The 72089-nt window shown below is 39.4% G+C and overlaps 2 protein-coding genes across 5 annotated transcripts; one reads left to right on the top strand and one right to left on the bottom strand.

The window, feature by feature from the left end:
• Nucleotides 1-14806: 14806 nt before the first annotated feature.
• LOC139115896 (protein odd-skipped-related 2-like) lies at nucleotides 14807-56167 on the top strand. 3 transcript variants are annotated; one of them, XM_070678314.1, is made up of 3 exons: nucleotides 14807-15891; nucleotides 49237-49867; nucleotides 52980-56167. In XM_070678314.1, the coding sequence occupies exons 1-3, from the start codon at nucleotides 15825-15827 to the stop codon at nucleotides 53257-53259; spliced, it is 978 nt and encodes a 325-aa protein (XP_070534415.1). In that variant the 5' UTR covers nucleotides 14807-15824; the 3' UTR covers nucleotides 53260-56167. The 3 variants fall into 3 exon arrangements, with proteins under 3 accessions (XP_070534415.1, XP_070534413.1, XP_070534414.1); XM_070678312.1 differs by lacking the exon at nucleotides 14807-15891 and adding an exon at nucleotides 19208-19547; XM_070678313.1 differs by lacking the exon at nucleotides 14807-15891 and adding an exon at nucleotides 35666-35815.
• A 2935-nt stretch (nucleotides 56168-59102) lies between these two features.
• LOC139115897 (alpha-tocopherol transfer protein-like) lies at nucleotides 59103-69407 on the bottom strand. 2 transcript variants are annotated; one of them, XM_070678315.1, is made up of 4 exons: nucleotides 68463-69407; nucleotides 61645-61838; nucleotides 61074-61184; nucleotides 59103-60060 (listed from the first exon to the last, which is right to left on the bottom strand). In XM_070678315.1, exons 1-4 carry the CDS (start codon nucleotides 68611-68613, stop codon nucleotides 59797-59799), a joined length of 720 nt encoding a protein of 239 aa, XP_070534416.1. In that variant the 5' UTR covers nucleotides 68614-69407; the 3' UTR covers nucleotides 59103-59796. The 2 variants fall into 2 exon arrangements, with proteins under 2 accessions (XP_070534416.1, XP_070534417.1); XM_070678316.1 differs by lacking the exon at nucleotides 68463-69407 and adding an exon at nucleotides 66616-66719.
• Nucleotides 69408-72089: the final 2682 nt, after the last annotated feature.

Raw genomic sequence — 72089 nt, 5'->3', positions numbered from 1 at the left:
TTTGATCGGTTGAACGCATTCAAATTAGTGTTAAATTTCACAAGTTTGCCATGCTCTGCAACCATTGATGTTTTTGCAATATTACTGTAAAAAGCTCGGATTATTAGAGGCTTGTCAGAGATGTAGCAATACATCAAAACACTTTTACCAAATAATACAGTATTTTAAACTTGATGGTATACGTTAACGTTCTTCATATTATCATGTATGCCCCATACTTGAATTTAAAATCAGCGCCATTACCTGCCACTTTGGTTTATATTTCTGTATTTTTTGTTCTGCCTGTAAGACACGATCCCTTGTTCTACCTATAAAATTATGTCGAGATGTCCGGCGTTGGTTCAGTTCGTCAAAACAGCCCCAATGTATGTAAGCCCCGATGTTATTGTTGACAGTTGGACTCTGGTCCGGACCAGAATTTGTTAACAATAACATCACATGTTTTTTCACACTAGGTTGTGTTGACACTGTATTTCAAAACACTTTGTTGATGAGGATAAGTAATTTTGGTTATCGAAAAAAAATAATTAAATTACCACAAAAAGTTCTCGCGCTTGTCAGCGCAATTGTTCATACAAACGCCCTAAGAATGCAGTAAAAATCTTTTTTCTGTTTTCATAATTTTCTGACGTTCAGTCTAATCTTCAGACTTTTAACAGAATACAGTAACTGAAGATGCTTGTGTCCTTTTCTTGACTCTTTCAAAAGAGTTTCTTGGTCTGAATAAATTAATCAAAGCCCCTCAACCGGCCCCGTGGATTCAGTGTCTAGCTTTCGAATGGTCCCAAATCCCGTCTCAAGTCACAGACCACCACGCAATACATGACACCGTAACATGAATCAAACGACCGGGAGATTACGCAGACAAGACAGTCTCACTAGGTATTAAACTTCTAGTATCAATATTCAACGAGAGACTTCATGGCTCCCCACAGTAAAACGAACACCCTTTCATTTACTAAAAGCCTATATTCAAGGAATCCCATTTCACGGACCCCCTCGAACAAGTCAAACCCTCCGATATATGTCGACCTTACCGAACTTTAAAAGCTTTGGTTTGGTGAAGATGTCATTTTTGATCAGGGATCCCATTTGATACGAGCGCGCTGTGTGTGTATGTACTTCGACCTATGGAGCCAAACCCTTCCGATATCCATACCCCCACACCTCCCCCTAATATCAAAATTTCACCTCAGAGGCGGCCTGCTAGAATTCTTAATGTCATCATTCGATTTAATCTACACATATTCGGTTTCATAACCGTACTTGAACCATCATCCTTTTCTCACAATCAAATATCTTTTACAGGGATTTTTTTTTCGTCATCGACCACTTCAACACGATGCTCTTTACCTTTCAACGACCGAATATTTCCGTCGACGATTTCCTAATTCCTTGACGGAAATATGTTATTCCCAAACTGATATGAATAAATAAGTAATGAAAGTTGTACTCTACCGCCGTGTGTTAAAAAGGTTGTGCAAACGAGCTTAAAATTATAAATATCTCGCTCTTGTTTTTCATCTCATGTCGAGCATTTCAAGTTGACGTCACCTGCATCGCCGCCAATACCTGGCCTGTGATATTGTCCTACTTAAATATGTAGGCATAAGCCGTATAGTTTTGTCCTTGTCGAATTTGAAGTAGAAGCGGGTATATTGAATTGGTTGTATCACCATCGTTTTCGCCTTAGAAACCCTCACCATAAAACCAGCTCAAAAAGCCACAACGAGGCCCGCGCCTTGATACAAACCCCACCTGACCCCGCTGTCCGCGTCATCTCTCGCACAACATTCAACTACAGGAGATGGGGGGGGGGGGGGGGGTTTGAGGGGGGACCGTGATTCAACAATGCTTCACATCCGGGCACCCCTCCCCAACCTGAAATCCGAGGTATGCCAATTTAGCTGTAATTATCATATCAGTTTACAAATCAAGCAAAGACAATTTGAGAAATTCTCTTTGGTGAAAATAATACGCAATTTACACCTCGTCCATCATACCATGTAGTCTCTCTCTGTGTTTTTGCTACAACTGTCTTTCTCAGTGTGGCCATGTGGATAATTTTCACGGTTCCCATGTCATTCACGCGGACCCGATATCATCCCGACGGTGAGAAAGTCCTGCCCATTTCGTGATTCCATCGGCAAAACATTAAAACTCTCAATAAATCAAGCGTTTATATGACACTTATGCATTTATTCCTCCGCCATAGGTTAGTCAATACTTCTAGGGGGGAGAAGAAGTTGTGGATAGATGTTGACGGGTTCCAGATGTGTGCGGCGAACAAATCTCGTCGTCTCAATTAAGCGAAGGTTAGCCGAGTACAAGATCGATCTGGGAACATGCAGATATGAAAAAAAACCGACGTAATACAGCGCTGTCCTTTATTAAAAGCCCAGTTCAGATTTGTCACCAGCACAGCATTTAATAACAAGAAGCTGGCCACTTGGGGGAACATGGTAGACGTGTAGGGTTAAGCGACACTCTCACTTTCATCAGGCATGGCTTTCGAGTGACTCACCGTTTTACGGCAGCCGTACGTCACTTCGGTGACCACATCGCACCGATGTGGCGTACACGTACGTGACGGCCTCACCGAGAATATGGCACGTGTGTGTCACACCGCCCACGCCCTACCCTGTTGTTGTTGTCCTTTTTTACGTACTGTTTATGCCGTCTCGGCCGTGCATGCACTTGCTACGTACATGCCCACAGAACCGTGTGACATATCACAATGCCGTCTCGAAAGCCAACAAAGTGGTATTTTAGTAGCGCCACGGCAGTCAACCGTTCACTACATTCATTTCATGCTTGGGCAGGTCCCAATAGGCATCCAACCTATTAACTCGCGTTATTACCTTTACAACACGACTTCTTTTCAATGGGTTCCTTTGTAAACAAAACAAGCACCTTTCTTTCCTTATTTTCACAATTTCAGGTTAACTGGCTCGCTACATGCCTCAATTTCAATTGAGTGAGTAGGCGAGTCGGACACCCACCGTGCGGAACGCATACATTCAGCTTCTGACCAGCAGCGCACAGCGTCCCGTCCTGGGGTCCGGTCACCGAAACTCCAGACCAACTTTCGGTGTTTATGTTTATATACCAACGGAGATGGCGATTAGTTTCTGATCTTTCGATGAAACTTGCCGAGATGGAATGTGATAAAACTAATTTCCATCGCGATTATTACTACGGAAAACAGCCTGATGTTCACGGGTGCAATATTTGGGTCGGCACCCTTAGGCCATCATTCGGTAAAAGAGAACTCGGAATGGCCAAGCTGAAACTTCTTTCATGACTAACAATGCAATAATTCTATAATAACTCGCTGAAAAAGAATTTTATAAGAATAATAAACAAGAAATTCTATATGTCCACGGGTAACGGACAGCCTATATGTGTAAAGGATTTGCTTTCTCAATAACAGCTCCATATATTCATATCCATTGGCTGCCGGGCCAGTGTAACTTGCTCGTTGGAGATTCTGGGCCAGCCGAATCGGAGAAAAATATGGCATAATCTAAGCGCATCATTCTTGTTAGGTCAGACAGAGGGGCCTAAATTTATACTAATTAAAACTGAAATATGTTTGACGTGACAAACTTATGGCACTACCTTCGGGGAAATAGTTGAAACAGGCTCATTTCGACCATGCCTTTTGCAGTCACACATTGTTCGGAAATCATTTGATTGCATAGTCGATGGCTAAAAGGCTACTGACTCTAAGCAAATCCAAAGAAGAAACCTCAAAATTAACAGCACATTTAGTTTCACTCGATACAACATTTCTTGGAATTGGTAAGGGGCCGCGGTACAGCCGATAGGAAATAGGGCATCACGTTGAAGTACTTAAAAATAATTCTTACTAATTAAAAACATCATGCAAAAGTCACAGAAACAAAACCGATCTGGTCCCCACGACGGTTTTTCTTCATACGAACTTTACCGTGAAAAATTTTCACTCTGAGGGATTATGGATGCTTTCCAAGCCATTCATGTGCTACAGATCTGTATGCACACAATATATTGAACTGTTCTCATCTCATGACCAGTCCCTGTGTATTGGCTCTAGATCACCGCCGTCCAACTCCTGGATTGTCCTTCACCACGACTTTATGTATCCCACTTCTAACCTTGCGGTATAATATAGTATACTATAGACATTCCTTCTAGTCTCTGTTCTTATTTATGCATTTTTAATAAGCAATATGGCCCCAGGTCAGAGCGGCCACTGCAAACTGCTGGAATGTCGTCCAATAGACTTTATTTATCTCATTTTTAACCTTGTGGTAGAATATCGTATACTATAGACTTTCCTTAGGGAATATGAGCTTATTTATGCCCTTTTAATAAGCAAAATGAATAAATCAAGAGTGATCGCGGGAGCCACTAACTTTACACGAGCCGGCACTTATACGAATATGAGCCCGCACAACAATTCAAGTACATCGACCATAATTTACGTTAAGATTCAATGCTTCGGGGACAGATATTTATTCTCGAACTTAAATATTTTCTTGTCTACCTCTTTGAAGCTCGTGGATAAATAAAGTTGTCGCCAGTTTATTATTGTGAAAATCGACAATTTCATTTTCCCCAATACGGTTAGGCCGACGGTGGCCATTTTGAATTTCAAGTGACAGAAGTGTTGATAAATATTGGGAATTTTTTTCTCTAGTACCAAACTTTGAACGACGACCCCTGATTTTTATTCATGATTTCAGAAGAGAATAGTTTAAAGTTTCTTTGAGAAACGTTTGAGAAAAAGTTTAGGTATTTCAATTTCGAGGAGCGAAATACCTTAAAAACGTACTTACAGGATAAAACAAGAGCGGAGCGACCGGTAGTCAAGTCGACCATGCTGTATAACGTAGAGAAATTGCAATCATGCGTCATGTTTAAACAGGGTTAAAGAAACAGTTTATTTGAAACGACCAGCGACATCGTGTGCGAGTATGACCGAAGGTGCGGACGTACGCGATTAACAGGTATCGAGTTTCATTGGGTAAAAGGTGATTGTGTGTACAGGTAGAATCAAAACAATGACATTGACACTGGGCTTGGCGGAGGTGTGTCCATTGTCCAACGTTTGACGAGCGATCACCACCAGGCGAATGACGTCAGCAGCCAATTGAGCTGCCTTCCACGCGTAGGTGGGGCCTTCCGACCCTTTCTTCTGGTGGTTTCTGAAAAGTGTATGTTGATGGAGCGTTAATTTAAGTCTTTTCTTTTTGCATGTTACACTGACCACAATGACGATGTTCTGAGACCCGGGGAGACAGCCTGACGGCTCGAGATCAAGTTCAAAACCCAGCAAATAATAGGAGAAAGCAATAGCAATGCATAGCTATTTTGATACGGCATTTAACACTGTTTGCTTCCTGCCCCTCTGTATACTACCTGTTTTCTCAGATGGAGACACGCAGACCAGCACGTCTTTTCAATTTACAGGGAGCGATAGTCCAAACTGTTAAGAGAAGTAACAACAATGAGCTTCCCGTTGAAAAATTATGTTGGTTTACCGTGCATGCGGTTCACTGATTAGAGTAATTTTATTCGTCCTACTTATTAAACATACATGTCTTTTGGACATGCGCATTGCAATGAGCGGCTGTAGAGCAAAAAGTGGCGTACAGCATGACTCGTTTTCGAACATAGGCAAACATCGAATGCATAGCGTAAATAATAACAAGGCACTATGAGACACACCATAATATTTTTGGAGAAGAAAAGAGTTTACCCAAGCTATGCAAAAAATGTGGGAAAATTTCTAGAAGTACCGTATGTAAACACAGGGACCCGGACTACGGGACTTAACTACCGATAGCAACACATGATAAGACGGCAGACTCGTGCAGAAATATGGAAACTTTGCTTGCTTTTCTGGAAATCCGTACAATGTCCTATTTGCTCACCCTCTCCTGATTAGAAATCGTGTTCTGAAAAAGCCAGCCCCTCTTTTGGCTGTTGACACGCGTTGATTGTCAACATGTCACTGTGTCAGTCAAAAAAGCTAATGAGATACGAATCTTCGTTAAATTTCCTCCTAACACCTATCTTTAGTTGTTACAAGCGGTGTTCATGTGCGACCCCACGTACGTATGGAGAGTGGGTGTATGCGTCGATATTGCTATAAACCGTAATCACAAACAAACAAAAAAGACGAAAACAATAAACTAGAAAATCATCAACGTTGTTGCATCATGAACGACCGTTGCTTTCAAATTTTCCTCGGATTAATAGCTGCCGCGCGATGTAATGAGAGTACTCAGATTTAAAGCGGATATGCACCGTTAGTTGCAAAATTTCTACCATTGGTTCCGAAATTGTATACGGATGACCTCTTTGATAACCAACACGTATTTTCGTATTCCGGTTTTGAGCAAAAAACCAATACAAAGTGACATTTTTAGTATCAACAGTGCATCTACCAAAGCGCTCTTTGTTGTGTTCTAAATGCAGAACACTCCACCGACAGTGGCACTGATTTTGCATCGATTGTCATAATAGAAACCTCGCAGCTATTACTCTTTTCTGAAACCTGAATTGACTTCCGCGGACGAAGAAAAGGGGTTTCCTCTTTCGTAACAGTGCCCAGTCAAAACTGAAACCTCCGGATTATATCTTATCGACAACACTTCCGCTCCTTCAACAGAAGCAAAATCCGAAGGTGGCTTATCTACATGCACACGCACCCCTCTCGCCCTCCCACCACCACCCACCTCTGTCAGATAACACCGATTACCCGCTCGTTTGCACCTAGATAACATAATAATTAACAAGCTCGAGATTTTGTCGTCAGCTCCGTACTGAAAATAGTTCTGTTATGGTGGCCCGGGACAGGAGCACAATAGGCCACAAAAGGCAGCGATATGGCATTTACATAGCATTGGAACACACAAGTTGGGCTGGATGTTTTTCTAATCAGCTTCAGCACAGAATCCCCTTACGGAGTGTGCTGGTGTGGTGTTACAATTGAAAAGAGAGACTGCTACAGACATAATTCATCAGGAATAAAATACAGGCAAACAGAAGTAAATTAATAGCAAAAGAAGAAATAGAAGGCCTCTTGGGCGTCTCCTCCAACTCGGAGACATGAAACGGAGACGATTTTGAGCTGACAAGATTTATATGATTACAAGTGGAGCTCAGGTTTGCGAGAAAAAAAGACCAGGCGGGCTTTGCCGTCGTTTATTGTATGTTGGAACTAAAAGCATAAGATAATGAGAAGGTCAAAGTTTGTCTCTCGGTTTAAGCTTCTTCCTTTGCTTGTTTGAACTTTTACGTCTTTTTGTATCTTCCTTTTTGTCGTCAACGTGTTCAAGATATGATCTTCCCGTAGTCCATGATTGGCCCGTTAAATGCTTCCAATTTTGGATTAAATGCCCAAGAAAATGCCAAAATCAAAATTTTGACATTTTTGTCTAATTAAGCGAGTAAAAAAGTGGCCCCGTTGCGCACATCGTTATCCGTTACTGGAACATTTCCTATTGTTTGGCGTAAAATATTAATATGCTTACGATAAGATATTTTATTTGTACATTCACACAATCGTATCTAAGTGTCACGACCGCAAGTATATGGTTAGGCAGATCATTTCGTATTTGCGGTTTTACACTCGCAACGTGAACGTCGACCGTACACGTTTATAGCCGAACGACACGGGCATTTTCACAATATCCCACCCTTACAGTCAACGACGTAATATGATGGTAATTCGACTGCTATAAAATCTTGACATTTCTCTTTCCATGCTGTTACTCTAGCTGAATTCTTGTTAGTTGTCTCAGCGAGCATTGTGGAGGCGTGAACCGGCAACGGTGGACTGTCAATGCTCAAAGAGAAAAAATATAGAAAGATGTTGGTTATTGTCGATCACAAATCTATCTGTCCTCCTACCATTTTGCTGGTAACGTGTAAAGTACGCCTTGGCGAAATTCCTTCCAAGTAAATATTTTAGAGAGTAAAAATCTTGAAAAAAACCCCATGATTATAGCTTCTGCGTTGTTTTATTTGGTACGCGTAAACTTTGGCCTATCTAGATCCGCGTGCCAATTGTTCATCTTTATGAATATATTACTTTTGGTGTCATCATCGTTTACTTCGTGTCCGGGAACTCAAACATTTCGAATGATAGTCCTGCGTTCGTCACATTTCAGCAAAACTCTGGACGCGTCATCTTCAATGTTTGCGCGTGGGTAGAAATCCTGACACCGCTCCTCGATCGCCAAATTTACTCTTTGCCAGCTGGGAAGAAACCTGACTACAACGAAAACAAGTCAACAGCATAGTTTATTTCTTTATGAAATAATTTACTATCAATCATTTTACAATATGAAATACAGATCCGGTCGGGACGAGTAGCAGTGTTTGTGCGAGGGCCTGTTTCTCTTCAATTTCTTGGTGGTATATATTTCCATCCTTCATCAGCGACTGTTAAGTCTTTGAGAGAGTCGAAACGAAAAATTCAGCTACGTGCAGTTATGATGGGCCCAGTATAGACGACAATGGCGACAGGGGTTTTCTCGTGCCGTAAATGGGTGAGAAGAGCGACCGAGAAATTTAAATTCTGTGGTAAAAGGGAAAACGTTGAGGGGTTATTTTTCATGAGGAGCGAAAACGGAATTATTTTTCAAAAATTCAAATAAATATCCATTTATTATATGACGGGTCCCAAATGAAACTTCACAGCCCCTAATCGGGACAAAAAAGCTGCAAATGTTGATAATAGTTGTAAATTTTGATATTTTTGTTTTATGATTTTCGTCCCATAAACCAAACACATGGTTTATACTTCTCCCATAACAATGTCAACGTACAAACTCCCACTTTCGCCGACACACTGATGTGAGTACAACATGAGCGCCAAAGTCTATTTTTGTCCCCGTTATAAAATAAACCCCAGTCAATTTTTCTCAGATTTTTTGCGAAAATTTTGCGAAAAAAACTATAGCCAATGAAATGTGATGTCCATTTGGTCCAAAATTATCCAAAAAATTACAGACAAATTCATAAAATTTTGGCGGGAGAAAATTAACAATAAACATGGGGCGTTGTTCACACTGTGTTGAAAAAAAAAATTGAACACCAGTATTTCGGCATATGGCTTTAGGCAGAAATCAAAAAATCATTGTAGTTTACAACACAGCAAAGTTAGCTATTCGAAAATATATCAAAAGTTACTGCAAATTGAACAGTTGTAAATCTGTCGTTTGTTCAAGTCACTGTTTGTTCATAAGAATGTATGTATCTGGCTAGGCATTGTCAATTGTCATCAATCGTTTCTGTATGCGTTGTATAAGCAGAGTTTAAGATAATACTTTTGTTGATCACTTTTATCAAGCTTTTAGATACGGAGCACTGTAACTTGCTACTTATATCATACAAAGTGACAAGTAACCAAAGTCAGTGACTTTGTCACCGCAACCCAATGCTACATATACAGTTCTCACTTAATTTATTTTGCTCTGAATATCAGAACAAGAAGCAGTGCGCTGATACCAGAATCGAATTACAATCACTGTATATTCAATTTTTGCGGCTTGTTGAAATTTGCTGTTATCGTTAATGCTGTTGAAAGAAGCGGATATATTTAACCAGAAATAATTTCGAGTGATATGATCTAAGTGTTGACTTCATAGACAATGTGCTTAATGTCACCTCATAATAAAGCCCTTGAGACCGTCTCTGAATCAATTTTCCGCTTTCGGATTGAATCGTAGAAAAGTTGATATCGAAAAAGGAAAGTGGCGCTCAGACTTGAGTATAGATGAAAACATCACCACTTGATTTTTGAAAAACTCCCGTCCTCTCTGATTAATTCGTGAACTGAAGGTGATGCAAATAAATCGGTCAAAGGGGCAAACAAGTTATATTTAGCATAAACCGACACCCAAGGAAGATGCAGACACTGGAAAAATGTTCGGCCGTTGTTTTGAAATTCAATTTGGCCGTTGTTGGACAAACTTCAAAGAAGAGGATCTCCATATACCTTTTTTATCTGACAGCTTGTCATCTTACGTCAGTCAAGTTTAAGCTATGACATCCGATGATTTCTTCATATGATCGATTTTAGACAAGATTATCCGAGAAAAATGACTTATTAACGAGATCATGAAATGAAAATCTTCTCCACAGACCGTTCACATAGCAAAGCCCGTTAATAATCGGAATGTGTTTAGCTATGATATTTGGAAGCGCAGAGCTCCCAGCCCGCTCGGCAGGAATGTTTGTCAAAGTGATTTTATAGATAATACCGTTATAGGCACTAACCTGAAATTCTTTTGAGGTTTCGTGGCGTTATTAAAAACAACTATTATACAGAAGTTCTCAGATATACTGCGAAAATTCAGCGGTTACACCCCTGTATTCATTTCTGCGCACGCGCTGACGGTTCTGCATTCCTGGTAGCCATCGTGTTAGAACTTGGATGCTGTGGCTATTATTGCGTTCTCCGTCTTGCGTCGACTTCAAAACTTGACAAAAGAGATGGATGGCATCTTGATTTATAAAATTATTGAAAAGATGTCGTTTTTTAGTCAATGAATTGACAACAGAGAGAGAGAGAGAGAGAGAGAGAGAGAGAGAGAGAGAGAGAGAGAGAGAGAGAGAGAGAGAGAGAGAGAGAGAGAGAGAGAGAGAGAGAGAGAATTCTTTCTCGCATCGATGTCATTCAAGAAATGTGGTAAAGTAATTTGTAATAAAAGGAAAACCCAAATAAAATAATTTGCAAAATGATGCATAGCAGAGATTCCCAATGATATCATGTGGAGATGAAGCGTACATATGCCCTTGTCGAGTTTGCTCAACCTGACACACCAGCCTACGCTTCAAGTGTCCATGTCTTGCAAGCGACCCACCAGCGAAAATGCAAAGAAAAGTAAAATAGAGCGTTGGCCCTTAATATTCAGGGTCGTCCATTAGAATTTCTCACTGTTTGGTGTTTGCTCCTCTGCATCAATTTGGGGTGGCGAATTTTAGCAAACACGATGTGTCATGGCGTGTACCATAACGACAAACTGAGCTGCACACAGACGCGGTCACGATTTGTTGTCACAAAAAAGAAAAGGAAAGAATCCCGCTTGCTGTGAAACTTCAGACGCCCAGTACGCGTTGTTGCGACTACTGAACTATGATGTTTCCTCGGTTGCAAAACGGAAGAAACTTCTGTATCGTAAAAAGAGAGAGCTCAATTTTTTATGCCTTCATTTTTTATTCTCTCGCATGACAACAGACGACAGATATTTCGTGCTAAATTTTACGCAAAAGTAGCATCCCTAACAAAAATAGACAAGGGATTGCTCATCTGGCTATAAAAAAGCGCTTGTGGAATAATAATCCCTCCCAGAAGTTGTTTTATTTTATTTTCTAGAGCCGCGTTTAATACCCATCCCTGTGTATAGTTCTCCATAAACAATAGGCGGACACTGTACGTGACATGTACTGACGGCCATAGCCCATAACAGCACATCTCGTAACATCAATTACCCAGACACATCATGATGTACGTTTTTGTCAAAAATACAGCATCCATCAATACATCTTCATTACAAAGTTATAAATGGATACTCCGCTACGTCATCCCATTTTTGGTCAGTTCATGAAAAGTCACACCATCGCCGGGCGACCTTTGACCCCCACCCAATCACTTTCCCCCCACTGTCAAAATTTCCATCAAAATCTTATGAGTCAACTGGGAGATATGTGAATTCTTTTGACTCGGTCCGCGCAAAACGTAAATTGATAATTCCGAAGTGTTTGTGTTCACACGATTAATACGGCGCTTGTTTATTTTTAATCGGCGCCTCTTGAGTTCATAAAGCCCGAAGTGTAATATTTTACGCCGGGGTTCGAGTCTGTTTCCTAAAACCATGGCAACCCCTGAACCATCTCATAATATCGGATTTCAACAGTTAAGAAGGATAATTCGGATGGGTTTAACAGCTTCTCGCCGGTAATTATGGCAAAGAAAGAGGAAATCATAAAGTTTACCCTCCAAGTTCCCACATATATAAAACTCGACAAATGGTTTTCAGTACTTGATGCAGGATAAAATTAAAAACACGATTCCCAAATTAGGAGCGAATGATGGTACTAAAGATTGTTTTAAAAGTCATCGGACACTTTTTACAATGTAGCCGCGAGAAGCAACTGACAACACCGTTGGAATTTGCCTTGATCATGGCTCCGTAAATAGACCGATACATAATTGCACTGTATCATGAGTATTTGTTTATTTCTCACCATTGTAAGTTTCTTTAGGTGACGTAAAGCTCGACTGCCATTTTCTAATGTGAAGATGACGAATTTTACTTCTTCCATTTTTAAAGACTCGAGATTCTCAAATCTTTTGGCAGAGGAAGCAATCTCTGTTTTTTTGAGTTAATAAAATGTAGATTTAGTTTCTTCAATCAAGAAGATACCGTAATCGAATACAATTCAGCATTATCTGTCGCCAATCATATATAAAAATAAAATTACGAAAATGTTATTTTGTGAGAGAGAGAGAGAGAGAGAGAGAGAGAGAGAGAGAGAGAGAGAGAGAGAGAGAGAGAGAGGTGGTGTGATTATTGAAGCCTTTGATTTCAAGTGTAAATTGTGAGCAATTATCAACCTTGAATACCTGTTGTAAACATTTCCTATACATTGGATTCGCAATTCACGCTGTGGTGGTTTGACCCCAGTTATTTAGGTCACGGGACCGGTTAGAAGACGAAGAAAGTGTAAGGGTTTGAATAATCTTACGTGCTCTGGTCAATTTGGAAAAAAATGGGGAAAAGTTTCGAGGCATTTTGGTCGTGTTCTGACGCAGTCGAGCTGTGGCGTCACAGACATCCTGTGGTTATCTGGAAGCTGCAAAAGTTTTCCTTTGTGCAACTGTGAAAACACACGTGATGATATGGAGAAGTCGATGGGGTAACAACCGTATTGGTCTCCAATAGTTTCGAAGTCCCCCCGTGATGTAAACCATACAAAAACAGTCTCGGATCACTCTTAACAAATAAAAGCAGTAAAGTCAAAATAGAAAACAAAATCCACGCACACTGGTTTACACGCAATTATTGTAATTTTTTCTGTAATATTTCCTTTATGTCCCTGTGGCATCGGCGTGCCGTGGTGATATCAACATTAATTTATTATGCTCTCTCTGCATAACTGACAGTTTTTGGTAAAAGAGAATGTTTTGCGATTTGGGTTGTTCTGACTTTTGATACTTTCTTCAATGTTTGTTGTTCGTTATCCTCCAAATGGATATGTTTATAAAATGTAAGTATGTATGTATGTATGTATGTATGTATGTATGTATGTATGTATGTATGTATGTATGTAAGTATGTATGTATATAGAAATGCTGTTGTTAATTTTGACGACTTAAGGTCAGATGGAGTTTTCATTTTCAAAAGCTTTTGATGTCCTTGTTAATGGACAAGTCGGACGCATCCTGGTTACAATGCGTCGGCGTTTCGACTTCGAGTCAGCTACAATATCAAGTTGCCGTGAGTCAAAAAATGCTGAGAAAATATCAAAAGTTATAGCTGGCCTCGGTAAGGTCTGTTTGATGTGCGCTTTTCATTGGGTCGGCCTTTGGTCATATATCGACGCGAAGAGTACTTATCGGGCACAACGCGACCGACAGTGGGAAAACTGGCTAGATCATACTCCCTGGCCAATGTCCTTGCGCGGTCCCCTGGTGCACGCACATGAAATAAATCTTCAATTGCAGGGGACGCTAGGTCACTTGCAGCAGGCGGATACTCAGTTTCGATCAAACTGCGTAGAATGATGACGTTTACCAAGGAGAAAATCGCTTCCTGGGGAGACGGTAGGCAAAAAGTGCACCAGATCAACTTTCGCGAGCAAAAACAATTCTGACTACCATTTACCGTTCCAAAACAGTATTTACTTTGTCTTTTTTTTGTTAGATCGAGCGAGGCAAAAAAGTGACAATTTTTTTATGGGTCAACCGTTGGACAGGAAATGTGTGCAGGGTGAGTGTTGATACAGTTCATGAAAGAGCATTTAAAAGGAAAGATTGGATTGGCGCTTTTTGTATACAAATCCCGCTGATGTCCTTATGCGTGACAGGAGTTAAAACGCGGATATCCTTACAGCATAGCATGTCCGCGTCTTTATTCACAGTGGCTTTTCGATTCATTTGCATTTACTTTCGAAACCCTGGAATAAAGCAAAATTATAAGGAAATTTTAATATATATATATATATATATATATATATATATATATATATATATATATATATATATATATACATACATACATACATACATACATACATACATACATACATACATACATATCACTTGCAACATATGTATATACTCGATTGTTCACATGTATGAACGATTTGCAAGGGTAGTCAGGGATCTGTCTTTTGCAAGTTGTTGTTCTCAATTTTTTTTCCAATTTTAGAGCTTGTTGGACGTCTCCTTTTCTCTTTATTTTGTTTATTGTTCCTGGGTTCCCATGCCTAGTCTTCGCTGGTAATGTGCAATGCTGCGGTTACATCACGCAAATTGATTCCACCCTGGCTCTCTGGCTCATAACTGTCATCGGCAACGATCCTGTCTGTGTGGGAAAGTAGCCGACACGTACCTTTACAAGCCCCGCAGAATCATGCCGGCTGAAAAGAAACTGACTACCCAGTCATGATCAGCTGATTTGTCAGCTTTCACTAGCGGAAACAGGCTACTGATTGTTTTTTAATATATTTGTGAGAATATATACATTTCTGTGTATCCCTCAATACAAGTGTAAAACCACTTACATAAGTTTAATATTTCAGTCTGATATAATATGCCCCCTGGGTTGACATGGGCGTCGTACAACACTGTTCAGTATCTGGGCGTAACCCGGAGTTGAAGCTGTATATGTGTATCGGCCGATACGAGTCTCTTGCCCCGGTGATGACTCAGCCCCGGTTGAACGGCTGGATTCACACGGTGAGCGACGCGTGTACCGAAGCACGACATGTAATGTGAGAGCAAAGTGAAAGCCCGGAGTGAAAGTTGCCCCGGGTTTCAGTATTGACCAGTGCAGTGCGGCCCAAGGACATTGCAACCCCCCGACGATCAAATGTCACTGTGTCCGAAACTGAACTGGACTTCTCGGCGTTTACAATTAGCGATTTTTCGGCCTCATGGTTGGAAATCTTCCTGTTTACTTAGTTTTCTTGACAACGAGAAAAATGATGAATTCTGACTTCAGGAGGGATGGAACGTACTAATGACGTTTAAAACTTCTAAATTTATTTTTTAAAATTTATTTACTGAAATTAAAGCTGCCATGCCTTCCCCTAAGATCAGAGAGAGAGAGAGAGAGAGAGAGAGAGAGAGAGAGAGAGAGAGATTAGTTTTCAAGAATTGTGTACATTTAGACAGTTTGGCGAACAAAAGCATATGGCTCTTGACGAGGCATCGCCGGCTTTCCCACACTGACGTGTCAAATTTCGTGGTAAAGTTGAAATTCACACAGTTATAAAAAAATGACGTGGCGTTCGTTGCCGTGGAATTCCGTTGCCACCCAACTTGCCAGCGCTTATTCCATGTCAAAGTCAAATTGAAGACCATAGTAACACACAGGTGTTGCGGTGACGCGAGCGAAGAGGATAGTCACTAATTATTAACCAATGAAAAGTTAATAACAAATTGGCACACTACTGGTTCTACGCGGAGCAGTCTGGGCATGCGCAGTGGACTCAAATTACTATTTTGGAGGAAAATTTCAAGTAGCTGGTTCCACTTCTTCACTTGTCTTCGGGCAGAATAAGTCGATCCAAGCGAAAACGGTGACAGCTCAAAGATGCCAAGAGCCTTCCTCGTCAAGCAAGAGAAAGCTGGGTCGAAATCGCCGGAACTGCACAGAACAGGTAGGTCAAAATCATGATACATCTCGAAATGGGGATCGGCTCGCCACTGAGTTGGCCAGGCTGTGTAACGTTATACACAGACTCTGTGTGCTACAAGCGGATGCACTGTGATCGCCACTGACAGTGGCCGTTTATGCGTAAAGCATAGGAAGTTAAAATGCATTTTGCTGGCAAACACTGGCAGCTGGTAACTCTCCAGTCACACTGAAAGGCATTTTCTGTGATGCTTTGAATTTTGAAGGCGACAAACCGCAGGTTAGCGTTGTTATTATGTGTATATGTACTTGACCTGGGAGTGTGTACGGGCCAATTTGGATGTCATCGACTTTACTTCTCAATCCGGAGTCACAGGGTTGGGCCTGTTCTGCATTACTTGTCGGTGTTTGCCGCTCATTTTGCCGAATGGGAGCCCGTGAAGGTGACATTTGGTCAGCTGTATACAGCCTTAACTCACCCTACAAACGGTAGACGTATCCTTTGTTCATTGTAACGTTTTTTTTATTTGAAAGTCCCGAGCCACCATAATCTAAACAAGTCAACAGAGATACGCGGAAGTGACTCGCACTGGCTGACTTTTCCACGTAATATTAAGGTTACCCCAGCAGACTGGTCTCTCTGCGTTTTCGTACTGTCTCCCGTGACGGCTTGTTGTTCCTCTTTATCGTCATATCTGTTACCGGACGACTGTAATGCTATCTGATAAATCAAAAATGCAAACATATTTTGAGCTGTCCCAAGGATAGGCGAGCCCGAAACGCGGTGCCATGCTCGCGGGGACCATGTGCGTAGTTGTGTGTTGTTGTGATTGTGGGCATGTAAAAGTCGAGAAACCCTACACGATTTGGAACAATGGCACCATAGAAAAGTAGCTGTTAAGCCAATTTACGCAAGAAAAAAGGGCCTTTCTGTCAAACGTGTAACTGTTTGTAGGTCATTTCACACGGTGAATGGTGGTTTGTTTTGCTTATTGTTCAGGTTTGATCGTAGTACAAAACACAAGTCCCGCCCGGTCTTCGCTGATATTACAGTGCCCCGAGGACACGGTGCGTCATGCAATATCCTTTGCAACTCGTCGTAATTCTGTACATTCTAATATGCCCAGCAACCGTTTTATTTGTCTCAAGGGGGGAACTTTTTTGACAGATTTCTACCTGAATTGAAATTACCCAGTAGAAAAGCACTACCACCGTACCAAGAGAGCAAAAGGTTATCATATCCATCCGTTTAGCTTCCAGTTCCAGTCGCATGACACCAATACCTTTCATAGAACTTCCTCGTCGTAAAACGCCCGACCCCTGGTTACACAAGCTGCAGGGCAGCGCAGTGTAGACTTAAAATCATCTTCTGTCTGTTTGGACAACTAAAATAATTTTGGTCATGACAAAATCTGCACGCCTAGAATATATTCAACTCTCTCCCAAATTTTAAATTTCCACGCAACAACGTGATGTGTCCCTGTCAGCGCCTGGAGTTTCGAATTCGAAAATGGCGGGGCTCCTCCCCACACTTACTGCACACTTAATGGAAAGCCCTAATAAAAGTTTATGTGGCTGTTTCAATGACTTTGTAGCGCATTTATTAAACTCGAAAGTGTCAGTCAGTAAATAGGGGAAGGCGAAGAGAGAAAAAGTCCCCACACAACTTAAAATGACAGAGGAACAGATGTGTGCTGTAACTTGTAAGTCACCATTTACAAATTTTCCTGTATCACTTGAGCTCTTTCAGTGCAAACCGATGCATAAACTATGGTGACAGCAATCCATGGAAAGTGTACAAAGTAGCATGGAGTTTTACATGTCAGCTTCCTTCCTTTGTGATTTCCTGAGATCTGCCCTTTTGACGAGATGAGGAAGTTAAAGTTGTTCTCCATTTTGTACATTTTGAAACTGGATACAAGTTTGAAATAATCCATACACTTATTATATTGAAAGAAGTTTTGAACTGCAGAAAGGAGTGTCTTTTTTCGTGTGAAATGTTAAAAAAACTCCCCTAGATTGTCTCACAGTTTCAGCAAGTTTGCAAAATAATACTCACTAAGCCTGAAAACAACCTCAAGAACCATAAATGTATGTAAATTATAAATTATCTTTTATTTTTAATAAATAGCTTGTAGCTGCACCATCATTTTAATCCATGCTTGATGTAAAATACAGGTTCCAAATCTTATAGAAACTTGGATGCAATCTTTACTGTTGTTGTATGTTCAGTATTTGTCATCCAAAACTATTTAAACCTGTATGCATTCAAGAAAACATCATTAGCTCCAGCCAGGAGAGAAGTGTATTTATTTGTTACCAATCCTGAAGTTCCAAACATATTTGCATAGACCTTTTCTGTAAGTTTCTTCTGCGAAAGGATGCGTGCTGTAAATCAAATTTGCCGTTGTCAGTTTGCAATATTAAATTACCCAGTATCCATACGGCTGGTGCAGCCTGTATCCTGTACATCCATAGTCATAACCCTAGCCAATAGAGCGGAATGCATGTATTTATCCACGTTAATTTAGACCGACACTCTCGCAAACCAATACAAAGCGCGAGCTCAAGCCACCTATGTCGGCAACTGTTATTCTCATCAGCGACATACTTCATGTTTTGAGATTCTCCGGCCCTGCAATAAAAATTACAATAAATTGGCTTTAATGATGGGCTGTCATATGAAGACAACCAATAAAGTTAAAGGCAACACGGAGAGTCCGGTCTCTTGAGGAGACCTGATACTTGATCGGTAATCAATGCTTGTGTTGAAATAGCATTGTATTAATAAAATGATATAAATTTTTTTTTTAAATTTCAAACAGGATATAACCTAACTTTGAACTCAAAATGCCAAGTTTGTAAGAAATTTATAGCTTAGATGTAAATTTTTAATTACGTCATGCAGACACGTACACACACACACACAATATGAAGAAAGAATGTGTCAAATATTGTGAATTTGTAAGTTGTGATTAGTAGTGCCTTTGTCAGCTGACATCTTTGACATCTTCCTTTCATACTTTCCCTTCACAAACAAGGAAAGGCAAAGCTTTCCCATATCAGATGACAGGAACAAGGAATTTTCAATCTTTTTAGTTGTTATGGTTACAGTGAAAGTTAGATCTCTATCATTGGTTGGGGGCCGTATTACCTAAACTGAAACTCTCCTCCAGGGAAAGTTTCAATAAGGGAGTCAGTTTACTCCTTGTCTCGTAAAAATACTCTAAAAATAACACTTACATCATCTCAAGTTTTGCTGGCCTCCTAGTATGGACATATATGGATGAATTTCGGCGAAACTTGACCAATATGTAAAACCGTGACATGAGTCACAAGATAAGGAGAATCACATGTTCTTCATGAGAAATGGTGTGAATCTTTAATATATTCATCTGATGATGGTGAGACGAAGCCTGGTTGGGCGTCCTCCCAGGGAGCTTGAGTGACTTCTCTGATGATAGCCAATGGAGAGAGCTTGTTTTGGAAGTTGAGAACTTGGAGAAATCTTGCCAATGCTTTCCCTTCTAAGGAAAACTGAAGAAAGTAGCAGCGATCTTCTCTGGCTGGCAGTGGCTCACTTTGACACGGAACCGGGGTTTCCACTTCACAGATTTTCTGATCTTGCAGCAATAGGGAATATGATGCAGGCCTACTTCACTACTATGTTCAACTTTCCAGGTTGGTAGCAGTTCTCTTAAACATTCCCGGTTATTCTATTCTAGAGTGTTCTGCCTACGGCTGTGGATATCTCTGTCCTACTTCCACCACTTGTTGCTTTGGTTTGTAATTCGTACTGCCTTTTTGGTGTTTTCATGGTATTTTAACCAAATTTTTGAATTTTTTTGCCATCATTATGGGGCCCTAAATGAAATGGTAACATTTTGATCTATTTGTGATGATTTTATGTAAATGTCATTCTAAAAATAGTATACAGTTGATACACTGTACCCAAAGTGTTACAAATTGAGTAAAAATTATTCAAATATGGCTGGATTAAACCACTTCTTTACATTTTTGCTGTCTTCCAAGGGGTCTGCAATGCGATTGCACTTTAAAAAGTCACCATTTTATATATTTTGGAGATGTTTTTTCTGCATAGTGGTCACAAATTATCAGAAGTTCCCTTCACAGGAAGTAACACATAAAACACAGCTGACTACTGAAACTGCAAACTGCGTATGCGATAAGTTGATACTATTAAAATATAAGGAAGTGCCCAGTCATGTCAAGCGATATCTGATTATAAAACAGCTTTATAGTTTCGTTGATAATGTTTTACAATGACTGCCTTGTACTGGGGGCCAACTCTTTTTTAAGTGGACATAAAATTTTAACTTTAATATAGTTATTGTATGTAACAGGTTTAAAGTTCATGTATACATCTTACTACGCCATTGTTTTGTAATTGTTTATTTGCATCCATTTCTCTTTTTTAACAATTTTAATCTATTTTGAACTTTGACCTTCCAACAACACTTTGTGCCACTTTAATTTTTTCCCCGGTCTGTTCGTGAACCCTAGATCCTGTTGAAAGAGGATGTACACATTCTTATAAAAAACGTGGTGTATCATTTACAAGTGATTTGTTGTCAATTTTTACAGCTTTGAGCTTGAGTTAAATTCAGGATTTCCAGCTTAATTTGCAGCATTTGTCTAAATTTGAATGCTGCCTTTTACCAAACGTTGCATGGTTTGCTTTGGTTACTTTGCCATCACGACAGTTCTGTGGAGGCACATTCTGAGCCTTGTCTCTGAGTCACCTTCCAAACAGCAAATTTGCTGTAGTTTTGTCATTTCTCAACTTGAACAGCCTGACACTTTTTTCTCGTTATTTCACCAAACTGTTCGCGGCATGCATGCTCAGATTGAAACCTTTGACAACTGAGGGAGTGTGTAGAATTCTGACAGTAGTCGTCTGAAGGGATTTTCATCAGCATCTTTGCAACAACTTGTGGGAAAATCAAACATTGAAACTCAGAAAATCAAATATCACCTTATGAATTTTGTTTGATATGCTTTTCCTAAGCATAGACATCCATTGATTCATTGTTGAACTTACCGCTTTTGAATTTTTGATATCCAAGAGCGTAAAAAATTGATACAAATAGGTTCTGCTATTTGAAACATTGCTTCTTTTTTTTCTTTACATGTGAAAAGATAATGTTGAAGTTTGAACAGTGGATTAATCATGGAAAGAAAGACAAATTAATGCGGCATAGTTTAATGTGATTGTGGTTGGCCCTGGTGAAAGTGAGGCAGTTGTTGCGTTGGTTACTTTCTTGTACAAATAGGGTTACGCCCTAAGTATGTTGTATTCTGACTTGGTGCTATGGCCAGTTTATCGTTGCTGAACATGGTGATAATTTCACAAAACCTGTGTATTCTTTGCAACATTTGAGCTTGTCACTCTACAGTTTGACAGTAGATGCTGCACTGTCCAATCTAGTTTGATTTATGATCTCAGTACCTTGATATGGAAGTTGGCGCTGGTCATTAATAAATGTAAATCTAAATTGAGGGCGTTTCTGGAAGTGGGATCAAAACCATTTCTGTCTCTACAGAAAGTTCTTTGTCTGATGCATTTGTTGCGTCAACTTTGTCATAGATGTATTGTTGTACATTGGTAAGTGTCAGACATATGTAACTTTTGCCAAGGCACACTTTCTGGCTACAGATAGTTGTTGCTGTACAGGTATGCTTGTATTGGTTGTGTGGGTAAAATATCAGTGCATCTCGTTTTACTTACGCTGCATCCAGTCCCACACAGAAATACAATTCATAATCGCTGGAGTGTTGATGCGGCTCATGATTTTTTTGCGGTATGCCAACATCTTTTAGCGTTACTCAGAACTCTTGTAGTGAAATGCAGAATTTGTTAAAGAATCCTTGACTCAGCTTTATAGCAGGACTATTGGAAATAACATTTTTCTGGTCAAATTTGAAGACAACTCTTTTGTGTCCGTTGTCGTATCAAACATGCCTTGAGAACATATTGCCGTTTGCATCATAATTTTGAAAACCAAAATCAGTATCATACAACCGGTATAGTAGTCAACTTCAAAGTGCAGAGAGAAAAAAAGAACCATATTTTGAGGGGATAGGGGAAGAGAAACATGCTATTTGTGGAGTATGAGACTTTTTATGGTGTTAAAAAGATTGGCGAGTACAGAGGTATCTGAGATCTGTTTTGTAATGTTATTTCACGAGACAAGCAACTAGGAAGTTTGTGAGATGAAGGAAGCCCTGTCTTACTAAAAAGATAATTTTTAGGGAAGTGTTGAAACAAAGCAAACGCTCACATATGTCCCAGGGGGTAACTTTATTGAGGAAATCTAGGAGCTTGACCCCATAGTGGTTTCGAGGTATAAGAACCAGTCTTTCGGTGAAGTTGAAGTAATTATGGTTTTAATGATTTGTAATTTACAGTGATAGATGAGTCTGTACACTGTATTTGATATCTTGACCACTTCCATTAGTGCAATGGTCAGTTTGATTTTGCTGTCTTTCTGTACTGGGGTAGCACATCCTGTTATTCCCCATTGGCATTGTTGCAAAATTTATCTTTTTCTTGTGTACTCCGTCATCCAAGGGGAGAGAAGCCCAGTCACAGGATGAGGTTCCCATCACCCACCATCAATAGAGCAATCGGGTGTAAAATGTCTTGCAACACCATGTTATTTGGAGCCTCGAAGTCACCATCCACCCATACTGGTCAGCTACTCTGGCCACACTTGGGTCTGAAACTCACCATCCTTTGATCGTGAGCCCGATACCTTAACCATCTGAACCATTAGCCCCTGATGCGTACCTAAATCTAATGCATGTGTGCAGTCAAGGTGAATGATAAAAATAATTCTGTTCCATATGTACAACTAAATTTTTACCCTTGAGACTGTCATGCGGTTTGTTTCTTAGCTGTTTTGTTTGAATGTAGGAACCCTTGGCTAATTCTTCATGTCATCCCCTCACCAGTGCACGTAATGTGTAAAATTTTCTTTCATCAAAAGTTCTTCAGATCACTGATAGTGTAAATTGAGCATATAGAGGGTTGTATAATTGTTTAAGTTGTAAAACGTCACTTGAGTGTATTATTCTATTTATTGGTATTTGAGACGATACTTGATGATTCTGTCATGAAGATTTCATACAGTTGTGCCCAGTCAAACCTACATGTATTGTACTGTGAGCTGTAATATCCAATGTTATTGTCCTACCTTGCTCACAAAATGTCATTCTATCTGAAGTTGTTTGTTGACTTGTTCTTTCAATTGTCATATGAGTGTCATGTTTTGAAAATGATATGATATTGTCAACAGTCACAGGCTCCGTCGAAGTTTTCAACTTCCTTTGTGCTAGGGTATTTTACCCCATGGATGGAGGTTTATGAAACTTCATCCCCCCGCCTCCTTCGCAGTGACTTACATGGAGGTAAGATAATAACATACTTTCTAATTCGATTGATGCACTGCTGTGCGTCGGCAGCCCACATAGTATATGGCACTTGCGGGCCGAGTACTTGAGGAAAAAAGTCCGAGTACATCCTGTAGAAATCCTGGATAAATCCCTGGCAAGTTTTGGAATCTATTCTGGAATTCTGGAGGGGAAGTCAGTGACTCTACCAGATAGACAATAGTTTCCTGTCAGGATCTTCAGAAGGAACAGGACATAGCTAGGATGATGTAATGATTGAAAAAACCACAGCCTAATCAAGTCTTTCCAATCTCTAAACTTGAATGTTTACACTGTTTGATGAGTGAAATGTGTAGCACTTAAAGTTTCATGCAAAACAGAGAGTTAAATCGACATTAATTGGTCAATTGTTAGATAATTGATTAAACAATAAACACACTTCCTCTTGTACATATTAACAACATCCGAATTCTGAGGGTTTTAATCAAAAGGAAAAAAACATTGTGAATGTACCAAAACATGCATATAGACATATCAGGCAACTAGAAGTGTCAGCTGTTTCACCTCGTGAATATTTAAATTGCATACTTAATATTCATGAGCTGGTTTGGGCTCAGTAACTTGCACTGTAAGTCCAAGCTCTGTGAACTTGTTTGCCCATCATAGCAGTTTTGTGTCAATTTACAAGCTATGGGTGTGGCTTCACATTTCAAATTGTGACGGTGTCTTCACAGTCAACCAAATCATAATGGTATACACCTGTATCAGGCACTGAACCCGCTCTGACGAAAATAGAACCTCTTTACGATCAACAATTATGTGCCGCATTTTTTTTTAGCGCAGGGCAAGTCCTAAAAATAAAATCATACATTTGAGGTGAAATTTGAGTTGTGAAGTTCATTTTGAGTTGCCAGTTGTAGTGGAACGGTTTTTCAGAAGCTTATTGCCCAAGTAAATAATTTCTCTTTGAGTAGATACTTAAGAAGGGAAAGCAAGTCTTGACAAGTGGGCTAGAAGTAGATTTTATGAACTGCAAAGCAGTTGTGTAAAAACATTTTATGAGATCTTGTGTGGTCCTGAAACAGGCCAAATGACGGCAAAGATGTTTCAAAGCTGAGATCTCTATGCAGTAGTTGGGGGTTCTAGGACAATCAAATGACAAGGAATAACTTATGGTTTTTGCATTTTTTGTGCAATTTTATTCAAATTTCCTGCTTCCATGAGCCTTCCTCCGATTTTTTTCTTCTTTGTTTTCAAAACTTTAACAGGCTTCAAATTTATACAAAATTACCAGGTTTGTCGAATGCTCTCAACTGTGCGCATCCCCTAAAATAGAAGGACAGTCAATTTACATGACTGTTTGTAATTTGCATATTCTTTTGTTGTGAAAATGACTATTAACATATGAATAGATTGTTCAAAAAAAAAGGGAGGAGTGACTTGCCCCTCCAAATCCCCTAAGGGAGACCCCTCAATGTGCCTTTCTGCTGTTTGTGTGAGGGCTAGTGCCTTGATAAATTGATTTTGTTTGCTTTGGTTTCTGTCTAGCACTAACTGAACTTCATATTTACTAATTTGGTACAGCTGCTGGAATGGTGAATGTTTAATAATACTTTAGATTTTTGTTTGCAAAATTTCATTTCAAAATGACTATAAGGCTCCCAAAAATAACATTATACTGTAACCTGTTTGATGTCAGATATTTCTCCTGTTAGAAAAGATTTAAAAAGTTTCGCAATACCACTTAACCAGCTGCCTGTATTGTTTTCCGAAGAGAAGTGTTTATTATTTAGGGTTAAAAAAGAGAGTATTTCGTTTCTGTGAAATGATACGAGGTGAGTTGCGGTCAGCAGGCACCTGCATGCATTCTTGTCTTATCAGGCTGCAGTCTAATTAGACGGATGGGAAAAAAACAACATGCCCACGAAGCGAGAGTTTTGGGTTTCAAGAGGCTGGAGGGTCAAAGGTCATCCATGAAATATGTAATCCTATCTCGGTGAGAATGCCACAGACACAACAAACGTTTTTGTTTTTGGCCGTAAATGTCTGCAGATTGGTTTCTGTCAAAAATTGGTTGTTATCACGCTGTACCGTGTTCGATGGCAGCCAATATCACCTTGCCTACAGGGACGATTCAACAGGCAGTTTTCTATCAAACTGCCAACATTATTCACTGGCGGATGCAGTGTTTCAAAAAATCTTCCCAATTTTCCCTCTCTCCTTCAAAGACACAATTCAAAATTTTGGAGGGAAAACAAAGCAGATATGAGATATCATTTTTTTTTCATGAAACCTCAGCTGTAGTTTTACAGTCCGTGAATTATGATTCCGGGCAGCTAGGGACAATACAGAGATGGTATTTCATTTTCCAGCGTGGTGCCGTGTATTGGTTTTTGATACCAGCCAATTAATCGTGTTAATTTTCTATTTAATACCGAAACAGCAGAGGTCACTCTCGGTCTAGGGAAGGGTAGAGTGTGATAGAGGGCACTATTTATAATTACTGCAGCACTGGCAATGTTAGTGAATGGAAATTTTGAAAATGATTTTTTGTCTCAATGAAGTTGAACAGGGTTGTTGTATTTTCCAGTCATCGAGCCATGCAATTCCTATGTACTTGTAAGTGTTATTTTTTCAATAGAACTAGATTCCTAAAAGCTAAAAAAATTGTCAGATACAAATTATATAAGTCAACATCACTTATTTCTTTTAAGTAAAGCATTTAATATTTGACACGTTACTTCCCAGGGAGATTTTAGCGCAAGGTCACAAACATGAGAAACTTTCACCTCTTAATGTTGCGTCTCATTATTTATTGACCCAAAGGTTGTCTATGGCAGTGTCCATTTCTGAACTCTGAAAGAGGGTGTTTCAAATTAGAGTGTACGTCAAAACAGTGGTGATGCCTTTTCCACAGTATCAGCGTCTGTGTGTGTGTGTGTGTGTGGTAGGCGCTGGCTGATTCCCAGCCAATGAGACGATCTCTATTAGTCTGTCCTGACAACGCCAGACCACCTCACGTTTATCTGCTGGGGGTTCAGACGGGGAGGGAGGTCGCAGGGGTCGTGAAGCCGACTTCCCAATATGATAAAAAATTGAAAATCTCACGAAAAGAGGATGTATTGAATTACTGGTACTCTGACCAGAATTCTCAAATCACCGAGCGACATTATAATCAATCATAGCCCTGCCAACGCTGCTACCGGATTAAACCATTTCATCGTTTTTTAGACCCCTTAACTTTGCCTTTGTTTGATGTTTTCAGTGTCTGACATCACATTGCATGATGACTATGTAGCATTCATGTACATGGTAATTGCCATTGCAGTGTCACTATCGATGAAAGAAAATCAAGTGTGATAAGGAGTTCTAATTTAATTTCGCCTGTTCTGAGTCAATGCTGTATGTTTTCAAGGCATATTTAATTAGGTTAAATATTGCGTTGTCTATTTTATGAACTGGGTAGCTAAGATGTTCACAGTCATGTACAGCAGAAAAAATGCAATGAAGTTGTTGAAACAATTGCTAGACTCAATGGAACATGTCTTTAAAAACCATGGAATTTATCAACAGACTGGCTATTTGCTATATGAAGACTTGTCCTTGGAAGCCACTCTCTCCTGGTTGCTAACGGCAACCAAAAGATCATTCTGGTGTTTTTAATTCTAATGGGTAGTATCCTTATTATGTCCTTGAAATGTACAAATAGAAGTTCTGACGTTTGTCTCAGCAGAGTTCTGTTTTCTCAGCAACTATTGGCAAACAGTATAGTCAGAGTGTCAAAGTCTGACATAGTCCAGGAGAACGCCAAATGTGGCGGTCAAGTTACTGAAAATGGGAGATGTTTAAGTCCAGCTTGCCCTGAGAGAATTGATCCCAATTGACTATAAAGCTGTAACTCATGGAAATGCGTGTAATAATTGTGTAATATTTCCAGTACCTAGTATCTCAGCAATTGCATGATTGGTTCAACAGCAGTGTTGCTGCTGATGGGAAAAAATAATTTCAACACTAAGTGCGTGCCCCCCCCCTCCCCCCCAATGTTAGAACATATAATCCATTGTATATCCGTGTGATGGCTAATTATTGTAAGGCTTATAAGTTGTCTCAGATAATTTTTAGCCATTTTGTTGAAATCTTACATGACGCTTCACAATTCTTTTGCAATAATTTTGATTATTTGCTGAAATCCAATGTTAGCAGTTGAAATAAATTAATATTTTGTGCACATAACCACCAATTTCATGTATGGGAAATGAATTTGAGGTTTACCTCTCACAGGGATAGTCTGTCAAGAGTACAGTCTTGGTCAGTCTCCCCCTCCAATCAATCTAATTTATAGTACTTCATCATTGGTTGTGGTCACATGGGTCATACCAAAGCAAATTTAGGGGTGAGCAGGTCAACAAATCTCTAGATATTGATTTCACCGCATGACAATTTTCCCCTATGGTTTGGTCATGCAAAGTCAAGAATATTACAAAGGAAAGTTTAGGGTCAGAGGTCATGCAGTGTATTATGGGTAATTTCATTAACTGATAACCAAGAAATGTTTCTGCAGTTCAACATGTGAAAAGAGTTGAGTACTGTCGGTAAATGAACGTCAAACTTTTATGTGGAAAACGTACAATATTTCTTAAGGAATGGCATATATGATGTTCAGCAACTTCATAAACCCTGCAAAGACAAGCAATGGTTAGGGTGTTTGCACCGCTGTTTGTACACTCATAAATTGACAAAATACAGGATCGGAAACTCGTAGCATTTATCACCAAACAAACGGAGAGACTCTGGGAAAAGTTATGGATTAAATGACACTAATTCTGTCTCTTAAATTACCGGAATGTGTAGTTGGAATTCTCCATGGATTTGGTATCAAAAGAAGCGTTTTCCGTCTACAGAACTGAAGTAGAGTGGAATGGCAGTCAGAAACAGTACAACACTAATCTGTGGGATTCCACACTGATTCACTTCAACCTTGTATTCAAGGTAACTGTATTCTGAACTTACTAACAGTTCTCTTAAATCAAAAAGAATTTCTTTCGTCACAAATTTTCAACATTTGTTTGGGTTCTCAAAGAATTTATTGACATTTTCTGACAGTCTCAATGTCATAGCTTTTACACCAGACAGACTTTACATCAAACTTTCCTTGCTTGCAAGTGATTTTGAAACGTAGAATATTGTGAGGAACCAAATTTATTTTGTAGTTACTGTAAAATGTTCTACCGTTAAAAGGTAATACAGTTTGCTGTCCTCTGTTCAGTGTTTGCCTCAAAGCTAATTTCTACCTTCCCACAATCCACTGCTTTGTATCCCATAATGCTCTCTGAATTTTTAAAGCATTGCCTTTTGCAGTGGTGGCTCATTTTAGTAAACCATTTACTTACAGTTTGCGGCTGCCAAAACCTTTGAAAGTAGGTTTTACCATGAGAAGTGTACAGGTCCTGAAAAAAAGGCCATTTTTGAAGTTAAAGAGAACACATTTAGTTGAGACTTTGCCAAAATGAAGGAACAAAAACCACATTTTTGTAGTCTCACAGAGATATCTAATGTTCTGGCACCACCATCGATCGATGACAAATGTGTCCAGCATTTCGTATCAAACAAAACAAGCCGTGTCCACTTTAGTTAAATGCTGCTGTGGGGATTTAAGATATACAAATACACCCATAGCTAGACCTTGCAATTCAAGAACCCCGTCTTGATACTTGAAAGATACAATATCGTGTTCTGCGTCTTTTTGGTGGAGCCGTCGGGGAAAGCGGTGCTGAAAACTGCCCGAGGGCACACATAGTAACCAGTTCCATGCCTAAGGAATCTTTTCTTTCCGTCAAAGAGTACAACTTGATGGCTATAAACTTAAACTTAAGTCTCTATCTTGTAGCGGGAATTGAGATGAAATTTTGATGTGAGCAGATTTTGCAACGTTGTCGGGGCACGTATCTAAAGTAGGCAGATGCATCACGATGAAAGGCTGTTAGCAGAATCATCAGCCGTAAGGTCAAGTTTCTGCAAGCCACTGCAGCCATGTATGTTTTCCTAGTACTTGCCGACATGATTTTCTAATAAAAAAGTATCTCACACCAACCTGTGGGATTAAGTGATTAAGCAGTGAACACAACTGCATGAAGTGCTGCCTGATGATATAAAACTTCATAAAATCATCAACCCCCTCAAGGGGGGAGGGTGATTTACAACTCCTCCCATATTTTCTGCTACCTCAGACAATACATTCTGCAAAATTGGATTCTTTGTGGGCGAATGACGGATAACATCAATTATGAAAGGCATTGCACCCCGCCAGAATCAATTATTTTATTTTATCCCTGGGCTCCCAGCGGGGTGGGAAGACATGCTCCAAGAGTAAACTTCCCTCAGTCCGACTGTAAGGAAGAACGTCTCTAATGATAACCTCCATTGTGATTTTGAACGTGTGGAATCCACGTAATGTAGACGGTATTTATCCGATGTTTATCCGTAATCTCCACCAGGAATACTTCAGTGGTCTGACTCCGTGACCTCACAGAGTTGCAGAAGTCGATGCTCGAAGGTTATTTTCTTAAATAACTGATTACTGCTCGTGTTTTTGAAGGTGAATGGAATGTGTGTGTCTTGAGTGCTTTTACTTTGATACAAATTGGACAAGTTTGTAATGTTTGGCTGGATTTGCCTCACTGATGCCCCTACCGTTATGCACTTAGACGCTTGATGAGTAGTGCACTCAATGACGGCTTAAGTTTCTACCTTTGTATAAACCATGATGCAGTCAGTGATGGGCACTTACACTATGTTCTTGGAATCTTATTATTCTGAATGCCCTCTAAGACAAAATTTCTGAGTTCTCTAAACAATTTACGGAGTTTATGGAAATATCATCCCCGCAGATTGCATCAGTGCTTCATATGCAGTATAGGAGTTTCTTATTTCTTAAGTTGAAAAACACACCTGTAGTGCATGTTACAATGATTTTAGAATAAAGGCATACTAACCTTACCCTTTGCACTAACTCGTCCCAACTTGCACAGTAATGGAGTGTTTCTTACAAAGTGTTTCAGAAATTTCAGTACAAAATTTTTATCCCTAAAACGGCAAACTGAATCTTTTCCGCCGTTGTTACAGAGAATGTGACAAAATATTCTCATGAAAACTAGCTTCTCTAGTTGTCCTTGTTGATTCCTTTGATGGCCTCCACAAGAAAAGTGCACAGACTTTGAAACCAAGTGCCTTTTTCTGCTCATGTGAAAGCAAACATCAAAAACCTCTCTCAGAAAGAAGATAAAAGAAAATTTACAACTTTAAAGATGAAGAAATTCGTATCTTCAGAGCAGATAGTGGGTGGATTAAGTTGTCCAAGTCTTCTTTTCCTAATTTATCAGGGCTCTTCTATGGCATAGGTTTTCTAAAATTGTTGAAAGTACCTTTGAGACTAAAGTTAAGAAGGAAAATGAAACTTAGATATTACGAGTGGATGAGCACTTTTTGATCTCACAACTTCGTCAAGTCCCCAGATGACAAGAAGTTGCATGTAGTGGCACATCCATTTACCATAAAAGTAACTGACAGTATCAATATATTTGTAGTGTAAATGATGCAAAGAATTTATTACGTATCAGTGTTTGAGATGGGTACGTTTTTCCCACGGACTGATGTTTTCACTACCAGCGTCTTTTCCCACTGCTTCCAAGGTGCGCACTGGGATATGAGCAAACTGTGAAATGATCATATATGTTATGGGTGGCACACACAGTGTGTTTGACTTGGAGTTGTAAATTAAAAAAGCTCAGAGTAAAGTGCAATAAAAGTGTCGTCACCTCATAAAAATCCATGCGATTAGAGGTGCTGGGGGAGTCTGCCACCAAATATTGAATTTGTGTGTGTGTGTATTTCTAACTATCTTAGCCACTGACCGTAGCAACCTTTAACACTACTGGGAGAGATTTCCTGTGGAAATATCTTTTTTTTGAACAGGGGTGAGTTGCAATTGTATGACTCAAATGTTGCGCTCACTTAACGCCTCTCTGACATAACCAGCGATATATGTATGGTAATGAACTTGAGTCACCGAAATTCTTTGTGAGTTACGTTTCGTGAAAGGTCGAGATGGCGTGTCGATTGCGTGACTTTATGACTGGGGAGTCATAATAAAAACATATTAAAGTGGTAGCAGGCAAATCTGTGAAAGTCAAATTCAAATTGTAAATATCATTTTATGGTCATAAAAAAAAAACTTCCTGAATTGAGAAAATGCATGCTGTGAACTGTGCTAATGCGTGCAGTGTCTTCGTCAACAGAGCTGTTTGTGCGTTTTAGAAACAAAACTTACCAACCAGGATTACAGATCTTTGCAAAAAACATGGAAACACAAGAAACAAAGTAACAAAGTGTATAAAAATATTAACAAAATAGATATATAGAAGTGTAGATGTTTGAATGATGCTGTATGGCGCTTTTCTTAGCGTGCTTGCATTTCTTGACTAGAAGCAAATTACAGATGTATCAACCAGAAAAAATGACCTAACACTACTCAGATCTCCTCTGAAATGTACGTTAGCCAAGACAGAGTTTTAATGAAGACTTTTTTCAGCAGAAGAATGATGATATACGTTTCAGCCCTTCAAGAAATCGATACAAAGAATAAGACGAGACACTCATGGATCTAATTTTGATGGTGTTCTGGTTTCTGGACTGCGGTGCTTTTGAGCGGCTCGCTTGTATCGGCCTCGTTTGTATCAACTTTTATCAGAAGAGCACATGGAATTCCTTACTGGCAACACTGCGGTAATCACTTTCATGACATTTCATCACCTGTACCATGTGTTCACTGTTTGCCCTCAGATGAAATTTATTTTCCCTCCCCGGGTCCCTGAAGTCGGCATGCCCCCTTATCAGTGTAACTGTAGATTTCACGCGTTACAAACGATAAATTTCTGTTTTATTATTCCAGAAGTCGGATTTCAACATAACTGTCGGACCTTATTTCCCCCCATTGCATGCCAGGTAGGCATTCCGCGAATTATGCCGGGGTATGAAAAAACAACGTCTGGAAATCGGTAACAGTGAAAAACAAGTCTGGAAAATAATCAGGAGAGGTCAGGGTAGCCAAAGACGTGTGCTTCTCAGATACCGTTTAGCCAACATCAGTGTTTTGTTGAGGGAAGCTGGCTGGCCCAATTCTTTTTCTCAAAAATCCATCTACCTTCTGATTACAGGGACTATAGTATGAACTTTTTGATTACGTTTTGAATTTTTTTGTTGTCAATAACACATTTATTTTCTTATTCTCCTCTCTAAAATATTGATTTTGCAAATGCGATACCTGTTGTACATACTGACATCACAGACAAATGAAATCCAGTCTGGACGAAAATGGAATCTTCAACAACACCGTTGAACATTACATCCACGTTGCTGAATTTCAAACTTGAACTCTGGCATTTTGACCCAACTTTGCGTGTAGAACGAGAAACTGCACATTCTACTTATACTAGAAAAAAACTGAAAAATCCACCAAAAGCTACAGTTAATTGAGCTGTCAAATTTCCACATTGAATTCCATCAACATGTAATTTTGCAGTCAGGTTTAGAATTGTTATCTTTCCAGGTGTACTGTAGTATTCTTTTTAATGTGAAGGAAAAAAAATGACAAACACGGAAGACCATATCTAATCTTGATCTTTCAATAAAATCGGAAGTCTGCACATTTTCACTGTCATTTTCAGATGTATTTGTTACGTCCGTGAAGGAAGACAGCAACACACAGACAGGACATCTGTATGCCTGGATTTTGTTCAGTTTTCTATGCATGGAAGCAGAAGCCTGTTGTCTAGCTGTTACAGGTTACAATTCCACAGCACTTGCTACTGTAGGTCTCTGAAGCTTTTGCCGCTCTCTCCGTCCTGTCATGTAGCCGAAAAGCCTGCCCTTTGATTTTCCAGGCTGTCTTATGCACATATCTCCGTGTTAGCTAAAACCAACACCAGAGCTGATATTAACCATTTTCTACTTTGATAGCAATGGTGGCACAGAAACTGATTTAGAGGTTTTCTCTGCTTAATTGTCAGTTGAAGTGAATCTGCTTTTGATAATTTTTTAAAAAATCACATAAAAGTTATAATTTACAGAACTTTCCATCTTTCAAACCCATAAGAAAATCTTTTTTTCACCTATTAACATATTTTTCTTTTTATTTCAATACAAACAACAGCATAATGTGCCTATATTTTGATTGGAAATTTTTTTTATTATTTTCGCTTAACACAGTTGTAACTTATTCCAAAGTCACATGCCAATGACAATATTTTTGTAATTGAACATTTAAAAAGCATCACCCGTACACCCCTATCTTCACAATAGAAGTGCCCTGTAGCCCTAGAAAAATAATAGGGTCAAACCATAGCATGGTGGTGAAAGGGATGTGGGAAGAACATGTAATGTGACAGAAACCATACAACTGGAATTTTATATAAACACGAGTAGAACCTTTAAGAAAATAAATGCTTGTCGAGAGAGTAAATGCTTATAGCTCCTTGTTAGCCAAAAGATAAAAACCACATGTTTTTTCTATGCTTTGTTAAACTTGTCTGCAAAGAGCTTCTGGATTTCAACAAAAGCCAGTTCGAGTTTCAGCATTGGTCGGTCGTTTGCGCCGGCGAGCTTGCTGTGGGTGCAACTCCGGGGCTGGGTGTCTGGTTACACTGGAGCAGAGGTCACTCCGTGTGGAAACTGTTGTTACATCGTCGGTATTGAACGCTGGCGTGTTTTCTATTCATTCAGACGTAAGCGGTGTGCGCAGAGGTGCCACTAAACTTTACAAATAGCCGGGGCAATGTCGGAGAGTTGTTAGTTTTATTACACTTCAAGCTCACCGCTGTGGACCCTGTTTTGCATACCGGCTGCAGTGCCTGCCTAAAAAAAGGCCATGTTTCAATCGACCCTGTTGACTTTAAAGTTTCACCCAGTTTACTTTTTGCCCTGCTCAGTTCTATGCTGAGTTCAAAAGAATCGGATAATCCCCTTGTTTGGGCTGCTTTAGCTAAACACTCACTCAACCCCCACAATAAAAATTCTAAACACTAGAGAAAGCCAAAAGCCAGGGCTTCCAGCCAACTAGTCTGGCTGAAGGTTTTAGTAGTGCACTTGTAATAGTTTGTGTTTTAGACTTACAGCAAGCATAGACCCTCGAGAAAAACGTTTTTCTCGAGGGTCTATGCAGCAAGGGAAAACAGGGTCCTGTCGGGAGATAGGAGACTTTGCTGGGAACGTGTTGGTCCTTTCAGCGTAAGAGCAGCACTCCAGTGTTGATGGCTGTCTTACCCATTTAATGTGTAGGGGCTGTTTTCTTAGCAAGATTTATTGTGTCACTTTAGGGGTTGGGAAAATTTAACACTTGTAAAAAAAAGAGAGCATGGCTCACGGACAATTAAACTGATGAAAGGGCCTTGTCTCTTTTCACCTTGACAGTTTCAGCTGTGCTCAGGGTTAACAACCATTTCTCCACCCAGGAAATCTATAGAAGTGATTCTTCAAACGGAGCTGCTACCTGTCTTTAACAGCACTTCAGTCGTGTCAAATATTAAACAGGGGAGAAATTGTCCGGTGTGTCAAGGGGGACTCTCTTAAAAATTCCTGAAATTGCAAATTTCACACCAGGAAAATTTGTTTGTGATTCAGATTTATTTAGAAGTTCCGGAAAGGTGAGAGGTTGGAAGACTTGATAAGATCTGTGAAGAATCTCTGATGAGATAAGATTGATAGCAGTGCCCCTCCCCCACTGTGTGGAGAATGGTTGCTTCCAGTTGAGCTCTCTCTCTACTCTCTCTCTTGCGCGTGTTAGCTTTACTGTTTGCTGCTGTTGACTTGTATTAACATATGATGTACTTAAGGAAGAATGGCTGGGCCGACTTCACTGTACCAAGCACCGTGTCTGGAAACACAAACCCAAGTGAGGCAGTCCCCAAGCTGGCTGCCATTGTGCAAACAGTCCCGGCCTGACTTGAATTGACTGAGTGTACAGTGTCTTGTTTCCTGATTAGGGCTTACAAGTTGGCCATCATTCTCATGGAAATGGTGTCTTTTGTCTAATTGAATGGATGTTTACAGAAAGAGCCCTGCCCAATCAGTGTAGATAACAATCTTAATTACCTTGTCACTTGAGATTTAATTAGCAAACAATTAAACATAAGCACCTAGCTGTGATTGGGTGCACTGACTCAGGGTCCCTTCCTCAGGCCACTCCTTCTGGGCCCTCTCAGAGATGGCTTTTTAATTAATGTTTGACTAAGTGAATGGAGTTTGAAGTGTGGGAAGTTGACAGGCCGGCTCTGATTGGCCGGGATGACTGCAGTGGGGGTGTGTTCAGCTTGTACATAAGGGAAACAAGACAACCCGATATATAGGTTTATTTTAGCTGGACTTGTGTCATTCATAAGTTGGACGTTCTCCAAGTATGGCTACATCTCCGATGTCAATGTATTACAGTTGGCAAGTGTACCTGTCAGCCTGTAGGGATTCTAACTGGAGTCTGTGGCCAAAAGGTAATGTTTGCTGAAAATGTGTTCCGTTGCTGTAGATAGTATTGCTGGATTGTCCACTGCTAAATGGACTTCAGTATGATTTCTGAACATTTCTCATTTGTGATTTTCTGTTAATTTTGATTCTCAAGAAAAGTGTTTTTTATGGTCTTTAGTTTCAGCGCGAGGAGTGGAAATCACATTACCGTTCGACTTTCTTTAAAATTTGACATGACAGCCTGAAATCTTAAGATTATAGCGATTTTGGAACCAAGTTCAATATCTCTATACAAGTCAAGATTTGGGGGATTTCTCTTTATCTTGTGAGATATAGCCCACCATCTTGATGCTGAGAAGCCTTACTGACGGCAAAACATACAGGCAGCTACCTGACTGATGTAAAACATAATTCTCATGTAAGACACATGAGGGTGATGACCAGAATGGGAAAGTTGGAAAAATATGACAAGTATTGGCGCGAGATTGCCAACACACTGGGGGAAATTGGTTGTTTATCTATCCCCAATTTAATTACATGGTACCCAGAACTCGAAGAGTGCCCTGTCTTGTCGGTGGTCAGCAACAGTTAACATTAACTAATTATAGGGTGAACGAACCGAGTTGTTCTCATTTACTGCATTTTGCTCTTGAGATCAAACTCACCACAACACCAGAGAAAAAAAAAGGCTCTACTCCTTGGCAAATTAATCCGGGTTTCTCTCTGAAGATGCTGATATTTTCTGCTAGCCTAAACATCCTTTCTGCATCGCGACAGATCTGAAATTTCGGTAGCACAGTTACCGTGTGTGGCGGTGAGAGTATCTGATAATCTAGCAAGGTGGACCTGCTGAGTTTCCAGGATAGAATATCACTGGACATTCCGAGGGATTTAATCCTCTCAGCCACCTAAAAACTTAATTTGTTTTCATCCATACTCATGCTCTTACAATCTTTTTTTTTTTCTGCCAAGTTTTGTTTTGTAAAATTGCAACAGTAATTTCCACGTATATGGTTACTGTGCTATCATATCTGCTTCTGTTGAACCAGTGGGGCAAACTGCTTGTCCCGTATGACTGGCAGACAAGTTGTGTGTAGAGATACTGTCTTTGCTTCGTAGTCAGTCTAAGTTTAGGGCTTTCTATCAAATGTGTCTCATAAACTGGGCTGTTGCTTGTTGAAAAGTTGAGTGTCAGCCATCAAGCAAAATGCCTGTTTTTTTAAAAACGACAATATTTTGCTACTTGTCTGGTTGTTTTGAGTCTTTTCTCAATTTTGTACTGATTTCTTTCAAACTGCAAATGTATGCCACCACACAAATTGAAGTGCAGCAGTGGACAACTCGGAAAGCTAGTTCTTGTTTTCACTGAAAACACTACAGTAATCTGGTTTCTTTCACTATTTTGAGAAATTTTTCAGATGAAAAATTGCTGACAGAAACAAAAAAAAATAAATCATAAAGTAAAAAAAATTAATGTACTTCCTGGTCATGGAGAAAGCGTCACTGTTTACAAGATATTTCTTCAATTCTGAAATAGAAACTGTCAAAAAATAAGACTCTTGAAACCTGTCTCGCCTTGATTCTCATCCCCAGTTGTAGACTCTGCTGTCATCAACAATTGAAAACGGAATGGTCACTTTCCAGAGCTAGAATTCTGTACGATAGTTTAAACAAGACAGCAAAGAAAAACAATTCAAAATTTTTTTGATGTAAGACAAAACGCGAGTGTTCTACGGTTCAGTATTTTTAACGGCTTATCAGCTGCCCAGGGGAAGTTGATGGAATATGTTGATGTTTTATTTCACGGTGTTAGTATAAATACACACTGACAGGTGCCATCTCTGAGACTGAAGTGTTCAGTGACAGGGGGGACCTACATAACCACTTTTGTTGCAGGCAAGGGTCAGGGCAGTCACTTTTAACACCATTTTGTAATTTTTTTGACCCAGGGTGGAATTTATTTTTCTCTGTCATAGATTTTGTTGGTTTTGATTCCTTGCGGGATTTAAAGTAATGGTGTGTGTTTTCATCATGATTGCGAAGTAGGGTGAACCAGCCATGTATTCTTGAGGGACTGTGTAAAAAATGTGTCCATGTTTACAGCGTATTTTATGTAGGTTGTATCTTTGTGTTATGATTACTGTACATGTTTCGTTTTAGTTTTTTGATGTTAAACAGGGTCCTGTAACATATTATGACATGATGAAATGCAAAGTGAATTTCCGAACCAAGAACTAGAAAAGCTGTCCTGCCATTTTGGAAATGTAGAAAATGTCCCGAGTCAAGTGTCAACTCCAAATCTTTTTTGAATGCTTGTATGATTTTTGGATTGCTTTATAAGCCTGTTAACAGTGTGTTTTGTTGTGCGCCAGTGTCTGCGGCTTTTCGGTCACTCAGGTGGCCCTTGGAAACAAAGATCGATAAAATGATGGCACAACGGTGGCAAACTTGGCACCTCTCTAAGAGCCCATACTCTGCTCAGTTTGTAAACAGTGTCGCTAAAGATAGTTTCCAAGATTTCACTGTTGCCGGTGCTGTTGACACGTACTCAAAAAGCCTGGTTACAAGGTGCTGTTTTGAGGGGTTTTGGAAGTTCACACATACCTGTAGCCAGGCTGGGACTTGTCATTTGTAATGATTTTCAGACAGCAAAGTTCTGTCATGTCGTCAGAGAAAATTGTCATCAATAACTGAAACTGCTCAAGATTTTGAAAAAAGACTGTTAACCCTTTGAGAGCTGTAATTTTTCCCCACCAAAATTCTAATCAACATTTTACAAATTTTATGAAGTTTTCTGAAACTTTTTCGATAATTTTGGACCACATGGATATCACATTTCATTGGCTACAGTGTTTCATCAGAAATTTGGCAAAAATCTGAAAAAATTTGACTGGATTGCATTATATAAATGCAACAAAAATTGACATTGGCGTTCAAAGGGTTTTAAGCAAGAGTTAGTCTTAACTTCCTACTGAAAAGTTCCTAATATAATATTCTGACTTGTGTCGTGTTTACTGGCTGACTGCATCATGTCGCGTGATTTCTCTTTGACGTTTCAGCCACACGGAAAAACCTCAGTCCAACATTCATGTGATGTTTCCCTAACGGAAAATACTGTGTTCACAACGCACCCGGATAAGAGTTTTCCTTGCGTGATGAAAGGAAAAATGAATTTTTTTTCCATTTTACTCTTTCAAATCCTGATCAGGAAATATCCTGTTTCGAGTCCTGTTAGCCACGGAACCGTGTAAGACAAGCCATGATACGGTTACATTGTCACGGTTTCTAGCAAAACTCTGTTGATAAGTCTAGATTTCCTTGTTACGTTGCAGAATAACATGTACAAATGACAATTTCAGGTTTTGATTTACTTTTAAGCTGTCCCACTTCCATAATTAGACTACATGCTTCTTGGCGTAGATAATTATTTATCATTCACTAGAAAAAAATATACAGTCAATCGGTCCTTCTTACTTTAATTTAATTTGGCGTATATGTATACAGTAGTATATTAAACTAAAGTTGCATATTTGTAACATTTGCTCATGAAAAAAATTGGACGCAAAAAAAAATCTTGATTAGAAATGTTATCAGGCATCATAGAATATAGATGGCTTGTATGATTACCAAGTAAGAGTAACAAGTAATATGTACTAAAAAAAAATTATACGATTATGAATTTGAGGCTGTCTTCAGTACAGTTGCAGTGTTGGTTCGGAGTGCATTTGCAAAAAATGATTTAAAGCTCTTAATGCACAAAGTGAACACAAAGAGTTAAACTTCAAAGGAAAATATTTATCTTCGAGAATAAATTTCCCCACGGGTGTGTGAAAAGGTGACGGCTGGATCGAGGCAGTTTTTGCTTTTTCAAGTGAGTTTGTTTGAAAGATGTTAAAGAGTTACAGTTTTGTCAGTGTCATAAAGGAGAATATGAGAGAAAATTCCCTTTCACCTCTATTTTGCTGGAAAGGAGTTAATCCGTCTGATTGAAAAACAACTCAGAAGAAACAAGAGTACTTTGATGAGAGAGGTGGACAGCATTTGGAAGTGATCGACGTTAGTTTTTGCTGTCTGAGTCAGGGAAACTGGGAATTAAAGAGGCCTGGTTAGTCGACTTCTCGAATTGTGTTTGTCGGATTATGTTCTGAAAAGTGACATAAGTTGAGCAAATGAAATACCCAGGGATTTAGTGGACCCTTTAGATGTATAAACTGTTGGCGTTTTAGTCAAAACAGCAGAGACGGTGCTAGTTTGTAGAATTAAGGTCTTGTTTTCTTTAATTGATCTCCGAGATGCGAAACTGTTGAGCTACTGTTACATGGGGGAGATCAACTCCTGTTTTTTTTTTCTGCTCCCATTACGGTTTAATCAGACTCCAAGGCACTGACTGGGAATTCAAAAATTTACCGGTCAAACCAGTTGATGGAAATGATTAATAAGTTGTAAGGTGAATTGGCATGATTGAAAAATTTCAGATTAGAATTTTGGCGTGTGTCAGCCGAGCTGGAAAAAATGTCTTTCCCGTTTGTTTGAGGCTCACGGCGAAATATCATAAAGTGAAGTGAATGTACACCAACGGTTAATTGGCGTGTCAGAGGGAGAGCTAGGCAGGAGAGAATGTCTAAATTGAGCGTTTCTGTTCAACTTGCAGCCACGGGGAAAATTCTACCTTCCAATAACTGTTACAAAACAATTCAGAAAGCAATACAGGGTTTCTAGCATCGCGCATATCAGAGTGGTTTGAGTGACACCGCTGTTAGAAGTCGATGCCTGCAGCGGCCGCCGAGGTGGTCCTGTTTTTGCTGACAGTAACAAGGGAAATACAGTAAACTGCTTCAGTAATTTCAACAGTAACATTAAAGTGTCAGGCCAGGCCAAGAAACCATGATATGTGTATTTTTGTACCGCTTTTAAATATTTCACCCCGAGAGAATCTGCATATTTGAGTTTCAATTGTTATGACAAACATTCGTTGGATCGGAAATGCAGAATATAAAGCAACTTTCTAAAAATAATCCGTGAAAATGTTGCCTGAATTATGCTGTTAGCATTATAGGATCAAGGAGAGAAATAGTTTGCATTGCACACATATTATGAATCTAACTTTGATATGTAATAATGTATAAATTACATTTAATGATGTTTAATATCCCAGCCATGCATCCTCCTGTGTGGGTTTTTCTAACTGTACCCTTTAAGGACGTGTTCTGGCATTCTGAACAATTAACCCTTTGAGCACTATAATTTTCTCCCGCCAAACTTTTAGTGCAGAATTTTACCAATTTTTATGAATTTTTCTGTAATTTTTTGATAATTTTGGACCAAATGGACATCACATTTTATTGGCTACCGTTCATTATCAAAATTTTGACAAAAATCTGAAAAAATTGACTGGAGTATATTTTCTAAAGGTGATAGAAATTGACTTTGGCACTCAAAGGGTTAACTGAACACACGTGATATTGACTTTTTGCAATTATCCATTATTTCTGAGCCTCTTAGCTACATCAACAGAAGGAAGGAGATTTTTTCAACTGTATCAAACTTGTCAAACTGTAAAGAAATACCGTATTTTTCATGGTGCTAGCATAGTATAGTCTCTACTAAAACAGCGTTTTCTCGGCTCTGTGAAATTTTGGCTTTGATCATCGTCGTGACAACCTTTGCCAGGCAACCGCGCAGTGTTCCTAATGGCCTGGTTTTGACCTCATCAAATCTTAGCTGTCGGACAACAACCGAGTATTTCTACCTCTGATAAGTTATCAGCATCATCTCACAACATCCACTTTTCCACTGTTTTTCGGAACTGCAGCTATCACAAAGCCGCCCTGAGTCGGTCCGCAGCCTATTGTGATTTTAGAACACTTCTCCAATCTTGGGGGAAATTTTCATCATTTAAGATGGCCAGAATTAACCTATACGTTAAAAGGCACAACAAACTTCTCCAGTAAAATTGAGCATTTTCTTTCAGCTGATATTGTACACCCGGCTCTGTCTTCAGATTTCTTGCAGTGAGTTCAGAGCAGGCTGTGTTTGCACTGATCCTACCGTCTGTGGCTTTTTCTTATCAGTCAAAGCCAGGGATTTCGTTTCAAGTGGCCAGACGAGGGGCGGTCTCAGACAAAAGCTTTTTTTCTCCCAGTAAATTTTCCTTGCCCGGCCAAGTGACCTGTCAGTTGATGTAAGTGACATGACAGTGTGAACTCAGGACCCAGAAAGGGAACGGTAGTTCTGATCTATTGCAGACTGTAAACTTGTCATCCCTAATTCCCGTGTGCGTGGATCCAGCCACGCAGCGATAAGCAATGGAAAAAATTCAAAGCAAAGATGGATAGTTGGGGGATGGATTCAGAAAATTCACTCAGTCAGAACCAAAACTCTCTTTTCCAGCATTGTCAATTATTGTTTTAGTGATCATTCTTTTGGCAAAATGAAATTATTATTCATTAATTTAATATAATAATTAGCAAAAATGGGCAGTTATATACTGAAATACAGAGCTGCAACAAAGTACAGTACTTGTTAAGGTTTTCATACATGAAAGTAAAATATATGTGACGGGTTTTACATATGTATTTGCCAAAGTAACCAGTGAGGAGTTGAATTCAGAATGGAACCAGCAAGTCTTACATGTAACTTGTATACTTCTCTGCTGCAGGACTTTTATGTCATTTATAGCCATATCCATCCTGTGCAATTAGTGAGTGTGTATTTACTTAATTAATTAAAATATTGTCTTTCCATGGTGGGGGGCATGTTGTAGACAAACACAAACATGAACTGACAGTGACTGTAAGTTGTCCTTGGTTGGCGGAGGCGACCTTGGTCGCACAGAACGGGGAAATTTTCTCAACATGGCTACCAAATCAGTGACTTTGCCTTGCAGTTCTGTCGGTAGTGCTGCCACGAACAAGGCGGGGGATTTTATGAGGGCCTGGTTAGAGCACTGATCGGGAGTGGTGTTTTTTGGAGAAGCATTGAGTGCGTTGGTAGCACATATCAAATGGTCATGTTTAATTACCGACCAGCTTGGGAAAAACCAGGTCATAGCTATCCCGCTGTGTTTTGAATTTCACCGAGGATAGCTCTGAGGATAAAACGCCTGAACAGTTCTGTCCGTGGTGCCCTTGTCTGCTGGTTGAGTTTGTGTCGATGTGACAGCCCGGCGATAATAGGCTGGTGACTGTTTGGATTTTGGATTCCGTACAGGCCAGATTATGTGAGAACAGATGTCTTGGTGACAGTTCTTGAGCAGTGCAGTGGTTGATTCACAGGTCACTTTCTTCTGAAAGCCTTGCTGTGTCTGTCAGATTTCAAATCTGAAGTCACTGCCAAGTGTGAGCAACAAGTGGTCTGATCACAGAATCTGGAATGTCAATTTTATATACATGTACATGTATCAACCTGATAGGTATTAATTTTTTCAGAAAAGAAATAACAAACATTTCGATAAAAGTCATTACATTCAGCCTGATTCTAGGAATGATTTTGGATAAAAATTGCCACAAAAATGTGTTGTGTTCAGTGAAATCCCACAATTAATTTCAAAATCAAAATTTTCTTTTTCATAACAGCAGTGTATTCCCTGTCTCGAGGAACAAGAATTGCTATTTTTCCGCTTTTATGAGGCTGAGGGAAAAAACTGAAATACATTCTTCAAATGTACAGTACCACAAACCGTTCTAACATCGATGTGTAATGATGATAATAACACAGTAATGTCAATAATCATTTGGCTGTAATGTACGGTGCGGTTTGTAGTTTTGTTATCGCAGTCGTTAGCTCATTAGTGTATATTTCTGGTGGACGCCCAAAAATGATCTTATTGCTGTTTATCTGTCTGTCGTGCAGAATAAGGCTTTAAAGCGTGTTTCAGTGACCAGTTATCCTTTATATGTTCAAGATCATGACTGGTATGAGAAATTTCCGCCAATGACACAAAATTAATCAAAATATATTTCATAGACGGGCAGCGTTGACGCTTGCTCTCACTTGACAATCAGACAAATTGATTGATGAGGGATCGATGGTAGTTTGTAAAAAGCACTGGTCAGTGTACACAGAGCGGCAACTCTCACAGGAAAAGTCAGCTACGTAACTGCGGCAGTAAGCCGGACAACTTAAGTCACATTTAAGATTTTCTTTTCTAAACACAGCCGGATCAATGAGGCAGGGGGCTGACCTCTGCCCTACTGTACACCAGACAAAAGCGGAGAAAGCGACCGGGCAGTTTGCCGGCGAAAGGAGAGACCCGTGTCAATTTGTTCTCCGTCTTTTTTAAGGAAAATCACAAACAAGGAGCTTGACAATTCCGATCAAGTCAGTAGCCAAACCACACCTCGATGAGAAGAAAAAGCCAGATTAAAAAATGAAACAACACTAATTAAACCACTAAGTCCACATCCAACACATGCCACAGTGCGATTTAAAAAGAAATGGCATTAAGAAAAGGGCTGTTGTAATCAGGGGGACTTAAAACCAGATGATATTGAGTGCACAGAAGCAGGTTTTCAGCCTAAAATGACTTACTGCTATTAGAGTATTAGGGGACAAAGTAGCCATGCTTGATTATACAGTTCCGAGATAGGATTACCAAACAAACGGACTCCTTGCACATGTATTGATAACTAGTTTGGCCAGCGTGAAAATAGTCTTTGGTTGCTCGCACTTCGAGGGGAGATTTTTTTAAGCACTCACTGTGTGAAAATCAAGCACCATACGTATACTCGGCCGTTTTCATTTTCGTCTTGCCGCCTGAAAGCTTGGGTGCAGAAATCAGGGCTACATAACACTCTGTGAACACCCGTTATTGCCATGTCAAAAGTTAATTTGAAACATCTCCCTGGTGAACTCGAAAATCGAAAATCCAGTCGTGAAATGCATGAAGTAATAAATAACTGCTGGTGAAAATTTAGATTTAATTTGCGGAGGAAAGTGAAAAGTAGTTCAAAGAATTGTAAATTTAACCCTTTGAGCACCAAAGTCAATTTTTGTCTCCTTTAGAAAATATACTTCAGTCAATATTTTGCAGATTTTTGTCAAAATTTTGATAATTAACTGTAGCCAATGAAATGTGATAACCATTTGGTCCAAAACTATCGAAAAATTACAGAAAAATTTATAAAAATTTGAAAAGATGTTGCACTAAATTTTGGTGGGAACAATCATAGCACTCAAAGGGTTAACACACTTCATATCTACGTGGTAAGCTGGTCAGTATCGTCATACACACAGATTGTCTGATTGTCTACCCAACTTCACCACCATGTTGAGCACATCAGTACCCGTTAAGGATCACGGCTCGATTGTGAGCACGCATAACAGAGATTTAATTCCATTTGCTTGCCAATAACAAATCCAACAGGCTGTTTATTCTTTTGCACTTTGCTCAAGTAAGGTCAGTAATTTCATTCCTCATGGGCCACGGAAGAAAAACACTAAAATGGCGGAATTTTGAAATTCCCCGCATAGCCAACTAAATCTTGTTTAATGCAAACTTCCTAAACCCTACAAATGCCTGAGTGAAGTTATTCAATTTCGTGATATCCACTGGAATATTTGAGGGGCATGACTGAATTTCCATTGGGGGTCTCCCCGGAACCGAATGGAAGCATGAGAAAATTTGTCAGGCGGAATTTCGTTAAGGTTGATGGGATTGGTGATTTGTTTTGTACACATGTACACACACTGTGGAAATAATTACTACTGGAGTTAATTTTGACTGTGAGTATCTCAAGTAGTTCATGCTGTAACCAAATTTGACATTTCTTGGCTGTGATTGACAGTATAAAATACACCCATAGGTTTACAGCCACTTTCACAGAAGGTGTCAAATTGTATTTAATTTCTGTACTCACTGAACGGCATATGGTCCGAAACAGACAAATCATGACTTTACCTTTATTTGGTCAACATTTTTCAATTATTGTTTTCCCAAGTTATATGTCTAGGAATGACAGTCCCTTGATGATATTTCAGTTTGTGAAGCTGCAGACGTTATTCACCATCAAAAAAGGAGCCAAATAAAATTATGAAAACAGGAGTGATCAGAACTTGTGTTTTCTCATGACGGACACTCACAGAGCCAACATGCGATGCTGAAGTTTATATTCCTATTTTTTAGAAGCCCCCTTTTCAACCCTCCATCCTAAGACAGGTTTGTTTGTGTGTGTTTTGTTTTCTTGTTTGAGTGTGCAGTCCTTTTTTTGTTGCGAAGCTTGGCCTGGTGAATGTGAGAGCAAAGACCCGGACGGTGCTGGAGTGTTAAGTTGAACTGCGGGTAACACGGGGAACGTGACCGTAAGAAGCACGAGCTTGGCAGGCAGGTTGGAGATGTCCATTAGCACTTTGGTTTACAACGTCCATCATAGCTTAGAATTTTGGAGTGGATATATCTCCACCTTTTCCGTGTGGTTGAAGTGGTGCAATCACTTTGATAGCTCCGTACATGTGTGTCATTCAGCAATGAAGTGACCACTTTTCTGTTCCAGGTTTCGCCCTCTATAATTGATCAGCTGTGGTCAAACACAATTTACATACAATCCCACGTTTAAATTTAGATGGGGGGGGGGTTGAAACTGGCTGAACCAGGCCAACCCTCCCTTTGTCTTTCGATGCACTGAACCTGCCATGATTGAGTTGTCCTTCCAGCGCAAGTTGGTAGAGCCATATACAGTGTCATTGTCACCACTGTTTAGGGATGTAATCACTATCGAGCCTGTCACCTGTGAAACCAAGGCGCCCCCTCCCACTCTGGTGACCTTTCACCCAGTGCTGGCCATTTTCCTTTCCAGTGTAAACATGTAAACAACTCTGGCCAAATTTGTTTACTTATCTGCTCCTTCTGTGCCTACGTCCATATCTGAACACAAAGGCTTACATGATGGTACATCTTGGGAAAAATGTCTCCCAGAATAGACTGCGTGCGATTCAAGTCACGTCACACTCTCAGCAGTCAGATGCTGCAAATACACTGCATGTATGTCTCCATTTCTTAAGAAAATAGAAATGAAAATATTGTTTACTTTTGGTTATTTTGGATATATTTTTTCATTTTTGAAGTTTGATATGTGAAACTAATATAATTGGGTATTTTCTCATGAATAGCTTGAATATCATACATGTACTGTATCTATCAAATATCAAAAAAGTATCACTGCACTGTGTGTGTCGGTCCAAGAGGTTTGATTCTGAAAGATCAAATATGGTGTCAGGCCATTGGCAGGCTAATCAGAGGGACCAGATAGAAACAGAAGCTTGGTGATATATTTATGAGTTAGCTAACATCCGATGGAGATATCAAAATTAGGTACCATAATGATTGACTTTATCGAACTGCTGATGTAATCGTCTATAATGGTTTATTTGGAGTTGGTAGGAAACGGCCGTGTCAACAACCAAACACAGGTAGCCCGGGTTAACGGCCTTTATCCTATTACACCCACATTTCATGATTTACCTTGAACCTTTGGTCGCCAAGTCTTTTTTTATGACTCAGAGACAATCCATTGTTGTCAGTGTAGAGTTTCAGGAAACGGTGATGCAGCGTTTGAAAATGAGAGAACTGGTTGTATCGCTGGAAAGATGCCATTTTGCTGGAGCTAATCTGGCCTATTATACGCTTTAATTCCATCAAACTGTGAACTAGGAAAAGGGGATAATTTGTCATGGAATGGGGAAAAGCATTGATGATGTATGTTGTTGGTCCCTTTTTTTGCAATAATTTTTCATCCTGTAGTCTGTTAACCCTTTGAGTGCTGTATATTTTCCCGCCAAAATATTTGTGCAAAATTTTGCTAATTTTTTATGAATATTCTGTAATATTTTTGACAATTTTGGACCAAAAGGGAAGTAGTTTTAATTGGCTACAGTTTTTATTCGAAATTTTAGAAAAAAATCTGAAAAAAAAATGTCTGTGGTACATTTTATGAATGCATGTTTGCATCTACATGTACTAGATAGTGACATGATTGAGTTTTGTAAATTGTGTCATGGAAAGAACATAATGACTTTACATTCAATATTGCATTTCTGCCCAATGAAAGCTATACTGAATGCTTAAATCGGACTTCACTGACTGCTCATCAAGATTTCAGATTCAGTAAACAATCCATTGGTGTAAAGTTCCACTCCGGGAAATGGCCTTGTTCAACTTTTCCCATACTGACATTTAATCTGACTGAAGTTAACTTCATTGCTAGCCTACGCTGATGTGCCCCAACTGTTGGTTTTACAGCTCAAAAAACCCTCCAAAACGACTTCTCTATGTTCAGTTGTCCTGATCGGATATCTTATATAGTTAAACTGTGAAATTTTTTGTTTTCTCAAGTTTTATTGTCAAATATGGAATGTTAGCGAGGCAATTGTGAAAGGGAAATTTTAAGAGAAACAACTATATTGAATTTACAGAGATTTAAACTGATGTAAAATTTGAGCATCATAAAACTTTATATCAAGTAGACATGATTTTAAGTCTTTGAAGGATTCTGCCATCAAGTTTATTTCATCAAGAGACAAGAGTGGGGGTGGGTTTTGGAGGGGGGGGGGAGCTAAAACCACAAATGAAAGATCCGCGGTACCAGATGAAACACTTTACTCATGCGATTTATGTTCTGAGAAGACAGTTTTTTTTGAGCTTTAAGCATCAGTCATCACAACGTACTTGGACATTAGTCAACTTCTACTCAGCCGTTTCATCACCCTTTATTCCGTGTGATACATCCAGCGGCCTGGAAACTAATTTGGAGAAATGGCAGTCACTCCGGCGGTCCATTCCATGATTGATTTCCCAACCCTAATTGAGAATTCCACTCGAGAAAACACGCCACTGGGGCTTCAGTCGTAGAGTTGAGGCATACCCTTTGTTTGAAGCCACTGCCGGAACAAAAGAAAATTATCCTTCTTCCTGAGACAATTGCTCTTGTTTGTCTTTGTTTTGTCTGTCTATTAATAGGACTGTAATAAGTTCAGCTCCAGTGAGCTGCAGATTTCAAAAAAATGGGCACAGTTTGTTTTCAAGTGTAATGTGTTCTGTAGGAGGCCAGTGATAGATGAATTTGACAATGCCACGCCAGGCCAGACTTGTAAGGCACCTGGTGCTCCAAGGCACGACCATGGTGAAAGGAGACAAAGACAGACAGTAAAGAAAAATCAAGATACCCATTAAGAAACCATCCACAGTTGAACATTTCATCTTTGATTTTAGTTTTTGATTTGTCTACATCAGCCAATTTCATATCTTGTAAGATTTGGCAAGTTAGAGTAAATTGAAATCACATTTTGACCAAACTTGGTGTCTCTCCTTCACTGATGTACATGTACATGTACGCTAGTTCTACAATAATGTTCAGTGTTCAGAATGGTACTACTATTCATAAACTGGTTCTTTCTATACAGTGCCTTCTTTTTGAATTTCAATTAATATGGCTTTTTCCTTTTCTTGGTTCAGCCGATCTCCAAAAGAAGATAAAGACGCCAGGTCCACCTACGCCACCCCTGACGCCAACCAGTCAACAACAGTACCATCAACAGTTGTCCAGTCAACTCTGCCTTCCCAGCAGCCTTAGCTACATCTCCAGCTCCCTCACCTGGCAACCACCCACCGACCACACTTCCTTCTACCCGATGAGCACACTCAGCACGTGGAGCCGGGGCTATCCCTCATACCCGACCATCGTACCTCCGGCGTCCGACATCCCTCTACCGGGCCACGACTACCCATGCATCCCTTCAGTTTTGCCCACCATGCCCCCACCGACTGTCAACAAACCCAAGTTTGATTTCGCCAATTTGGCAGTGGCGGCCACGCAGAACTACCCAGAACAGAGCAGCTATAGCGAGCAGCCGCAGTACAAACCGGCGTTCGTGCCGCTGCAGCCGACGCCGCCACAGGGTGAACGCAAGAGGGGCAGGGTCTCCACCAGGGCAAAGAAAGAATTCATCTGCAAGTACTGTGGAAGGCACTTCACCAAATCATACAACTTGTTAATTCACGAACGAACCCACACAGACGAACGACCCTACACATGCGATATCTGTCACAAGGCTTTCAGACGGCAAGATCATCTTCGAGATCACAGGTACGTACATCATTAATCTGTTCAGAAGTACAAAATACAGTAATCGCCCTTTTCAAATTTCAGAGTTACTTCAAATAAAAGTGTATTGGTTTGTCAGTGAGAGGATGAAAGGGTGCTTTAACCGCGTTTAATTTCATGTGCTGACTATTCCCCAAATGAACTTTTACATAAAAAGCACCACGGTTCATAAACTCTGAAATCATAACAGATTTCACAGGAATTCTGTTACGCCTTGATAGGACAATGCTAAATCAAAGTATTCCCAGATAGACAAATTCCTTTTATCAAAGCGGAAGCAATGCCAGAAACAACGGTCAGGCTGAAAGACAGTTGCTCTACACAATATTCCCCCTTCTATCTAATGTGCACTGCTCCGCTACTCAATGAAATGTATAGGATTAAACCAAATTGTTTCATGAAGAGGTGAGAAAGGCTCCTGGATGATGTGACAACCATAGGTGGTTACTTTTCTCTCCTTAAAATATTTTCTCTCTCCCCTAGAAAAAAAAGATATTTATCACTCTCTCGGCAAGAGTTAGGGCACGGTAGATTTATAGCCTTGAGGAAGACGAAGTCCTCCTTACTGGAGATATACATGTACCACCATCCTGATCCCATTTTATCAAATTTCGATTTAAATTGCTGTCTGCGTCGTCCAAGGCCCTGAGATTTATGCCTGTTGTTTTGTTAAACGTCGGTGTATCAGTTTCGCCAGGGGTGTAATTTATTACACTTGCTCCGTGGCAAACAAATATCTGAGGCAGAAAACTCTCAATTTAGTACACCGTCTGTATGTGTGTGTGTGTTTGTGACCTCAGTGTCATCGTGCCTGACACTGAATCACTTAAAAACCCAGGATTTCATAGCTGTGGGTCAAAGTTGACCGTCCAGAACATGGGAGAGGCATTTGAAGTGCTTGTAGACATGCCTGGCGCGGTGGATTTTCTCTATTGACCGATTTTATTATTTCCAGTCTTTTATTTTTTAATTGACAGCTTCTCGCAATCAGATAAGGAGATTGAACCATTTTAGTGGGTTGATAAGCTACCTGAAACAAACAAATGAACATCTGATGGCACTGATGGGTTTAATCTATCGCTATCTGCTGTGCTATTGGCCTGTTCTGATTTTACTTGATCCGATAAGTAAACTGACGTTTCCCATGTACTGCCCAACCCCTATGGTACCTTAGTTCTTCTGTCAAAGTCACTATATGTTAAGGCTTGCTTAAAGATATTTATTCCTCTGACCAGATTTTCTGTTTGAGTCTAGGGGGAGGGGAAAAAAAAAAAATATTATTTGGAATCCTTGAATTAAAAGTCAGTCTGTCCTTTCTTGATTTTTAGATTTTCTTTGTGGAGCTTGACAACTTTTGTCATAACTCTCATGCACATTTGAGAACATGTCGTAAGCAGCAATGAGGTTAAATGTCCTCACGTTACAACAGAAATCATTGGCCACAAATTTCGCTTCGTGTGGTTGGCTTTATCGCATGCAATAGTGGCAAAATAAAGATAGTTTTGTAATCAAAGCTTTGTAGAGAAGTTGGAAGATGTAAAAAAACATCAAAAGGTCTTATTGTTTAAATGTTTGCTTGATAAAATCTGCAGGGAGTATGATTTCTCAATCCTGTGAATTAGTATTTTGAGCAAAAATATCCAAAGCAACTATAGCCAGCAGGTGCAGTTTTAAAAACCCACAGTTGTACAGGGAGCACACGCATACAAACAATTTGCTGTTACGTGGTAAAACCAAAAGTATTCATCTGAAATAGTACTTAGGTTTTATTGGCCTTGTTGACTGTTCTAATCAGGCCATCAGGAAATATCACATTTGTCATGGGGTGATTGACTGCATGGGTGAGAGAACAAATTTTCTAAATATTTCCAGTAATTCAATAGAAAAGACTTGGGACCGGGCAGATTCTGACTAATGCTGAAATCAGGCAGGCTTGTATGGTGAAGGTCGGTTGTAGTTAACGGCTGCCAACATAATGTCAGAGTGTACAGGGCTTGGCAAACTTCCTCCTTAGAGAATGAGATAAAGACAGCGATAAAGTTGTCAATCACTAAGGATTGAGAGATTGGGGGGGGGGGGGGGGGGGGTAGAAATCTTGACTATAGGCATTCAATGTCTTCAATCCCCTTCAGAGATTGCGTAAATCCCCTTCAGAGATTGCGTAAAGTAGACATGGTCTTCCAGAGTCTTGTTATCTGCTGAAGTGATAAAGGTTCCGGAAATCTGTAGCCTCAAGTGGATGTCAACCACTTCCATCAGTTGAAGAGCCAGACGTGAGGCTGTAAGCTGCGTTCTGATTGGCTGATCTCCCTGATTAAATTGTTTGCAACTTTTTTTGTGTGATTGCTTTGAACATGAACGTGGTTTCCTTGACCACGGGTGTTAGATTCAGTGATTCCCCCCCCCCCCCCCTCACACACGTCTTGGAGCATGTCCAGACTTGATGTGTCAAATTATTGGCGGCATCTTTTACTGCAGGAAGCAAGAATGTTATTGCCTACATGTTGTGTATAGCAACAATGACAATTACAGATTTAGAGCCTAAAAATATCAAAATTCTTTTAAATCCGGAAAATGAAATTGCCCCTTCCTCTTTTTTTAGGGGAAAGGAAATATTCCAAGCCAAAATTCAAACTTAATAAGATTATCCAAATGTTTGTGAAAGAACCAGAAATTTAGTTGGTTAGGATCTTGATTTAGCTGAATAATGTTATTTGTCAGTTTCTCTGAGGATGTAGATTTCAAAATAACATCAGGATGATAGAAAATTGCCAGAAATGTGTTATTACCTGAATACTGCCATTTATTTGAAGATCTTGATATTGCGCTAGGGATCAGATTTCGCTGTTTGTTAATTTCTCCATTTCACATTTCATGACAACTCGTTACGCCAAATTGCCTTGCAATGTGATCAAGATTAATACTTGTTAAAGTGTAATAATGTCACTGACAGAGTTTTTCCATAAATCAGTGTCAACATTCCAGACTCAAAACTCATTTATGTCAGAAAAATTACAAGCCGAAGTGGCCGCAATTCCGTTATTGGATACAAGAGAGACATATTGGTTTACTGTTGTTTCTCTGTTCATTTCAGATATATCCACTCGAAGGAAAAACCATTCAAGTGTCAGGAATGCGGCAAAGGTTTCTGCCAGTCGCGCACCCTCGCCGTGCACAAGACCCTTCACATGCAAGAGTCGCCGCACAAGTGTCCGACGTGCGGCCGCACATTCAACCAACGAAGCAACCTCAAGACCCACCTCCTCACCCACACCGACATCAAGCCGTACAACTGCGAGCACTGCGGGAAGGTGTTCCGGCGCAACTGCGATCTCCGACGCCACAGCCTGACGCACAATGAAAGAACATTGTAGACAAGCTGAGCAACAACATACTGCCTTGTCCTTTGGCAATACAGCAGTGAAGGCCCATCTGTTAAGGGCGCCCCTCTAGTGGCAGCTGACTGCATTTTAGGGATTATCACAGGGTGACAGATAATCAGTTCAGCGAATGAGTGAACATTCCTTGGCAATAATACAGTTATACAGGCTCATTTAAGATTATTCCTTATATTTATTGAGACAGTTTGTCAAATGTGCATTTATATACAGATTTCATGTGTCAAACTTGGACTCACCCCAACATAGCAATACAGTGTGGCGGTGGTTATTGCAAGATTTTTCATTTGATATTGGTTATATATTTGTAATCAAGTGATGATATTGGCTTTAACAAACAGTTCTGGATACATACACAGAAACAGAGATAGTTCATAAGCAAAGAATTTTATATCAAGGATGTAATGTGTATTAACAGGAATTTGTTTGAAAATTGTAAAAAGATTGAAATCTGTCCTCTCAGTGCTTTAATATCTCAATTGGAAAAAAAAACAATCGCATAGGCGTACTTAGTTGGAGACAGAAAAAAAGATGATGTCACACTGTCAGATCACCCACAGGTTGTCATGACGACAGATAGACAGTTATTTGCATTCATCAACCCAGGAATATTGCAATTTTGCACAAGATATTACGCATAAGGCATTACAAATCAAGTCTTATTCTTTTACGTTTGTTCCCGTCATTTTTCCTTTTAATTTTTTTTTTATTCCACAGTACTTTGTCCTTCTTTGCAAACAAAAACTGCCCCAAGTATTGGATATTCGTTTATTTGTAAATGTAGGGAACCATAGCTTTAACCCAGTTAGTAAGCTAGCTTCGTTTTTTTATTTTAACCATTTTCTATTTATTAGCAATATTTCATATTGCGATATTCAGACATTTGTCATTTTTTTCCTGTGTATTTTAAGTAATTTGTGTGGTTTAGTCTGTCCACTTGCTGCCAGTCTGGTCTAGGATCTTATCGGAAAATTCATGATTTTTTGTATATATTTTGAAGGAAGATACCTAAGCGTGGTCAAATTATTAGTTCATCATGTGTGTTAAAATATATAATTGCACCGTTTAAGCTTGCGTTTTTTAAATATGGCTAATTTAATCTGCACTGACATCCACAAAAAATGCACACCTTTATTTTGCTCAAGAAATTATGCAGTATTTCAAGCAGATTATTCCATTTGTCGTGAATTTATGGCTCAAGAAGAATAGCAGAAAAAAGTTTTCAATCACCAATTATTTGGATTTTTGTTGATAATGGCTGCCCTGTGGTTACTCACAGGGGTAGTTTTCAAACTTAACAACCCAAACTCTTTGTAAGGCGTGCAGTCATTGGCTGACAAGCGGGGAAGTCAGTCTTTTGCTTCCCTTCTGACCAATCCGTGACTGTCTTAGAATGGTCTGTCAAATGATGAATGAATTTTACCAGCATCATGAAGTATGTGACATGTGTAAATGATGACAGGCATGGCTTTGGTTTGGTAGAAACATTGTCCCCCCTACTCACATGTTTCTTTGATCAGTACACATTGTGCTACAGACCCTATCATAGGTTGATTCAAAGGTAGAGTCAGAACATGTCAGCCAATCATAAAAGTTATTCTTTTCACCACAAGTGTGTGCTTGCAGACAAAACCAGTTTTCACTGTTTTAAAGCGAGACAATTAATTTACTATAGACCGCCCCGATGGAATCTGCCAAGAAATAATTTTATGCAGCTTGACCAATCAATAGTGCTATTTACTCGTTACTATGCCAGCAGAAGGCAATCTTGGCATTCAGGCCACAACCCCAATAGGCAAACTCTTGTACCACATTACTGTCACATCAACATTGAATTAGAGAGTCAGATTTAGTTGATGCTTTATGTAAATATTGCAAAATCATATGTATTGAAATTAAGAAAATTACTTTTCCCCCGATGTATTTCTGCAATCTATGAAAGAGGCACAATTAGGTAGATTTCGTCATTAATATTAAGTAATGTACATTTATATATTGTTCTTTGTTTTATAATCAAAATATATTTACCTCATTTTATCATGGCCTGGTAATATTTTACTTATTGCACATGAGGACAAAATAGGATTTATTGCTTGTTTTGGAGAGAACACAGCATGATTTTCATTTATTTCGTATCACATTCCATGTTTCATAAGAAATTTCTCAACTTCGCACTAATGATCGCTGCAGTGCTGTAATATGAAGTTGTGAAATGCAGCGTTTTGATTTCTGAGAAAGCGCATGATATTCATGTGAGTCGATATTATCTCGTTCTTACAGCTATCAGAGGCTGACGATATCGTCAATCAAGCATTTTCATTACAGCAATCACACTAGCAATTACGTAATTTAAAAAAAAAAGCTCTGTACATTTTTGTTTTTTTACAGAACAAATTTCACTGTTCAAGCTCTACTTTCCATGTATGCAGTACTCTGAGGCACCGATTGGCATTTTAGTGACCTTTGACCCTAACACACCTAAACCTTGACCTGACCCCTGTGACCTTTGGGGTTCTGGGTGATTGAAACAGGGCAGAAAGAGGTCCTCACTTACATTTTAGGGAGATAAAAACGAGCCACTTCAACACAACTTGTACACTATAACTGCACCAAAGATTTTATTCCATAGTGCAATTTTTCATTAGTATTTATCTAGCGGTTTCTACAGTATTGTGAATATACAAATAATTGGATGAAAAAAGAGAAGAGAGGCAGTAATCCTCTTACTGTAAAAGCTCATTTTGTAGTCAAGATTTGGATCACTGTAATCCCTGCTCAGATTAAAAAAAGTATGACAAAAAATTGTAAATCAGATAATCCAGAGATTATATTTTGATAAATTTAAAAAATTGAATAAAATTTTAATGAATATGATACTTGAAAATCTACTTTGTTGCTGTGTTGGTATGTGTGGTGTGCATTGTCCAGTATGATAGTAGTTTGTGGTGAGATACTGTCCTCTTTTCACAAACATAAGACCAACCATCATGGCCAAGTTTGTAACTATTACATAAATTAATAAGAAATTTGATCACTAAGAGTCTAGGCAGTATATGTTCAGATTTTCCATAAGGAAACTTTAAACCACTTTCTCTCGAAACCCAGATTAAAAATCAGACATCACAGCACAAATTTTGGTATGAGAGATACAAATTACCTGAAAGATACTTTAACTTCATTTCCTCTGAGAGCTTCAAATGAGCCCCCACAACTTGAAGGATCAGACCAGAATAACATTGTAAATATTTGAGAGTCTGAATATCTGTCCCCGAGATGCACTGTGTGTGTGTGTGTGTGTGTGTGTGTGTGTGTGTGTGTGTGTGTGTGTGTATGTGTGTGTGTTTGTGATTCCATTCATAACAAAAGCTGAGCATTTATAGTGCAGTGACAATTTTGATCATTTTTATGTAGTATATTTTTAAAGTCGGTTTGAGACACGTAATGAAAAGAAGTGATCTCCTTTTATTAAGCCACTCTGTTGGAGAGTTTTAAAACTCCATCAGCTGTAAATGGTGTGTATTTTCATTATTTTCTAAAATATCATTGATTGTTTGATAACCAAAATACTGTTTTAACGCCAAGTGCTAAACTTTCCAACAGTCTTGTGTCTTGTCAAATGTTGTTGGTATAAACAAGAAAATTCTGGTTCGGCCTAGGATTCAGTTATCATCAGTATAAACATTGCATATCATACTGTCTACGGACGTACAATCGTCAAATCTTAGCACATTTTGACGGCCTGTTGTATTGATGCTTGCAAGTGATTGGTATCTGACTGACCTGTGACAGAGGCCTGATCTTTGATGGTCCACAGAAAATGAAAAGTCAGGAAAAATAATTCTAACTTGAGCGATTTATGCACCATTGACTACAGAATTGGTCGCGTATAAAATTGATGTTGACTTTTTAATAGTTGTTTGTGTAGCTTTCATCGTAAAATTTGTGTTGGTGATGACTGCACTGTGAAGTTGAGCTTCTTTGACTCTTATGGCTATTTGATGGTCCGTGTATCATGGCGCCTCCAACGCCGCGCCCAGTAATTACAAGTAATAAAAGTGATCGATAGAGGGCGCTCTATCAAAACAAGTTTGTCATCATGCGTTGTCTTCATGGTGACATCTGAGTATATTCTTGCTATTTTATGCATATTTTTGGTGAAATAAATCTGTTATCCCATTCTTATGTGACCAGACAATGGACATACAGACAAACCATTGATCTCTTTGACTATCTGCAAACGCAATGTTCTCGTGAAATTTATGTTTGTAATGCCGCAGTTAGTTTTATTTTTATTTTTTCTCCTGCCGCGTAGAGTTTATGGAAAAATGACAACGTTACAAATCCACAAACAGTGCTCCTTGCATTCTCTGTAAACTGTAAACTTAGGGAACCGTCATTATTTACGGTGCGGGGGGCGGGGGGTCCGAGGAATTTCATCGGAAACTCTGAAATTTCGAGTACCCCCCCGCCAACTATGATGAATTTAAGTTACCCCCCTTCTCTAACACAGACATTTTGACTGACCCCCCTCTCCCACTTAGAAAAGTTAAATATCAAGACATGTATTTGTAAAATTTACAAATATACGGCAACAGTAATGAAATATTAAATCCTGGTGTACCCAGCTAGATTATCATCGGTTATGACGGTTGAAAATGGTGAAACCAACAAAATGAAATTCAAAGTTGCAACAAAATGTAGATATGAAAGCTCACGCTATAACCAGTATCCGACCATATAGTATTTGTTACTTTGGATGGTATCATGAAAAGAGTCTAACTAGGATATCTGATAGGGCAGAAATTGAAAGTACAGTCGGAAGAACACGCTGGAGGCAGAGGGGGAAGTTTCAGAGGGGGTGCAGTCTGGTGCAATCTGACAGGTGTTTTCAATTTGTATTTTTACTGAGTAAAAATGTTAGAACACCCCAAGGAGGAGAACACGAGAGGTGTCCCCCCCTCTCGCATCGAAAATTTTGAGAAATTGATGTGTGAATAGGCAATCTGAGAGGTGCTTTTCATTTTGCGGCAAATATTGAATACCTTCTTCTTTCTCTCCACAGTTTGAGCAACCCTCCTTGTAGCTTTCAAATTTTTGAGTGACGCCCCTCACATTCCTCCGACCCCAAAGGCCGTAAATAATGACGGCTCCCTAAGGGCAATCCCATGTCTTCTCAATACATATGCAATTTTTTTAATTGTAGAGATTGGTTGCCATTGACTTCAATATAAGAGGAATGTTTGGGAAATAGACAAGACGCAAATTATCTTGTATCATTATTTGGCGATGAGCTTTCCAAACAAATTGTCTCAACCTGAAACGGCGCTAAAGGCTGTTGAAAGTCTAAGCATTTTATTTTTTAACATTGAAATGAACTCCTGGATAATTATATCAAAGATAACAACGAGATCATGAAATCATTTTACCCAGCATTGTAAATTAAATTTGGACATCAATGCAAAAGCTAAACCAATTGGTTTATGATGTTTTTACTTCTGCCTGAGTACTTGCACAAAGCTTCATACGAAGGTTATGTAGCAATTTTGTTTTCGATGACTCGAGAAAACCTAAATGTTACCGATATTAGGAACTGCAAATGACAACGAGAGAGAGAGAGAGAGAGAGAGAGAGAGAGAGAGAGAGAGAGAGAGAGAGATAGAGAGAGAGAGAGAGAGGAGAGAGAGAGAGAGAGAGAGAGAGAGAGAGAGAGAGAGAGAGAGAGAGTCATATTCCCGTGTCCGCTAACTCAACCCTTCAATCTTGCTGTTGATATTGCTGTCGAAAGCATTAGAAAAGAAATTAAACACATGGGCCTACTATTGTAGTTTCGTTGTTTTATTTCACCTTAAAAAGTCGTTAAGGGGAAAACAATGAGACACGCCTTGAACTATCCATTGAAATATTCAACGGGGGTCTGGAATTTGAAACTAGCTAAAATTATCGGCTAAAACTGGCATGAAAACAGACTTGAATCAATTATTGCATAGTGATTTATAGCAATTCAACATAAAACACAGAAAACCCGAACAAAACAAAGCAAAACAAAAAGTGACCCTGAACAGACACAAAACCTCGAAAAATTACGAATCGGAAGTTGAGTTGACTGTTTGTACCAGAAATTACACAATAATCACAAAGTATTTCGTTATTTTCCTACGTTTCGACTAGATTGTATCTGAATCTGCACCGATATTTGAACAGCAAAACTCTCCTCGTGCTATGAATTAAACGCTCTCTCTCTCCCTCTCTCATGCACAAAAATACTCAGCTACGCAAACGTACACGCAGTCTAACAGCTGCAGCTTTTTTCTCATTGTGGCGAACATATCTCGAAGATCAGAATAGATAAAAATGAAAGGCATTCAATATAAACTATCAGCTGAATGAGAGCAGACCCTGGACAAACGCAGTAAAGCAATCATGACACGGATTGTACAGGTTGGTCTTCAATGAAAGAGGACTGGCCTGCACAAACAAAAGCAAAGGCCTGTTGTCCGTAGGTGGCGATAGAACTCAGTCTTCGAGTTTGCGAAACGCTCCGACCAAGCCACCCGACGCATCCTTCCCTTCCTTATTCCCGCCGAGCGCATCGATGGACTTGCGTTTTGGCGGGAGGCCAAACTCGTTATTTGCTTTGAATGCCTCCTCGGCAGCCAGCATCTCCTTGACCCATGACGAATTGTCGAATGGAGGCTTTGAGCCGCCGTAGTCGGACGGGAGAATGCTGGACGAGACGTACTTGTGCAAGTTACCGATGTCTTCGCCGTGGAATATCACCTGCAAGAGAGAACGGATGGGTTTCTGTCTCGAATATGAAGGAAAGTGACTTAAAACAGTGGAAATAGTTGCTTTGGGTAAGCCACTATACTGGTCACGTACTAAAATAAAGCAATACACGAAGTTTACTTTTGTCATTGGTATTTGTATGTGTTAACTCATCGATGACAATTGTAACTATCCAAGCGCCTCACGAGTGCTCCCCCAAAAAACGCGCAGTGTCATCTTTTGTATTATGGTACTGTTAGACAAGAGAAGAATTGAACTTAAACATACGTCATGGTCTCAATTGTGTGAACAAAGAAAATGAATCCACAGTCATGTAATAAAGGGGACAAAGAGCCTAGCACAAAACAATCAACTTTATGACAATAATTTCGGCTCTTCCTAAAAACACCTCAAGCAGATGTCGAAATCATGTGATACGAGAAAATGACCAAGAATTAAGTTATAATAGAACATTATAAACGTTTCATAAGTCTTTTCATTTGAAAAATTTAACGATTCTCTTTCCTAATTATGAAATAAAAATCGGGGTCTCCTACAGATTTTGGTAATATAGAAACGATTTATCTAAAAATTTACCGATTCTTGGAATTCAAAATCGCCGCTATACTCTGTGATAACTTTATAGGGAAAATTTATATGTTCGATCTTCACAGACACCTGACAATGAAAACTACGACATCCAACCGGTAAAATTTACTGGATCAGATGTACAACAAGTTCATTTTAGTGAGAAAACTGACCTCAAGTCCACGTTAATCGAATCGTCGCACATATTTTGACAAAAACACCCCTATTGATTGCATGTCAAGCCCCCACCCCGTGATAGATTAGACCCTACGAAACTGTAAACCCTTTCAGTTGGCTGTCACTCCGAAAGTTGATTTCATGGATTGTAAAAACACAAGATACATGCCACCTGACGCTCTAGCAAAGGCTGGTCAGTGTGTCGCACCAAGGCTCCGGTACGATCGTGATCACGTGTGCGCGTTCTGAGTCGTACTTACCCTCTTTTTCAGTTTCTCGTTGAGGAAAGGTTTGAAAAGACCAAAGGCAGTCTCAAAGAACTTGGGCTCGTTCACATAGTGCGATTCCTTTATTCGCATTGGCATTGCATTCTGAGGGGAAAAACAAAACAAAACAAAAATCAAAACAAAAATCAAATGTCTAGAGTAGTTACTCGCCATTATTTCAAAGCTTCCCTGTCAAAAATTCGATATAGTCAACTGGTGAATATTAATTGAGTTAAGTTAGCCCATGCCGTTTTCAGCTGTGATTTAGGAATGGAAATTCCATATCACGTGCTCACTGTACTGTGCAATATGCATATTCCTACTTCCGAGGTAACGAGGTTATGTCCCGCCGTGTCTCGCTGACATTTGCAAATAAAATCAATAAGCGCGTTAATCAAGAACAAATAAGGAAACGGACAAACAAAGAGGCGCGATAGCCCAGTCAGCAGAAACGACCCAACACAGAACTCGATTAACGCATGCGTACATGAACAGAGTTGAAAAGAAATTGCGTCTCTCTCTCTCTCTCTCTCTCTCTCTCTCTCTCTCTCTCTCTCTCTCTCACCTGCATAGCGTCTATTGTCCTCTTTCCAAACGTTGGCCCCAGTTTGGAGAGATGGCTCATGGATAAGCCTTCGTAGTCACCCAGGAAGACAATACCGTTAACTTGTGTTTCCTCGTCTTCCAACATCTGTTCCATGCACATCAGAATGGCTCGTATACACTCCGTGGCGGAGTATTTGTTCAGATCCCACATTCCTGAGAACAGCAGGCATTTAACAATAAAGTTGACAACATAACCAAAGGTAATTTCAGGTTGATTGCGTTTTGCAAAACAAAGGCATTTCATAAAATTCAAATTATCAAAGCAAATAAACAGTGATCCAGTTGTAGGGACAACAGTTCAAGGAAGTGACATGGTTTCTGTCGCAAATTACAATTCCTTGACTTAAAAAACCACCAAATTAAAATTGTATTATCAAGTATAGGTCACTCACGCCAAATTAAATATTATAAAATCTTTTACTTATTTAGCCGAGCCACTGATAATCTGCGTTTTAATGTGCGATGACGTCATGATGCGATTTGAGAAGGGTCTGCTATGGATACGATGTATAACAGTTCAAACTGGGCAAAAAAAGGTCAATAAACTTTGCCATATGGTAGACCGAAGGTAGAATGCACTTTGGGGACAGATATTCGGACTCTCAGATGTTCACAATACTTTTCTGGTCTACTGCACGTGGAGGTTCATTTTAAAACTCTTTGGGTAAGGGAAGTTTTAAATCATCTCGGGTTTGTGAAAATCAAGAATTTAGTTTTCCCCATAGATTTTCACAGGGATGGCGGCCATTTTGAATTTCAAATATCGGTAATTGTTAGGAAATTTGTTTCTCTAGTTGTACCAAACTTTGTGCGTTGGTTCCTGATTTTTATTCATGGTTTAGTAAGGGTATAGTTGAAAGTCTCGCCAAGGAAAGTTTGAGAAGAAGTTTAAGGGACGGGCCCTTGGATCTTGGGAGGTGGGTGGTCACGATCAGATTGTAAATATTTTTTCTTTTACAATTGTAGAGTCTTGAAAAATTTGTTTCCAAGTGAGTCATGATGTGCTAATTTATTTCTAAGTAAACTGTCAGATTTTCGGGGTTTTTTTTTGCGTCCTGATTTTTTTTTTATTTTTCAAACTAGTCTGAAGACTTTCTTAATTTTTGCTTTGAATAAATTTTCTGTTTTTGACCACCCCCGTCCATCCCTGAGTATTTCAATTTCGAGGTGCATCCTAGTTGAAATGATGATCGGTCACTGCGGATTTAGATGGTCACGGTGATGTTCATTCTTTGTCAAAGGTATTCGACAAGCGGAGAGGAATTATTCATTTTTATGAGAAAATTGTTTGAATATTATGAGAGAAATCAAATTGATACATTTTTTTTCAGAGAAAATCATAATATAATAGACTTGTATCATAAATTTACATAATTTTTTTAAAGACACGTAGCATGTTTACAAGACTGCAACTTGGATGAATTTATTGCCTGAAATTTGTTTGATCGGTAAAGGGATTCAACAAACGGTCATAGCCATTGTAGCAGTACATATATCGTTAATTACATTGTGTATACATAGACGGACACAACACACGAATGAAAGTTCATCGGCACTATCGAAATTGGACTCTGCCCTGTGAAGTCCATCAACCTTTACTGGAAAACAATACAGCCACTGACAATTCGGTTAGAGGTCGGGCAATAGTCCAAACATCGCGTGAATGGACGACTTGGGGGTCTTTGCCCAAGGACAGACAGGATAACAAGAAATCCACGTACACTTTTGTATACGTCATAAAGGATTTCTGCGACGCTTTTTACTGTACTTCATAAAGAATGAGAAAGATTTTTTTTGTCATATCACTGAACGAAGTTCAGGTAGTATATGCCTCGAAAGTGAAAGACTTAAAGTTGTGCTCAAAACTTCCCTAAGCAATCTTTCAGCCATCCTCTTTCAAAATCAAGAATAAAAATGGGGGGTCACCTTGCAAGTGTTGGTACTAGAAAAACAAATAAACGAAGATTTACCGATATTTAAAATTCAAAATGGCCGTCATCCCTGTGTTAACTCTATTAACCCTTTCACCCCCAGTTCCCTGTATACAGTTCCAACTTTACCCATAGAAAACAATGGATTTGGGACAAACCATGGTGGTGAAAGGGTTAAAAAAATAAAATCTTCGAATTTCGAAAAACTAAGCCGGTGAAAAGTTTTCTTACACCAAGGGCTTTAAAATCAACACCAACAAGTGGTATGTCAGAAAAGAATTGTAAAAGTTTGAAGGTCCGAACATCTGTCCCCGAGGTGCGTTCTACCTTAACACATGTGAACATATGTGAGGTACAAGCAAGACTAGTGCACGCACATAACAAGAGACATCATGTGCAATTCTGTCGGGGTGGGGGGGGGGGGGGAGTTTCTTGTTTAAACACCCGTTCATCTATTTGGGTTTCGCTCATTTAGGCTTTGCTGAGTAAGTTAACGTTAAAGTTTGATTAAAAAAGAAAAATATTGTAAAATACCGTTTTAACGATATATTTGCTTGACTTATTGGTACTTAGCGTACCCGTGCTGCAAAATAGTTTTATTCTTTTCCTCTATATAGTCAACTTTGACATTGATGACTATGATGATGCAAAAACTAAATGAGCGAAACCCAAAATACATGAGCAAGGTGTTTTTAGCTTAATGAAATGAATTCTATAATTTGTTAGTGTATATGGACAGCGATATATGTGGTGACTGCAGTACACTGGGAGGAAAATACAACATGAATGGCACATTACAGGTTTTTTGTTCCAGCCTGACAAGATATCTACTTGTAGCCCATTACTCAAGAGTAGTAAAGCCACAAGAAAGTTTACGCGATTCTTCTTCTTCTCATCGCTGTTATCTCCTCAACATGATGGTGATGGCCATTATCGTCTTCCCAACAAGCGACAACGACAACAACAGCTCGAAATACCAGTACTTGAACACCACCCAGGCTAAGCAGCGGGCGCTGTACCGGACACAACGCCATTAGGGTACATTGTCGGAGTTGGTTGACCCTATACCGCTGGCACGTGGAAGACACTATGAAATCGGTCGCTGTTATCTCTGGTTCTCTGTTTATGAGAAGTCCATTCAAATAATGCGAGGCTTCAATGATTGTAAGCTATAATAAACTCAGAGCATCCGATTCGTGTACGTCTTTTCTAAATTGGTGACGACACACGCATTTTAATATCTTTACATATTCCGTACAGAGTCAACCGACTCTTCCCGTCCAATAACATTTCATATGTGGATGTGTGGTGAACGCGTCAAGTTCATCATAGTGCGCATTTTGTGGTAACCTATTTTTGTATACAAAGTCGCGTGTTGGTCGATACCAACGAGCTACCGACGCACTTATTGAAGTTGTGAATCCCGAACGCAAAGTGAAAGAAATATCTAACCGTCAGCAAACTGGCGGAAAATTAAAAAGAAAATGCAACAATAAAGGCTTTGAGCGTCTCGCCGCTTTCGAGCAACCTATGATACAAGGTTAATTTACGAAATACCATCGGCTCGTAACGGTGCAATGATCATCACGTGTATAGCCGAAAACCTTCGTTATCCCCTTCTGTAGAAAAACGTTGATCAATCTCTTTGAAAGCTTCGAAAAATCGAAATTCAGCCGTGTAAATATTTTGTCGCGGTTCGGTAATGCTTCACTGCAATATCGTTCTGTTGAACTGCGCATGATCAGCAGCGAGAATTTCATATTCCTGTCAAACTTTAAATGTTTCGATGTCACCGACAAATTAAATACACGATTGGAACTAATTTGGGATAATTGAATATAATATATAATTTATATAATTTATTGTTAATATAATTATTGTTTAAAGACCACTGCACACCTTGTCTTAGTGGTCTGTACATTACAGAAAATTACTGGTAGAACTAAAAAATTCAAAGAAAATACAAAATAACTCAGAGGAAAAAGAGTAATTAAAAACCAATCGATAAAATCAAGCAAGCTTAAAATCTAGACTAAAGGATCCCACCTATAAACAGCAAAGAACGTATTTTAAAAATAATTCGCTAAAATGATAAAAATAAATAAAATATGAAAATTGCAGGTAAAATTATATCCAAGTCAACAGTAGCATTGACGAAAAATAATGGTTTTAAGAGACTTCTTAAAAAGAGCGAATTTCTTTATCATCCGAAGTTCGGGCGGCAAACTATTCACCACAGTTTAGGGGCATACACGCTAAAAGCTCTGTCACCATATGTCTAGAAAGTTGTTTCCAGTGATCTTTGACAGAAAAGGGATTCAATCTTACACCGACACTCCTTCTCGTATTATGTACTGGGCTATCAATTGTTACTAGTTCTGATAAGTAATTTGGAACCAATTCATCTTGATGGACAATTTTAAAAACCAAACAAAGAATTTTAAAACGGATTCGTTCTTCTACTGGGAGCCAATGTAACTCCTTGAGTATAGATGTCATATCAATGTGACGGCCCATCTTCCGTCCAGTTACCAAACGAGCAGCAGAGTTCTGAATGTGTTGAAGCTTGCTCAATTTATATGCAGGTAGGCCAAAAAGTAGACTGTTACAATAATCTAACTTCGATGTGACAAAAGCGTGAACCAATTTTTCAGCACTTGACTGGTCTAACAATTTTCTAATTTTACTTATCCGCCAAAGTGAATGAGATGCCACCCTACAAACATAGCGAATATGCTCGTCCATGAGACCGAACGAGTCAAGCATTACGCCAAGGTCACGTACAACAGTGGATGGCGAAATCGTGGCCTCACCTACTCGTACATTGGTGAAGTAATGTCGATTTAATAGTCTGCTTTTCTTTTCACATTACACACTTGTTTTATTTGCAATATTGCAATATTCAGCTATACAGAACCTAACACTTTTGAGAAATTTAAAAAATATGAAAATCCAATTATCTCAAATTAGTTCCAATCGTGTTTAAACATAAACCTCACCTTTTCCAACCAAAAGCTGACCTTTTTCGCGTCTCAACCGCTAGCATTTCGTACTTTGAGAGCATTGCAACGTGATGCACAGGGATATGTTGGCAGAGACTTTCAATTTAATGTTCGCTCAGGCCCCACTGTTATGTTTGGTTCATTAATTATTCAAAGCATGACATGTTTAATATGATAGTACAACCAGTCGTGCGCCTTTCCGTCCGTTGAGATACGCTATCTGTTTGATAGTCAGTCAAGTGTCATGTACAGCACTTGAATTCCGGGTTTTTCAAATGACAAATTTCCATAACCCGATTCTCGCCATGAGCCGGGGTGCAAAGATGACGTCATCGCATATTAAGGTCAAGCTGTCATAATAAAATGAAATAGTATGGTTTCGAATATTAAACATTTATCAGCAATTCGCTTCATTTCATAAGTGAGCGGTCACCTCTGATCTGAAGATAAACTACCATTCTTCTCATCTCGCGATACTTCAGTACAATCGAACGCGATTCGCACATAGTTACGATATGATGCTCAACTCCAAGGTCACGGCAGACAGATTTCTGCAGATGACAAGACACTGTAATGCATCTTGCTAACATCTTTCAGCGCTTCAGGAGGCTGTGATTTTAATCAATAACGCGACAGATCGGACGTACATAAAGCCCACATTTTAGGTTCAGTTAGGTGTTTGACTGCGGTCAACTATTAATTAGCGGAGACAGTCTAATCAATACACATCAAATTCAGTCGCTATGGTTGTTCAAATAAACACTTGATAAACTCGTAGAATATTTAGCCCATCTTGGCAGTTACTACTATGACGTTATTCTGTATCTCCGATAGTTGAATAATTGATGAACACGCTGATAAACGCTCCGCGATATTAGGAGGCCCAGTTTTGGGCAGTCGATAATTTAGTTTTGAAGAGGTTTTAGGAAATAATCTCCATCACGATCTTCATTTGCATCCGCGTGTTCCATGTAAATATCGGATCCTTGTTGGTGTGAAAGCACCTGCTGCGATCCCATGATGCATGGCGAGATTTTCAAAAGCAGAAGTCCCCACAGGCTACGCAATGCCTTGCAAAATAAACTTACTCCCCGAATTGTTTGTTTGAGTTAAGATTGGTTGAAAGATATTTGACAGTAATTTTATTGGAGCAATAATATAAAAAGTATGAAGCCTTGATCTCTTGAAGGCGTGTTTTCATAAATCAAATGTCATTCGGTAGGGGCTAAATGCATATTTAAGGAAAACACGTTCCTCAACCGAACAAAATTTTGGAATTAATTAAACACAATATACGCCACATCTACAACCTTTATCAATAACTTTTTATCAGACTATGATGAAAATGAAAAACCTTGTCTTTAAGATGAGCTAAAACACTGGCTGCGATTTTTTGTTCGAAGATGCATACAGTAGGCTATTCAACACCATTTTCTAGCGATATTGTTACAAGTGTGAGAGTGGAGTGGTGACCAGTCGATGAATTGTCAACCTACACCTACACGACAGTGTAAAATATAGCATATATCATTAAAGGCACCATCGCTGACTTTTTAGGAAGTGCAACTGGGATCTCGGCAAACGTATTTTGATCAGGGCTTCGAAACTGATCCCACGAACCGAAAATTGCATTTTCAGTACAATAGCATATGTCACAAATTGCATATACAATTCTAGCCTGAATGGTTTCATCGGGAGGTGGTTACTTCACTTGGCCAAAATTTTTTATCACGTCATATCTGGACTTTGTAGGGTTAGTTCACGAGAGGACAGTCAGTGTCTCTGATATTTTTCCAGTCGGCTAGAAGTGAGACGACAAAATATGAACTGGGTGTAATACATACCGACTCTATACATGAGAATCCTACGTCCCTGGCTGTCACGATCGGGCAGTACATGTGGCAAGCCGTCATTCCAAACTTGCATGGCAGAAGATGGCACAAAATTATCGTAAATGTCTCTGTAATCTTGCCTCACTTCATAGTATTTGACCATCGTTTTGTAGGCCCTCTCGACGTCGAACTTCTTGGCGCGTAGAAACCGAAGTAGAAACCGGGTGTCGGATCGGAACCTGATGTCCGGCCTGTCAGCGAATTTCGCCCGTAGGGCCGCCAACGATTTGTTCCGTGTGTCGTCATCTTCCCTAGTTCGACTTTCGCCTTCTTTCGGGAGGCCTCGCTCAGTGAACACACGTACTCCGTTTGATCGGCCATGTCACCTTCTTTGAAGTCCGTCAGCCGGGGGAAGAGAGCGACCAGAAAACGCAGTCGTGGATCAAAATATCAGTCAGCGAGTGGAACCGGGTACCACATGACACTGTGGGCAGGCTGATCTCTGTATTGAAAACGGTAAACTTTGGAGTTGGACTGTTGATAACATTTTATCAATTTAGTCAATGTGTCACGCATCTCGCGTGAATCATGAACCCCAAACGATTCTCTTCAAAAACCATACCGAGGTTTATCGACTTCTCTCTCAAGCGACCGAGACATTCATATGGTGACATCAGAACGAGACGTCCTTGTCAAGTTGAGGCCACCACAGCATTAAGCCGCCCAAGTTCCGATTATTTTTTGCGAAATATATCCAGCGAATCCAAGTCTTTGCCGATTTCGACGCAGACAAAGGCGCCTAACCACGTATATTCTCGCCCGTGATCAGAATTTTGATTCTGGAGAAAGTGACATCAATGAAACGTGACATACATTACAACAACGCTTGATGAAATTTGTCATGCACGACACGCACATACAACGTTTTACTGTTCTCCAATGGTTCGGTTCAAGGTTATTCGCTTTCCTAACCTTGTTACTAAAATATCTTGCCTGGGAATTTTTCTATACGAATCTTCATAGAAATTGTTGTTAGGGGATAGGCTATTGGATTTTAAGGGGGGGGGGTTGTTAAGGTTCTGACGAATATTTTTCGAGTTCCGAAATTAGTTTTTTTTTAGATTTCTGCGCACTTTCACACTTTTTATAGGCTGACCTTCACATGACAATTATTTTCAAACATCAGCATGACCTCGTCAAGTTCTTTTAGCAATTTTACCAATTTGCGCATTTCACAGATTGACTCCCATTTGACCACTCCTTCTAAGACATAATGACCGCTCCCTCAAGGTTGAACGCGCCTCGGGGACAGATATTCTGACTCTCAAACTTTTACAATTCTTTTCTGATATACCACTTATGGGGGTTCATTTTAAAGCTCTTGGAGTAAAAAAACCTTTCCATTGGCTTAGTTTTTCGAAATTCGAAATTTTTATTCTTCTCCATAGAGTTACACAGGGATGGCGGCCATTTTGAATTTTAAATATCGGTAAATCTTGAGTTATTTCTTTCTCTAGTACCAAAACTTGCATGGTGAATCCCGATTTTGTTCTTGATTTTGAAAGAGTATGGTTGAAAGATTCCTTAAGGAAAGTTTGAGCAAAAGTTTAAGGTCTTTCACTTTCGAGGCGCATACTACCTCAACATAGTCGGCTGGTTATCTTTGTTTTCGTACAAGGTTATTTTACTTGTAATAAAATTTTATAAATTTGTCAACCAATTCATTATTTATAATCAGTTTCGTTCTGGCGCCGATCACAGTCATATGAACGTGCTCACGGTTAATTGCCGAACCAAAGCATTGTACAAATGACGCTGGCGACTCTTCAACGAGTCCATCCCACGAGAAGATTAGCACAGTTGTTTGCAATGTCCAACACGCCGTTGCCATGTTGTGCACTGTGGGGGAAATCTACTACGCCGGTATTGTTCACTTTTGGCGGTAAACAAGTATGCAAATTACTCTAGTTAAGATTCAATGACAAAATGTTCCAAAGCTGAAAGAAAGAACATGACATTACTATTGTTTCCGCAGCATTTTAATGGCGACAAACTTGAACAGATGGACTTTCGGATTTTTCATGGATTAATTTTGTAACACTGAGAGCACACTCGGCCAAATTGTCTCAATCGTGTCAAATTGCTGATAACAAGTAAAGTACAATCACCCCGTTTTTTTGCGAATAAAGATGTAAGCCCCCTTATCTTTGCATAGATAGTAGAAGTGCGTTTAACTGCCTATTGCAAACACACGCTGGCTCCTCCCTTTCTGTCTGTCTGTCTATCTGTCTGTCTCAACACTTGCAGTTCTATCACCGTGCCTCTATCTCATTATTTTGGTGATCTTCTTTATTTCAGTACATGTAAGGGATGGACCATTAGACCTTGGGAGGGGGGTGGTCACAATGAAATTGTGAAAATTTTTTTTTTACTATTGTAAATTTCTGAAATTTTTTTTTTTCCAATTGAGATTAGCTGTGCAAATTTTTTTTTTCAGAGTAAATTTTCAGATTTATAATTTTTTTTTAGTTCGTCGCTGTCTGAAGATAAAGAGGGCAAAGATGTGGTGCCAAGCACCACAAGCGGCCACGCCAGCGGGTTTTGCGGGGGGAGGTCAGGAGGGGGGTGTGCCGTTGGAGCTTTTGAAAAATAGAGATTTAAATGGTGTTATTTGATGGCACTTAGGGAGTATTTTTGTGGGGGGTGGTCAGGAGGGGGTGTCCCCCTCCTGCCGTTGGAGCTTTTGAAAAATAGAGATTAAAATGGTGTTATTTGGTGGCACTTGGGGAGTATTTTTGCGGGGGGAGGTCAGGAGGGGGGTGTCCCCCTCCTGCTGTTGGAGCTTTTGAAAAATAGAGATAAAAATGGTGTTATTTGTGGCACTTTGGGAGCATTTTTTTCGGATTACACATCTTCCTCTGAAACATGGTCTTCTTGCTCCTCAGTAGCTTCCTATAGTTTTGAAAATTGACTATTTTGGTTTCCTGGCTTCCCTTTCTACTGCGTGGTGAAATGGCTACATGGACCCCACCAAACATCATGCATCTCATGATTTACAATTGATTTTGACAAGCTGAGAAGCTAAAATAAGCTAAATATATAGTTAAATTTGCATATTTGTGTTTTTAGAGCAATTGTTGCCCTTTTTTGATCAAAACATCTATTTCTCTGTAGCAGCATGTCCAAATTGATTGGATGTGTATAGATGTGTTGAAATTTCAATATTTGTCTTTTTAGGGCAATTTATGCCATTCATGGTCAAAAAATCTGTATTCTCTGAAAGGGCTTGTCCAATTTCTTTGAAATTTGCTACACAAAAACGATTATTCATGCAGATTTATTCAGTATTTGCTATCGAGAAACTTTCAAAGTTCAACCCCTTTTGTGTGTTTTGTGTTGGGATTTGTTGGATAGATGGCATTCTACGTAGTGTATTGTTGAATGTTAAAACATGTGTTGCTGTTGTTTTTTGAGGCTGTTTTTGAGAAAAAAGAATTGAAAATGCCTTTTTAAAAGCAAAATAATACATAATGACTTGATATGTTGTTTTATCATTATTGACGTGTTTCTACTTGTTCACCCATTCTTGCAGTCATCATTGCAATAAAATGCTGTGAAAAAAATGAAACTGATGTGGCC

The sequence above is a fragment of the Ptychodera flava genome, chromosome 17 (assembly GCF_041260155.1).
Source record: "Ptychodera flava strain L36383 chromosome 17, AS_Pfla_20210202, whole genome shotgun sequence".
NCBI classification, from domain to species: domain Eukaryota; kingdom Metazoa; phylum Hemichordata; class Enteropneusta; family Ptychoderidae; genus Ptychodera; species Ptychodera flava.
This window is presented reverse-complemented; position numbering and strand designations above follow the sequence as displayed.

What these genes read in the sequence shown, in the direction of transcription:
- LOC139115897 (XM_070678315.1), bottom strand. Translation starts at nt 68,613, where the DNA reads ATGGTCAAATACTATGAAGTGAGGCAAGATTACAGAGACATTTACGAT. An exon ending in GATTCTCATGTATAGAGTCG is followed by an intron (nt 61,839 to 68,462) that starts GTATGTATTACA and finishes TGCTGTTCTCAG; the next exon opens with GAATGTGGGATCTGAACAAA. An exon ending in ACGAGAAACTGAAAAAGAGG is followed by an intron (nt 60,061 to 61,073) that starts GTAAGTACGACT and finishes TCTCTCTTGCAG; the next exon opens with GTGATATTCCACGGCGAAGA.
- LOC139115896 (XM_070678312.1), top strand. Translation starts at nt 19,382, where the DNA reads ATGCTTTCCCTTCTAAGGAAAACTGAAGAAAGTAGCAGCGATCTTCTC. An exon ending in TACTATGTTCAACTTTCCAG is followed by an intron (nt 19,548 to 49,236) that starts GTTGGTAGCAGT and finishes TTCTTGGTTCAG; the next exon opens with CCGATCTCCAAAAGAAGATA. An exon ending in GATCATCTTCGAGATCACAG is followed by an intron (nt 49,868 to 52,979) that starts GTACGTACATCA and finishes TGTTCATTTCAG; the next exon opens with ATATATCCACTCGAAGGAAA.